Consider the following 56,975-nt stretch of genomic DNA (forward strand, 5'->3'; position numbering starts at 1 on the left):
GGTCCTCGTGCTCGACGGAGGGGTGGACGGGGTAGAGGAGGAAGCAGCGACGCGGATGGTGGTGACTCCGGGCTCCAAAGAGGTCCCGACCACTGGCGAGGGGCAGCCGGAGTTGCGACGGCGGCGGCACAAGAAAAGAGCGGCGCGGCGGCCGTGGAGAAAGGAGGGAGAGGGCGGCGGTGTGTGGGGAGAGAGGAGGGAGTTGGGGTCCCTTTTATAGGCCGGAGGGGAGGGAGAGAGACGCCGGGTAGGGAGATCGACGCCGGCCATGGTGGAGCTCACCATTGATGAGCATCATCAAAATCCACCACGAATAATGCGGGATTGAGTGGGAAATTATGGGGGAATTGGAGAGGATGAGTTGGGAATTAATTCCCCTCAATTAATTTGATGAAACGGCGAGTGGAGGAGGCGAATCGGAGGTTGCCGTCGCTTGGAATTCGGCCGGAGAGAGAGGATGGCTGGAGGTTAGGGATGACGAATGGGACCCACCTGTCATCGAGAAGGAGCACACCTGTCTCTGACTGGGCGCGCGGAGGAAGCAAAACAGACTTTGGTCTGTGGGAGGGGGACGAGCTGGGCTGGCCCAAGGAGAAAGGGGGGAGGGGAGAGAGGGAAGGAGAGGGGTGGCTGGGCTGGGCCAAGAGAGGGAGAGATGGGCTGGAAGCAGCCCAACAGGAGGAAGAGGATTCTTTTAGCTTTTCCTTTTTATAAAATTCCTTTAATTGTTTTTGTTGCCTTAAAATTATTTAGGATGCTCTGAAAATTCATGTAAAAATTTGTTAAACTTTTTTAAGCATGTGGAATTTATAAAAAAAATACCCACAAGCCAATTTGATATAAATCTTGGTGAATTTTAATTGTTGGAGGCTCTTTTAGGCTTTTAAAATTTCTAGAAATGCATTAAAGCACGATTTAAATTTAGGGAGATTTTCAGGGCGTTACAGTGTACCACTTTACTCACCAGACATGTCTCCCTCACGTGTCACCACATGCCACATGCCACCACGGCATTGTTGGTATTTCTTAATGACATTGTTGGCGCAGAAATACTTCAGGTATATTATGGTTATAAAGTTCATCTGCAAGCGCACGGATATACCATTGTAGCATTTCACCCGAGAGTATTCTAAGGGTATCGTATTTATTTTATCCCGTGGGAAGATCATGTAGAGAGAACTTGACTAATAATTTATATATTACTTGTGATAATCATATTCTAAGCATGGGTTAAGATAATTCAAGGGTAGAGTGACACACAAGCATTAACTACTCATTCTCATGATAAGTGGAAAGAAAAAAAAGAAAGGAAATCTATTCCTATACTTCTAATATACATAGTATACATACATTCTAGTCAACTGATATACTAGCTAATTCCCTCTATCCGATACCCTCCTGGTGCTTCGAGAAGCCACCCCTGACTGCCGAGTTCCTTACGACAGCCCGTCATGACCATACAACCGGGGTTAAATACGGAGGAATACCCTCCCCAGGAAATTAACTTAGGATTATATACGGGCGCGGAGGAATACCCGTACTAAGCTGTCATCATCAGCGGCCCACCTCTCATCCGCAGCATATAACCCCAAATAATGATATCCCGTAATCTAGACACCACGTCTAAACTACCAGATACTACTCTAATATCATCGTCATGACATAGAGTAATTGCATAAGCAAACATTATACCTGCACCAAAGCATCTCCTAGATAAGCTAGCCGTATATTCAGTATAACATGAACATAATGTAAAGTAGGTACTCATATACTCGGAAAGTATTTCAATACCATAAATGTCCGAACTCCTGATTTCTACTCTATTCCTATTCAACCAGCTAGATACTACTAAACTAAACTTGAGAGAAATGAGAGAGCTCTTGCTTGAGGTGTGTGAGTGAAGTGAGAAGGTGAGAGGTTTATATAGCCTCCCAATGACGGTTGTGACGGTTGGAATGGTCGGAAATACCCTCCAACCGTCATTCGGAGCTAATCCACATAGTCCAAAAGAAACCCTGCATCCAGCGGCGATGAGGGAGGTAACCTGGGGCCGGCCCAACCAGCCCATGGTTTGGCTGGCGGCCTCCTCTATTGTTCTTCTTCGCAAACTTGTGAATTTTGGCCCAGTTGATCATGTCATTTCTGAGTTCTTGGCTCATTCATACATAAGTCTAATTCTCGACATCGTCCGACTGATTTATTGTTTGAGTTGATGTTGATTCTCCTCCACTTTATGGTTATTCTCTGCAAAAGGTTAGTAAACCTAATACTAGTGGAATATTATTATTCTAACATAATTATACATTACAAGCATCACTAGTTCTCCTCTATTTTGGTAATATTGACGGTCGAAACTGATCGATAATGACCGTCAACAGGCATACAGGCGGAAGCCGCGACATAACCTACCATCTAGTACTTTCCTAAACAAAGAAGACCAACACAGACCCTCTCCCGCTAGTAAACCCTGGAACGAGCGGACGGTCCATGCCCTCGGGCGTAACTGCCAGGAATGTCCTCCCGATTCTTGGGCCTCATCCATCCCTATCCGTGTCTTCCTTGTTCATGACCGCACTAGTCGATACGTTAAACCTTACCCACTAGACAGGCGGTCGAACGAAAAATGCTTTGCAATCGTGCCCTGAAGACCGGTCCTTACGATGGCCAAGGTGCGACTTGCGAAACTATGCACCTCGAGCCCAGCCGAAAACAAGGTTTGAGGTATTTTGAAGGGGAAACTATCATCTACGGCTAGACAACTCCTAAACTAGAATTTCCAGAACTTCAGTACTTTATACCATGGTCTAAGTGTTTGAAAACACTAAAGTTTAAAATTTAGGCGTGGCTAAGCATATTCCTAGTTTTTCTAGTAAGCACCACGTAGCATGAGTCCTCACTAGTTTTGTTTTGCCTAGGGTTTTCAGGGGTGTAATAACAATACAAGTAAATAGGCCATAACAAATGAATGTAAAGGTACGACGAAATTAAAAAGTGATTATCGCGGGAATTTAAATAAAGCGAAATGCAATAATTTAAAGCGAATTTTTTTTTACAAAATGGGATAGCAATATGTTCAAGAAGGACATGGCTTGCCTTGCTCGCTGCCAACGTCTTCAACTTCAACCTCAAGGTAGAGCGGCTCGTTCGGAACGGCGGCATCCACATGATAGCGCAAAACAAAAGAGGCCCAAACAATAAATAACATCATATAAGAAGCAGTAACAAAGCATCAAAATGAATTCTACATTGTTTAAGGAAAATTTAGGAATTTGAACGGGTCAATTCCGAGTCCAAACGGACAACATATGGCCATTTGAAATTCGTATGTTGTTCAAGTAGCAATTTACAAATTTGTAATTTATTATTATTATTATTATTATTATTATTATTATTATTATTATTATTATTATTATTATTATTATTATCACAGAAGAGAGGGGTGGTGCGTGAGCCCCATGGGCCAGCCCCTCAGTCCACCGTGTACCGGGCTCACGAGGCGGCTCACGGGCTGGGCGGCAGTAGCTCGCCGGCGGTGGCTGGGCGGATAGCAGGCGGCCGGGCGGCACCCTCCGGTGGCTTCAGCGCGGCAGCAATGGCGAGCAGCGAAGGAGAGGAGGGGTTGAGGTGGAGGCGAAGCTCTGGTGCTCATCGAGAGAGGCTGAGGTGCGGACAGGGTGTGGACAGAGGCAGCGAGCAATTACTCCCCACCGACCACATTTTCCGGGGATGGTTTAAGGGGGAGAGGAAGAGGAAGTGATGAGGAGCTCTTCCCCTCTCTCTATCGAGGAGGAGGAGCGGCAGGGAGGTGGATCAGCGATGGGGAGGTGTTGGTATTTCTTAACGATTACAAATATAATCTGTAAGCGCACACGGATATACCGCCTAGCATTTCACCCGAAAGTATTCCAAAGTATCGTATTTATTTAATCCAAAAGAAAATATGATAAGATAGTACTATGCTAATAATTTATATTATTTGTATAGATCGAAGTCTAATGTAGGGGTTAATTATTTTAAGAATGGGATAGTTTGACACATATAAGAAACTAACCAGAATACTCTCATTAAAATAATAATCTAAACTAAGTGGAGAAATAATAAAAAAATCATTCATGTTCTTCTAGTATATACTTATTTTAGTCTGCACTTGCTATTGTACTATTATGCAGCCAATACCCCATAACTATGCCCTCCTGGTATATCGAGAAACTATCCCTGATTGTCAAGTTCCTTACGACACTCTATGGCCATCTAATCGGTAATGAATACGGACGGAGGGAGCAGATAATTAAATTTTGGCACTACCACTACGGTAGTATTGAGAGTGGACATATTTGGATTGATGCTAATTGTTAGCCAAAATTTATATTATGCGGAAGAAAGTTTTTGAATTGTGTTAAATTGAGTATGGTTATATAACCAACCATTTGGCTTCAAATCAAACCATCACAATTCACATTTACTATTCAAGCTAAAAAAATTAGTAAAGCATATTTTGGCATTCATCCAAAGCAGCGTGTAGCAAGTTCTGGAGGGCTGGGAAAACGATGAACATGTCCTTCCTGCCTCACAGTCGCTGGTATGTTATAAGGAGGGTGTTTAGATGCTAAAACTTGTAGTTCATGTTACATCGGATGTGTAGAAACTAATTCAGAGTATTAAATATAGACTAATAAAAAAATGTAATTTCATAAATGAGAACTAATCCACGAGACAATTTTTTAAGCCTAATTAATCCATAATTAGTAAATATTTACTGCAGCATCACATAGGCTAATTATAGATTAATTAGGCTCAATAGATTCTTCTCGCAAATTAATCTAAGGTTATGGAATGAGTTTTATAATTAATGTATGTTTAATACTCTAAATTAGTGTCCAAATATCCTATGTAACAGGGATTATTAAATTTTAATTTCTAGTTCCCAGACACCCCCATAGATTGGGTGTGAATCGTGTGATGCATGTCCAAACCTACCTAGTACCTAGCATCGAGCTGTGTATAAATCAACTTGGTCTCCACTCTGATAAGCTAGTGCTAATTTGCCCAACTTGTAACATGCGATTGGCATTTGGCTAGCGATTCAACGCTTAGATAGCAAATGGCAGGCGGTACGTACGTAGCTCTGCTCGACGGTGGATGTCAGTGTGTGGGTGAGGTGGCTAGCAGCCTAGCAGCTCGCGCTGCCAACCCATCAGTCTCCCCATAGTTGGGTGTGTTTAGTTCACAATAAAATTGAAATTTTAGTTAAAATTGAAAAGAAACGATACGATGAAAAAGTTAAAAGTTTATATGTAGAAAAATTTTAATGTGGTGAAAAATTGAAAGTTTGAAGAAAAAGTTTAGAACTAAACTCGGCCTATCATTTTATATAAAGTTAATTGTACTTTGGTCCATCTTTTATTACCAAAGTTTCACTTTAAGCTATCCTCTGACTCATATTTTCACTTTGGACTAGGTAAGATTACCTTTGGTGCACTTTGGACCACCCCAAGTCATTTTCTTTAGCTGTATTTACTCTATAATGTTGTAAATAATTATCTGCGTAAGTTGGAAAAGATTACCGGGTTACGGGTTGTTGATGTGATTAAAGTTGGAAAAGTCTTTTATGTATTCCTAAAAAGTTTATGGGGTGGTCCAAAGTGAAAAAAAGGTAAAGTAACCTAGCCTAAAGTGAAAAAATGTATTAAAGGGTGGTCCAAAGTGAATTTTTGATAATAAAAGGTGGTCCTAAATGCAATTTACTCTTTTATAAATCCTAAGTCTTGTGGGTCAACTAGCGCAACTAACCAATCGTGTACAAACGTGCTTGACCAGATTTCGATCCGGCCAGGTCAAGATAATTATTAGCGCCACAAAAAAGACAAACGTAAGTTGAGACTTCTACGCAAAAATTGAATACATTATCTCAGAATACTCTCGTGATGTAAATGATGTTTGAGGACAACTAGTGCAATTAGCTAATACTTCCTTTGTTTCATAACGTAAAATTTTCTAATATATATTTAAATTTATTAATATATATAAATATGAACAATGCTAGAAACACGATATCTTTCTTAGACACCGGACCCTTTTGTTTCCAGGCGGATCGTATGTGGAACCGCACAGGAAAATAGGGGGGACCAGCGCCAGTCCATCGCCCGCACTGGAAAATCAATTTTCGTGTGCGGGTCAGTTAACAGGCCCACACGCGAAAATAGACCCGCAAACAAAAATAGCCCACCCTTCGTGCCCCTCGCCCCTCCACCCACTGCCCCACCATACTTCCCTCTCTCCCACCTCACTCTCTCCCTCTCCCACTCCACTCCTCTCTCAGCCGGCCGGCGGCGACAGCAGGCGGCGGCGAGCATGGGTGCGGCGGTGCTCGGCCCCTCCCTCCCTCTCCCTCGGCTACGGGCAGGAAGAAGGGCGGCGACGGTGACAGCGGCGGGCGACCACGGCGGCGCGCGGCCCCTCCCCTCCCTCCCCTTGCAGATCTGACGGACGGAGGCGGCGGAAGTCGGTGGGACAGAGGCGGCCCGCGCCGGATCTAGAGGTGCGGCGGCGTCAGCGGCCGGCGTGGAGGTGCGACTACGGATCCAAAGCCGGCGACGGGAGTGGGCAGCGGATCCGTAGCCGGCGACCGCGGGGACGACGACAGCGGGCCTCGGCTAGGGCAGCGGCCGGCGTGGAGGTGCGACTACGGATCTGGCACTGGCGACAGGAGCGGGCAGCAGATCCGTAGCCGGCGACCGCGGGGCGACGGCGGCGGGCCTCGGCTAGGGCAGCGGCGGCGGCGGCGGATTAGGGTTAGGGTTTTGTTTTTCTTTTTTTGTTTCGATTTTTTATTTTTGCGTGCGGGTGGCTTAAGCGCCCGCACGCAAAAATCGCGATTTTCCTAGACCCCTGGGTGCGTGTGGGCCGACCATCCGCACGGAAAAATTGAAATCAACCGCACGCAAAAATCTTTGTTGTAGTAGGGAAAATCTTACAATATGAAACGGAGCGCTCCTCACGACTGCCCCCACCATCGACGCAACCAACCTTCGCGTAGACTTAAAATTTAACTTAGATATAGTTGGGTGGTGGGTTGAGATGACATCGTTGTGGAGTTCAAATTTAACTTTACATCGTCAGTTATCATTACTAGAAAAACGATTTTTCATGACGTTACCCTATAATTTTCGTTGGCGGCCATACGCAAAAACCGCCAGCAAAAATATAACGAGGGGAGGGGTGTTACGGACCGCCAGCAAAAATTGATTTTCGCTGGCGGACGTGCTAATAGGTCCACCATAAAAAATAACTCTATTTTTTTAGGCGAACCTCTTAAGTGTCCGCCGGCAAAAAAAAAAAAAAAAAATCATGTTTTCGCTGGCAGTAGGGGCAGGAGACCGCTAGGAAAAATCAGAGCCCGCAAAAAAATTTGACGGCATTTCAAATCACGCGCGCGCTGAGATATTTTTCCCTTCACCCACCCACTGCCTCTCTCTTTTTCTATTTCCTTCTGACTTTCTCCTCTCCACCCACCCACCTCCCTCTCCTCCTCCCCCACCTCTCTCCCCTCCTTCTGAGCCCACAGCCTCCTCCTCTCTCCCCTCCACCTCCATCTGGGAGGGCCGTGGCCGGGAGGGGTGCGGCACCGACAACGGCGACCACGACGGGCGGGAGGGGCGTGGCGCGGAAGTGCATGGCGACGATGGCGACTGGCAACGACGGTGACTGGCAACGATGACAACGATGACGACAACGATGGAAGCGGCGACCACGGCGACCACGAAGGAAGCGGCGGCGCCACGCCCTCCCATCCCCTCCTCTCCCCTCGCTGTCGTCGCGGCGCTTTCCCATCCCCTCCTCTTCCCTGTCCCAGATCTGTCCGAGGGGAGGAGGCCGCCGACGGGGAGGACGGGCGCGGGGACGACGGATCCACCCCGGCGGCGGCGCAGGGAGCACGGCCACGGGCCTCGGGCGGTGGAGCGCGACTGTCGACGTCGACCTCGTCACGACTGACGCCGCCGGGCCGTGGGCGGTGGTGCTCGGCTAGTGCTCGGATTTCTGTGGATTCGTGTGGATTTCTGTGGATTTGTGTGCATTTGTGTGGATTTTCTGTGGATTGTGAATGGAAAATTTATGTTGATTTGTGCTGATTATGAATGGAAAATTGTGACTGAATGGGAATTTTTTATTGTGAATTGTTCATGTAAATTTCTGTGAATTTGTGAATCGAGGAGTCGATTTGGGAATAATTTGAATCAGTGTTGATGGAGGCGAACGGAGCAACACCGCTCCGTCATTTTCTTTAAGGGCCACGATTTTCGCTAGCGGCCGGTATAACACAACCGCCAACGAAAATCGATTTTCGTTATCGGCCGGTATAACACAACCGCCAGCGAAAATCGATTCTCGCTGGCGGCCGATAACCGCTAGCGAAGATTTTGGTCTTTGGTGGTCTTTGCTTTGTGGCGGTTGCAAAAACCGCTAGCGAAAATCCAAAATGGCCGTCACGAAAGATGGTTTTCGTAGTAGTGTATCTAACTTGGGAGTTACGTAAACTCAAAATTACCCGCTCCATTGGTACGAGTAAAAAGAATTACGGAGTGTAATATCTGTTTAAGAAAAATTACCCCCCTATGTTGAAGAAAAATTTAAGTCTTATTTAAAAAGTACTCAAAATATTCCCTTCACTGGCCAACTGATCGTATGAACATACCAGTATAGCGAATTTAAGAGTCAAGGTTTACTTGGATAAAGTTTGATGGTGATTTGGGATGTCAATGTTATTGAGTAAAATTTTAACTTTAAATCATGAATTATTGTTTATCTCGAAATGCAATACGATGAAGGTTTTATGGGCTTTCCTTTACTGAGTTAAAAATTAACTTTGTATGAAAAGTTAACATTTATATTTAAAGCAAAATGAGTATGGTTTGTAATGAGTATGGTCCAGGCACTGCGTGATCTTCGCATGCATTTATTCGGCGTTAATTCAAGAAGCGGTTAGAGGAGGTCCTGGATTGAACGGAATATTCTCATGTGATACATCCTGATGTCGTGTATAATGAACGGATTTCACGTCCAGATCTGAAAAGGGACCACATATACATTTGTCGACAAATTTTCTTCTAAAAATTTGACAGATGTAATTATAATACAATCATAGTGTAATTACACTGTAACTTGTATGTAATTACATGTAACTATAGTGTAACTTGTACGTAAGTTTCACGTAATTTTGAATCGTTAGATCTATTATAAGATTTGTTTTAGTGAGGAAGAAAAAAAAAGAGATAATCCAAGAAATGCCATTGACAAGTGTCCAAGTCCTAGAAATGCCATCAACAAGTGTGAGTTCCAAGAAATACCGTCGTACAAACAATTTTATCCTAAAAATACCATCGCTGTTAGAGTTCCATCTATTTTGCACTGTTAAATACACTGTTCATCTTATAGAACTTAACGGCACGGAATGGATGGAACCCTAACGGCGATGGCATTTTTGGGACAAAGTTGTTTGTATGATGGCATTTCTTGTAACTCACATTTGTTGATGGCATTTCTGGAATTTGGATGCTTGTCAATGGCATTTCTTGGATTATCTAAAAAAAATCACAGCACACACATATGTGAAACAATTTGTTCCCACAACCTCCATTTTGCCGAAATAACATGTTACGGAGAGATTTTTGAAAGTTACATACAAGTTACATTATAGTTATAGTGTAATTACATGCCAGTTATAGTGTAATTACACTACGATTGTACTGTAATTACATCTGTTAAATTATTGGGGGAAAATTTGTCGACAAATATATAGCAAAATTGTCTGAAAAATAATGCCAGTACACCATATCTCGTCAGAACAAAATGTGGAGTGCGTATTATTAGCGTCATAGAGGTGGTGACTGGTATAGGTCCATACATTAACTACCGCATAAATATTTGATTTGGTAATGTTTAAACATAATTTATCGTTCCAGTGAGCACACATCTGGAAGTAAGATCTTTTTTACGTAAAAAAAGATGCATAGTAATTTTTTAACTCCACTGTGATGAATCACATGTAGATGAGAAAAAAAAAAGGTGGCTCTCGGTGGTTTCCAGATTAAGAACGGAAACAGCGGGCGGTGGCCGCTCCTTCCGCCGGTGAAGAAGATGAAAATGGAAAACTCGGAGAGAGGCATGCTCGGTGCCGCCATCTCCATGGATGCACGCCACTGCTCCATGGATGCCGGAGGACAAGCTCACCGTCACGAAGGTCGCTACCGTGTGCATGGCTATTGACGGTCGTTAGCGATCAGTTTCGACCGTTAATATTACCAAAATAGAGGAGAACTAGTTATACTTGCAATTCATATACATGTTAGAATAATAATATTCCACTAGTACTTGGTTCACTAACCTTTTGCAGAGAATAACCATAAAGTGGAGGAAAATCGATATCGAATCAGACAATAAATTAATTGGACGATGTCGAGAATCAGACTTATGTATGAATGGGCCAAGAACTCAGAATTGACACGATGAATTGAGCCAAAATTCACAAGTCTACAAAGAGAAGCAACGGAGCCAAAACCTGGGCTGGTTGGGCCGGCCCCTGCTTCGGCCGAACCCCCTTGGCGTCGTTGGATGCAGGGTTGCGGCTGAACAGTGTGGATTAGCTCCCAATGACGGTTGGAGGGTATTTCCGACCATTCCAACCGTCACAACCGTCATTGGGAGGCTATATAAACCCCTCACTCTCTTCACTTCAACACACACCTGAAGCAAAGCTCTCTCATATTCTCTCAAGTTTAGTTTAGTGTTCTTAAGCTAGCAGAATTGGAATAGAGTAGAAATCGGAGTCCGGAAGCCTTCGGAAGAGTTCGGATATAGCTCTAGTAGCTCTTCTCTTCTCTTTCGTAAGCTTTGTACTATTATTAAAATACTCTTCTTTATGCATTTATGGTATTGGAATACTTTCCGAGTATATGAATGCCAACTTTACATTATGTTCATGTTATACTGATTATACTACGAGCTTATCTAGGAGATGCTTTGGTGCGGGTATAATGTTTGCTTATGCAATTACTCTATGTCATGATGATGATATTAGAGTAGTATCTGGTAGTTTAATTAGGTGTGGTGTCTAGATTACGGGAATCATTATTTGGGGTTATATACTGCAGATGAGATGTGGGCCGCTGATGGTGACAGCTCAGTACGGGTATTCCTTCGCGCGTGTATATAGTCCTAAGTTAATTTCCTGGGGAGGGTATTCCTCTCTATTTAGCCCCAGTTGTATGGTCATGATGGACTGTCGTAAGGAACTCGGCAGTCAGGGGTGGCTTCTCGAAGTACCAGGAGGGCATCGGATAGAGGGTATTAGCTAGTATATCAGATAACTAGGATGTATATATACTATGTATACTAAAAGTATAGGAATAGATTCTCTTTCTCTTTTGTTTCCACTTAGCTTAGATGTTTTAGTATGAGAATGAGTAGCTCCCTGCTTGTGTGTCACTCTACCCTTGGATTATATTAACCCCTACTTAGGTTATGATTATCACAAGTAATATATAAATTATTAGTCAAGTCCTCTCTACATGTTCTTCCCACGGGATAAAATAAATACGATACCCTTGGAATACTCTCGGGTGAAATGCTACAAAGGTATATCCGTGCGCTTGCGGATGATCTCTGTAACCATAATATACCAGGATTATTTCTGTGCATTGCTGGGAATTATATTTCTAGTAATATCGTTAAGAAATACGAACAGTGGCGGCAAAGCGGTGGACGAATCCTCTGTCATCCCGCCTCCCACCCGCAGTCGTCACCCGTGCAGGATCCATGTGGGAAGAAGGGGGCGCCGGATCCGCAGACGCGCCGCCCGCAACCGCGCCGGATATGCGGCGCCGTAGCCGGATACGCACACATGGGGCGCAGAGTGGCGGCCGGATCCGCCGCCGCCTCGCCTCTCGCCCACAGTCGCCCATCAACGCCACACATGCCACCACCGTGCCCGTCCACGCAACTTAGCGCCATCGGATCCGCTGCTCCTCCTCCTTGTCACCCCTCCTCATCCCCGAACCACCACCGCCACTCCTCCTCGTCACCAAGCCATCACAGGAACCGCCTCGCCGCCACTCCTCATCCCCTAACCACCGTCGCCGTTCCTCTTCTCTCCACAAGGAACCACAAGTCGTCGCTGATCTGTAAAATGTGGAGAGGGGGAGGAAAGAGTGGGTCGACGGTTTCTGTGATGAGAATCCGTAATATATATACTAGATAAAGTCAGTACGTTGAGTTAAAAAAATAACTCAATGTACAAACACCGTTGGATCACAAGACACACATTGGCTATCTCGTTAACAGATAAAAAATAACTAGCTTCGTATTTAAAAATTCATTGTATGGTTGAGTTAAAAAATCGCTTAATGTGCAACCACTGTTGGATCACAAGACACACATTGAATAACATCAAGTAAAAAAATTCCTCGGACTATGAAAGTGGGGGGAGGGGGCGCAGGGGTGGGGTTGAGATTGGTCATCGGTGAGTTAAATTTTAACTGCATACTATAGAACTAGTGGGGGCAGGGTGAGATTTTAAGTATGACTTGTACTTTAACATATCTACACTAATTTTTAAATAAGACGAATAATCAAAATTCAACGGCACGGAAAATGAAGGTTTTATTCATGTACTCTATTCAGCTCAACAGAACACATCCATATTCACATCTAACTCACATTCTAACTGCTAAGGGAACTCGTGCGTCATGCCGTGGTTAGGTTGTGGATACTATAACTATTGTGACAGGCATGCTGTGGCGCATGCCATAGCTACCTGTCATTCCCAGAGCATCTTCTACCTCAAATGGTGACTGAACTAGCAAGCTCTGGAGGGCTGGGAAAACGATGAACATGTCCATCTTGCCATGCTGATAATTTCTCTGTTTCTCAATGTAAAACTTTCTAGCATTACTCACATTATATAGATGCTAATGAATATAGATATCTAAATTTATTAGAATCTATATAAATATAGATAATTCTAGAAAGTTTTATATTGTGAAACAGAGGGAGAATGTTATTATATTGGGTGAGTCGTGAGATGCATGTTCAAACCTACCTACCATCGAGCTGTGTATAATGTGCCTAGCCAGATCATAGACCATAGCTCAATTTTCTTTACATTAATCAACTATTTCTCCACTTTGATAAACTAGTGCTAATTTACCCAATTTTGTAACGTGCGATTGGCGTTTGGCTAGCTGATTTACTTCCTCCGTTTCACATGAAAAACTTTCTATCATTGTTCATATTAATATATTGATATAGATGTTAATAAATCTACACATATATCAACATCTATATGAATATATCTAAATTTATTAATATCTATGTCAATATGAACAATGCTATAAAGTCTTACCATACGAAACCGAGGAGTAGCGCTTAGATAGCAAATGGCAGGCGGTAGCTCGACGGCGGATGTCATCGGTCTGCGCAATAGCTATGATTTTTTTCTAAGAGATGGAAAGAGGAGAAGAAAATTGTAGCCAACCTTATAACTAATCTATTAGAACAGGTACAATAGCAGGCTATAAGGCAGCTGCAAATATATTTTAAGGAGATAAATAAGGAGAGAGAAGATCAACGGACTACAGATTTGTAGCCAGCTATAGCACAGACTTCAAGACGCAGTGTGTATGACAGGTGGACCAGGTATTAATAGTGTAGTATGTAACTATTGTATAGATACTATGAAACATCGCATCTAGTCCTAGGTTGTAATATTATGGGACGGAGGGAGTAGATTGGATATAGATAAATTAGAGCTAATAGTTGGCTATACTATTAAACTTGCTCTTATATATGTTGGTTTTAAGTTGTACTAATAGTACGAAATGAGCTCTTGCTCTAAGTCCGCCACTGACTGTGAGGCAACTAGCTAGTACTGCGACTAGACTAATATATCAATGACAGCGCACAGCGTGTACAACGTGCTTGACCAGATTTCGATCCGGCCAGGTCAAGATAATTATTAGCGCCAAAAAAAACAAACAAACTAAAGTTAAGACTTGCACGCAAAAATTGCATACATTATCTCGTAACACTCTCGTGTACACTGTACATGATGTTTAAGGGCAACTAGTGCAATTAGCTAATATCAATTATTTTTACACGATGTTTGACCAATATTCGTTCTATTAAAAAAATATGTGTATTATTTAAGTATGAATTATATTTTAATATATTTACACTATTTTTTAAATAAGGAAAATGATGAAAATTAAAATTCAATGACACGAGAAATGAAGATTTTATTCTTGTACTCTATTAAGCTCAACAGGACACATTTATATTCACAATGTAACTTACTCCCTTTGTAAAAAAAAATCTAATCCTAAGTTTAAATCTGGACATATTCAGTATTGGTTTTATTTTACGGAGGGAGTAGATACCCCTCCGTTTTATAATGTAAGGCTTTCTTTTATGGACAATGCTAGAAAGCCTTACATTATAAAACACAGGCTTTTGGGAACTCGTGCATCATGCCATAATTAGGTGGTGGATATCACTATTGTGAGGCAAGTAGCAGTGCAACTAGCCTTGTTTAACGTGCATGACCAGATTTCGATCCGGCCACAGGTCAAGAAAATTATTATCGCCATTCGCCAACACCCACCCAGCCTAGCCTGCCCTGCCACCATCTGGGCACCAGGCCGGCGGCCGGGCGCCATGGCTGAGCTCGCGACGGGCGCCGTGAGCTCACTGCTGGGCGTCATCCGCAACGAAGCGCTGCTGCTGCACGGCGTGCGGGACGACGTGCAGTTCATCAAGGAGGAGATGGAGAGCATGAGGAGCTTCCTGGCGAACCTGGGCAGGTGGGCGCCTCCCGGCGGCGAGCACGACGAGCAGGTACGCACCTGGATGAACCAGGTCCGGCTGCTCGCCCAGGACTGCAACAACTGCATCGACCTCTACCTGTACCGCGGCAACCCGGACATCCACCGCGCCAGGGGTGGCCTTCGGCGCTACATCTGGTGGGTGTCCTGGTCCCTGCACAAGATGGCCGCGCAGCACCGCGCCGCCTTCCAGCTACGCCAGCTCAAGGACCGGGCTCGCGACGTCGGCAAGCGACGCCTGAGGTACGGTGTGGTGATCCCGGCGGCGAAGGCTGCTGCATCTGCTGCCGCAGGTGACGATGTCTATGCTCCTGAAGACGATGAAGAAGACCATGAAGATGAACTCATGGTGGTGAGCCATCATCATTCTGGGGGCCCAAGAAGACCAAGATCCGCCCTATGTGAGATCGGCACTCTGGACGACCACGTTAAGGCAAAGCTATTGGAGTGGTCTCAAGACGTTCCTCCAGGCGCCGGTGAGACATTTTCCATCGCCATCATGGCACCTAATACAAGATATGAGGAAGCCCTCGCTCTTGCACGTCATACTTTGGCTGTGCCACCCACCGAGCATCGCATGGGCTACCATCGCGATATCTTGGTCAACATCCCGGCAGTGCACCCTAGTTCTCTACCACTGCGACCCAAAGAGGTTCTCTACTACATCCTGCGGCGGCTCAAGTATGTCAAATCATCCGGATCGCGGAAGAAGGGTCAAGATGAAGGGGAGGACGACGAGGAGGAGGAACGATGCCAGAGAGACGGGGGGGAGGAAGAGGTGTCCCACATGCAGGGAATAGATCAAGAAGGCGAGGAGGAGGAGGAGGAACGATCCGAGAATCACTGCATAGATCAAGGCGAAGCAGGGGAGGAGGACGACGAGGAAGCCGGCAAAGATGAAGATGAAAGGGATGAGGTGGGGGAGCAATCGCAGAAACAGGGCATAGATCAAGACGAGGAGGAGGAGGAGGACGAGGACGAGGAAGACGACGAACAAGAACATGATCTTGATTCTTGGCAAGATTACTACAAAAAATTATATATTTACCGAGAAAAGAAGAGGGAGCTTCGTAAAATCAAAGGGAATATTAAAAGGATGAGGATTTATGAAAAACTTGACAAGATCAAGAGTGATATTCAAGCTCGAAAAGAGAAGGGCAAGGGCAATCAGCAGCAACTGCTTCATTCGGACCTTATACAGAAGAAGGGGGTGGATGTGGATAAGCTGGACCTAGACGTACTCCTGCTGCTACTGCACGAATCTGCTACTACTGATCTGTCTCAACAAGACCAAGTCAGGAACAAAGGCATGTATAATTTACCAGAGTGGGATGACAACATCATCTTGAAAATAGCTAAAAAGCTTAAGGAGCATATGGAAGCAGACGAAAATACCATGGAGCTTAACGAGCAATCAGGAGGAGAAGAAAAAGAAGAAATAGCTAAGCAAGGAGAAGAAGAGCAGGAGAAGGAGGGAGGGGAAAAGCAGCAACAGCAGGAGGAAGAAGACGACAAGCAGAACGAGCAGATGGATAAAGGAGAAGATATAAAGGAGGAGGAGAAAGATGAAGATGAAGAAGAAGAAGAAGATGATGATGATGATGAAGACGATGATGATGACAATGATGATAGCAATGACGATTATGATGACGTTGATGATGATGAAGGTCCAATTTGTCTTCATGAAGATCAATATGCAGAAATCCTACGAGAGGTATTCCCGAAGACCACCGACATCAAGCCACTACATGCTGAGGAGCAAGCTACAAAGACCACGATGCCTACATTGGATGAGGAACGAGTCAAACAGATGATCCATGAGGCAAAACAAGAAGTATTAAAGGCGATGCAGCAAGGAAAATCAGATAAGAATCAAGCAACAAGTGAACCTAGTACCCTTGGTCAAATCCGAAAGACTGATTTTGAAGAAATTATGCAGAAGATTGAAAAACTCAAGCAGAAACTTAAAGAACAGCTAAAGATCAATAGGATCGTGGACAAGATTAAGTGTCACTTGAAGAATGATTGCCCCCTGATCATCCTCAAAGTTGATGAGATGATGGATGGATCAAGATGGGAGGAGATCAGACAGGCTTTGAGCCTGTTGGAATGCAGTGCGGATGCAGTGATCATCACCAATACAAATAGCACCCATGAGGCTAAAGGTTATTACTATCCACCTCGAGAACCTATAGACTATTCTCTTGTTGGCCTCTACAATGATAAGATTCTTGAGCTTACTAGCCAGCTGAAGAACGGAGACAGTCCTAACACCGAAATTTTCCATGACATCTTGGAGGAATGTGAGCCATACGAATTCTGCATGAAGATCTTCACTCATGCTTTGTATGCTAACCCAAAGAGGAGCAATGAAGAGTTAATCAATCTGCGCGAAACCCTGCAGGATTCACCAAAATCACTCAACGTCCTAGCTAAGAAGATGTTCATATACTCTTACAATGATCTACCGAAAGAATACAAGTCATGCTTGTTGTACCTAGCTATCTTTCCCAAGGGACAAAAGATTAGGCGGTCAACCTTGATTGGACGGTGGGTAACAGAAGGGTTGACATTCAAGGAAGATTGGCCCAGTTCTGTGCGTCAGGCATACCAATGTTTCGACGCACTCATCCATCGGTGGCTTATTTATCCTGCTGATATTGGTGCCACAGGAAAGGTCAAGAGTTGTGTGGTAGGTGATCTAGTTCATGGATTCATTACCACTATTGCCAGAAAACAACACTTTGTGGAGACACGCCTGTCACATCATTTGGCTCGCCACTTCTCCGTTTTTAATGACATTCAACTCCGCAGTTCAGACAGAATCGACAAATTCTTCCAAAGGCTTTCTAAGTCATCTCGAGTATCCTTGCTCAAGGTGCTAGATCTGGAAGGCTGTCAGTGCTTTGGTGGTGGGATGAACGAGAAGTACCTCAAGGACATCTGCAACAAGATGTTACTATTGAAGTATCTGAGTCTAAGGAGAACAGATATTACCCAGCTACCCAGTGAAATCAACAATCTCCGTGAGTTAGAGGTATTGGATATCCGGCAAACCAAGGTGCCTACAGATGCAACAGTAAATATCCTTCTCTTGAAGTTGAAGTATCTGCTTGCTGGTCACATTGATTCGAGTCCAAGCAATTCTGACAGTGTCTATAGTGTTCAGATTCCTCACAGGATCAACAAAATGGTTAAGGTAGAGGTACTATCTAATGTCAAGGCCCGTAGAAGTGATGAATTGAAAGATATTGGAAAGCTGTGGCAATTGAGGAAGCTAGGGGTGGTCATTGATGATAAGAAGAGTCACCTCAAGAATTTGCTTCAAACAGTCAGTGACCTACATGAGTGCCTCCGTTCTCTATCCATCACATTTCCCGTAGCCACATCATTCGAGGACCCTCCTTCCAATGTAGAGTTACCAGCTAATATTGGCTATCGCCTACGACACCATCCTAAGATTCTTCGGAGTCTAAGAATCTGTGGAACCACAATGATGGGGGACCTTCTACCAGTGATCACAAAAGGTGGTAATAACAAACTTACCAAGGTAACTCTAAGTAGCACCCTGCTGAGCCAAGGTGGTCTGAACATCCTTGCCAAGCTGCCCGTGTTACGGTGTCTTAGGCTTCGCCACATTGCATGCACCGAGGGCTTGATCACCTTCAGGGAGGATGAATTCATATGTCTCAAGTACCTTCTCATTGAGGGATCAGGCTTGACTAATATCACCTTTGAGAGTGGATCAGCCCTTGAGCTCGAGAAAATGGTTTTGTCCTCCACTAGCCCAGGGTCCATTGTAGGAGCGGACGGGCTTCCAAAATTGGAAGAGCTCGAGTTGAAAGACAACTTCTGTGACATGCTGCTATCATCATTTGATAATGCCGAACAAATAGCCAAGCTGACTCTTTGTGGTACATTGTTGAAGCAAGATGTTCTACAAATCCTCACCAAGAAACCTAATATACGACACCTGGTGCTCTCGTACAAGTCTTTTGACGGAAACCAGATTACCTTCAGAAAAGATGAGTTCGTATGGCTCAACCGTCTTGATGTTGACTGCTCTGCCATAACCAAGATTGTCTTCACCACCGGATCTGCTCCAAGGCTCGAGAAGATTGTCTGGTCATCTTTCAAACCTCTCCCCAACATCGAGTGTCTCTCTGGCATCGACGAGCTTCCTAGATTGAAGGAGCTGGAGTTCAACGGTGACCCTATCCCTAAGGAGGTGAAAGAAGCCACTGAAAAACATAAAAATAGACCTAGTGTTAAACATGATGAACCAGAAACTCAAGACCAAGCAAAAGAAGAAGAACAAGAGTATGATGACGATGCTACAGGATTCTCCTTATGCTGGAAGAAACAGGTTTGACACTGGAGGAGCCCCTCCTTTGATCCCATGGTATGGTATTGTATGTGCTAGTGTGGATTGATATTTGTTTTGCTTGTCTGTTAATTTCTTTCTGCTGCGAGTGCGTGTGTGTTTATGTTATGTATGTGATTCAACTGAGAGTGTATACGTTTACTTGTTGTACATGAGTGCATTGTGACTGATTGAGAATAAATGGTTGTGTCTATGCTTGTATTTGAATTTGTGTGGTTTTCCTCTGTATCAAACATTATATATACTAGCCCCACTCTGTTTAACATGTATTGCCACTTACAAAAGCTCTGCATATCATCTTCTTAACATTGTTTTCTATTATCAGTATACTAAAACTAGAAATCACAAGTTATGATATAGCATGATTTTAGGGCAGCACTCGGAAGGTTAAGTCGCCACTGGTATGTAAAAGTCTACTCTCTTTCAAAATATTTTGCAAAGCTCAACACCTTAATAAACCATATCCAACACAAGAGCGAGGAATGCAGGTTAAAATAAGCACTTACTCTTTGAGTCGGACTTGTCACTCTCATCCCCTTTACCTTTATTCTCCTCCTCCGAATGCTTCCCGTGGTCTGAATAAAAAAGGCAACGTTAAATATTAACAGAGTCACCAGATATCCCCAAAAACCACCTAACCAGCCAGAAAAATTACTTTTCTTCGACTTGTCGGAGAATAGCCGCCGGAACTGCCGGCTAGCAAGCAGGAACCTCCAGTCCCCATCCTTCCCTGCCCCGGAGGCCACCGCTGCCCGATTCCCGATAACTGACGTCACATAGCTGCGCAGAAAACCCAACTCGCCGCAGGGCAGCGGCGGCGACGAAGCACGGAGCCCGCCATGCCCCCCGAGCAGAGAACCCTACGGCAACGACATCCGCACACGCCGCTCGAGCCATTAGGGCGAGGACGCGCAGGAAGAAGCCACACCAATCGGAGAGGGGAAGGGGAGGGGGTGCGGCTCGGGCACTCACCTGGCGCTGCCGGGAGGAGCGCGCGGACCGGGCGAGGGCGCGGGAGAGGGAGGAGAGGCTCATGGCGGCGGCGGCGGCGAGCGCATTGGACGGAGATCGAGGCGGGGGCAGGCCGTATTAGGGTTTTGATCCCGCCCGCGCTCCGCGTGCGTGATCGATCGAAACTAGCCGGTAAAGTGTACTGTGCCCCCGTTTTCTCGCGGAGAGAGCGACGAACCGACGAGACGACGTCACGAGGGACGCGGTTGATGGTGGCGGCGGAGAGGGCTCAAGGGAAATTTGTTGGTGTCGATGAAAGGGCAGGTGGACACGCGGCAAGGATTGCCACCAATCTGGAGACAGTTCGGAGCTTCCGCTGCCAGTATGGGTCCATGGGCCACCCTGTTGGATAGGCCACGATATTGGACCGCTACCAAACTGGTCCATCACGATATATAAATGAGGAATAGGTTCATTTTAGGTACCTTAACTTAACAGTGAGTTTGATTTTCGTCCTTTCAAACCACAATATTTTTCTACAAATTTCATCGAATTTTTAAAAAATTGACTATAAAAAGAATCAAATGATTTATAATATGAAACAGAGGGAGTAGTAGCTAGCAACAACCAAATTAGTTTGATTGGTAATGAAAAATATCAAACCAAATATGCGTTTGATACCAGCAATGTACACATTTAGCCTCCAAATTAAGTGGCAAACTAGTATATTTCTAATATAGTGAGCGTGCACGTGCAAGGCACGTCGATACCTATTGAATGGAATCAAATTTGAAACAAAGTATTTTGGTACTAACAAAAATATACGAACTCATGTGACGGCGATTTTTCATACGAACAAAGTGGTGATAAACAGAGAAAAGAAATATGTTTCGAAGATCCAAATACCATGTTATTATGTATTCAAGAAGTAAAAAATAGAAGTCCAAAAATTATCTGATAAGATGCTTTATTTAATATGCAATATCCATTTTTATTATAAAAACAGATTATACATATCAATTGAAGGACTTATGCATTAAAGCAAGACTAACTGTTTGTATACGCGGACAATTAAATGTGAAAATGTACTTAAAGAAAAGGTAAATCACATAATACAGTTTGAAATTTGAAACAATAAGGGTATGTTCACAGCCATTGGCCAAGCCAAGTTCTTCTACAATCAGTCTCCAGATTCCATGAGAAGCTTGTGCTCCGCTTTCGCTCTTGTTACGGTGTCGCTTGGAAGCTATCTTAGTTCATTCATACTAATCTTGGTTTCATATTTGACAACTCGAAATGATAATCCAGGTTGGATCCTGATAACTTGAATGAAGGCCATCTTGACCGCTTTTTCTAGCTCATAGCTGGCCTTAGTTTTCTGAATCTTCTTCTTTTTATCTACTATGCACAGTAAGTGCAAGAAAGCAGCTGCAGTTTAATCTCAGCCTTCATAGAGCAATATTACTTGGACAAAGGAATTTATTGTACAGCAAATTGTATGTACACATTTTTGGGCACAATGAACCATTTCATTCAGGTATACTGATCAAATATCGAAAAGCAATATGCCAACCTTCGGTAAAATCCCCTCATCTGATCGTTGACCGTGTCGTTGAAGTCCATGGCGAGCACGCCCTCGCCGAGCGGCAGCTCCCCGTCGAACTCCAGAACCAGGATCTCGTTGTCCTCGAATAGTGACACCTCCGTTGGCGTCAATCCCTGCAACCAACCAACCCGGCACAGAGAAACGCCCCAGCCACGGTGAGACCGCGGCGCACGCGCGCGACGAGCAGGGGCACACTCTGACAGCATAGAGCAAAGCCACTGGGGTACCACTCACCTGGAAGCGGATGGAGGCGCGGTCGACGGTGAGGTCGGCGGCGTTGAGGACGAGGAAGCGGGTGGGCGCGGAGACGTCAACGACAACGGACGCGTCGCCGGTGAAGACGCAGGTGTCGAGGTCGGGCCGGAGGAGGAGCTCGTACCGTCGCGGCGCCACGAACCGCGGCACCCACGCCTGCCCGCGGAACTGGTCGGCCGAGCCCGCCGTCGCTGGAGCCGGCGCCGGCGCCAACGCCATCGCCGGCGGTGAAGGGGAGGGGGCCAGAGCCGGGGCGACGGGGTGGCTGCGATGATGGGGAGGCGGTGCGGCATGGAGGAGGAAGGGATGGGAGCACCGGGAGGACGGCGGCGGCGGTGGGGAAGGAGGAGAGGGGGAGAGAGTGGAGTGGAGATGCGGCGGCGGTTGATGGGGAGCGACCGAGAGAGGGGAGTTGCGGTTGCGGCGGCGTGGATCGGGGGATTGAGGGAAGGGGAGAGAGTGATCGAGAGGGGGAAACAACGTGGGCAGTGGTGGGTCCCACACAGTGTGGGAGATCGCTAAATGCAGGGTTAATTAATCCGGCGCTAATTGCAACCGCGGGTGTTAATTGCACTAAACAATTTGTGCTTTTTATATTAGTCTAGATGTATAAATGTATTCGTAGTTTCATGTAAATAAGATGGACGGTGTGCAATCAGTTGGCCTATAATTAACATGTTGATATGAGCATGTATGTTGCTAGTTGACATAAAGGCTAAAAGCTAATCATAAGATATATCCAGACTGTGGACAGGATTTATATGCAAATTTTGTCACATGTACGAGTAGTAGCATTGCAACCGTTTTGCTAGATGAGCATATATGAGTGCACTACAGATGGCTGAATTCGTAGGTGGCTATTTGTATGCCCTTGCAGCGTTTGTCCTTTCTTTTCTCCTTTGAATTCAGACGATGTAAACATCAATTGGAGGGCCTCCTTTTGTTGTACAAATTGGAAGGTGCATAATTTTCCGACTTGTATCAACTTATTTTCTATAAGACGAGTTGTTTTATTCATAGTTGTTTGAATAGTGCTGCAAACACTACTATGGAACCGGTCATCAGTAATGGATTATAACTCTCATCTATAATGGATGAACATCTTGTCACTGATGTGAAACCCTCATTTGCGTCGGGTTCCCTTCCATCATTGATAGCCTTTATCTCTGAAGTGTTTTAATAGTGGCGCAAAAAAAATTATGTTTATACAACATGGCCTATCACCGATGCAAAATACCTGTTTAATCGACGATGACGATGACTTCACAATGTATTTCGAAGCTCGTCGTAGTCGTCATCACTGTCACTTGCCCAAACTGTCGAACCACTGAGGTCCTCAAGGTGGGGGTGGTTGGATCTGGTGGCCTTTATCCTCGGAGAGGCCAAATTTGGTGACCCTAAGGTGGTGGCAACCGATCTCGACCCCGAGCGATGGATCTAGCCATCCTGCCCATGGGGGCTTCGATCTGGACGGCAAGGAGGGGGGAGAATGACAGTAGAATCGGTGAAGACGATGTTGGCAACGGAGGCGGAGGCTTGCGGAGGAGAACCGATGAACAGGGCAGCCACGCAGGGGTAGAGATGTCGGTAGTCCCTCCCCGATCCCGACCCTAACCTCTTGACCATAGGTCGCGTATCTAGCCATCCTGACCCCGAAGGCGAAGTTGGCAATGCCGGCACTCGTGGCGATGAGGGTGGTGGCCTCTTGTGGATCTAGAGGTGGATGGAGAGATGAGGAGGTGGTCAGCGCTCGAGATTGTAGGCAATGGTGGCACCGACACTTAGGAGGCGGAGGGAGAAACAAGTAGACAACCGGCGCTTGCGGAGCGGATAGGGAGGTGGCCACCACTGGATTGACCGCCCCCGAGGTTGGGGCAGTTGGATCCATCGGTTGAGAGCTGGAGCCACATCTCCTCCACGTCGCACGCTGCCACGTACTCGATGAACCACTTGAGCTCTGGTGGTGTGAGCTGCTAGGAATGGAAGGCGAGCAAGAGGAGATCCATCCACCGCCTCCCGCTTTAGCAAACAACAATTACGGTAACTGTAATAATTTACTAATTGAATAGCACATATGTTATATATTTGAGTGAAAGTATGGTTTAGAGTCCCAATCTTATAATACGAATTCAATGCCAAAAATCGGAAGGTGAATCATGCCACGTGGCAACCCAGGTTTCGCGGAAGAGGGGGCTCGTACAAACGATCTTTGCACGCGCGTGCACCAGTGTCCAAAAGTTTCTCCGCCAATGTATCGATCAAACAATTAGGCCCATGGGCCATGGCTCAGCAGGCTGTGTGACTTATGACGTGGCGCAAGAAAATATTGGGTTGTTCTTTTCTATAGAGATTCAACTATGCAGGGATGAAACTAGATATTGTAGTCATGCAAACATCTGGATCTGGTGCACGCTCATCGATGCATGAACAAGCACATTCAGTAATATGTTTACTCACTACTTTTACGCACAACCATAGGCTCCTATCGTTAGTCTTATATGAAAGGTAAAATTTGCTACAGGACATCTAAAATTTGTGTAATTTGCTGGAGGACACCGTAAAATCGTGTCATTGTTGAGGGATACCATAAAAATAGTGTAATTGGCTGTAGGACACCAGAGATATTATTTTATGATATTTAAGAAAAGCGTGAAGAGAGAAATTTAAAAAGGGCAAGTTTACCCCTGCCTGCTCTTTCTCCACCCAATCCCCATCCAAAACCGGTGACGACGAGAGGCTTTGACAGTGGCTGGCATGACCGGTGGCAAGCGGCGATGCAATGTGATTGATGTTAGCGCCGAGGAAGTCATCGTTATTGTTGTTGCTATGGAAGTTGTTGTCGCCGCCGCGGCAGAACAATGCACACGCATGTGCTGCTTGCGCCCCAAAACAAAAAGTCGTCGTCGGTGCTGCTGTTACGGCAGCTGTGGTTGCCGCCACTGCGCCGATGTAGAACTACACACGCACACATGCAGCTAGCACCTAGCAAGTCATCGTCGCTACAGAAATCGTGGTCGCCGCTGCAAAATTATCGCATGCACAGGACAAGCTCCATTTGCTTCTACTCCGGCCTTACCCTGATCTGTGCCGACCGCCAATCCACCAGAGTCACGGATAGGCACCATGGAGATCGCCAGAGGTGCCGCCGCCGTTTGTCGTGTATTTATGGATCGAGAGGAAGGACAAAACGAAAGGGATCTGCAACATTTGGGGATTTTTCACAAAGTGGACCAATTTTGACTAGAAAAACCAATGGCACGCCGCCGCTTCCTCCACCTGACCCTGGCCCCCGCCTCTGCCGCTTCCTCTCCCAACCCTATCCACCGACGCTCCACCATCAGGCCGGGTTGCCATCGGAGTGGCTTTGTCGGGTCTCAAAACTAATAACTTGGATCCGACTGAGATTAATGTATCAATCCCTGGATCAGTAAATATTGACACATGTAATACAGCTGGTTCTTCATTGCATACGTTAAAGTTTACAATACTAGGGTTTTACAAGGGTAGGTACTCACCTAATTAAACATAAGTGTTAATATTACACAGCGGAAGTTCTAGTACATTCTGACTAGGAAGGTATAACCTCTAGGGATTTTCTAAGCTATCAGGGTCATCATACTAATAGTCATAGGGGTCCTCCTCTTGACCCGAATCTGAAAAAGGGTTAATAAGAGCAAGGGTGAGTATTCACAATACTCAGCAAGTTATCATGGAAATATGTTATGCATTAACATATAATAGGTTTCTTTGCAAAAAGCAATACTGGACAATCTGGAAAAGTAATAGCAAGAATTTATAAAACATATAAACTTTAGATTTCTAACCAGGGTACCATATGAGTCCCGGTACTCAACTCCATGAGTACGGCTATTCGAATAGTTTCAAAGATATTCTACTGCAGCAGATGTACGCTTTACCCGCAGTCCACGACTTGCTGATAATCATCGGCTTTAGTCATGGCCCAATATTAAGTCATTAACAATTGTGGCACCCGTTCCATGAACTTATATCCTCATATGCTCTGAACGTAATGTTAACAGCAGCAAGAGGAGTTCTGGCGTTCCCGAGGTATTTAAGGGGAACTGATCGTATGACACCACGTCATCTCGATCAGGGTTTAGAAATATACCATATAGTTTATACTCGAGTATCACAAACCATTTACCTGTACATGGTAATGGTTAAAGTTGCCCTTCGCGGCTATAGTTGCCTCCTGCGCGAGGACTTAAAAATAAGAACCACTATACAGAGGTGCCATATTGCTAATTAACATAATAACTAGGTCTGTCCCCATTCTAGAAACTGCGGTCGTACCCGTTCGTTCGACATAAGTACCTGGTAAAACTTATATCGATTGAGACAATACTAGCCACCCGGAAATCAACCAAATCTTACGTATTGTCCCAATCTAAGTATGAGGTATTTTAACCAGATTGTAAGCAAAATAAGCAATACTAAATTGTCTAGGTTTCTATGATTGATTTATGCATAGAAAATAGAATATTAAATAGAAGGCTATAAATAAATAATTTGTAAAATATAGGCTTAATTGATCAACAGGTATATGGTAACTTACCTTGCTCGATGTCCTGAGATTGATGGATATTATCTATTGAGTCAGAAGAATCCTCAAGACCTAGGGTTAGACATATGTAAAATTCAAATTTAAAAGGAATTCAAATGAAATCCAAAAATATGAAAAATAGAGAAAATAAAATAAAATGCAAAAATAGCAAAAAGGGGCTCAAAAGATAGAGAATGATTTTAGAAGAATATTGGTCCAAGTTTCATTGGAATTGGATCTATATTTTAAAAGATATGGGCTTCTAAAGTTTGAAAATCAAATAAAAGTGAAATGGCACTGTGTGCGGGTCCCACCTGTCAGTCTCTCTCTCTCTCTTCTCTTCTTCTACCTCCGGCCGTTCCCCAAATGTAGCCGGCGGCGCTAGGGTTTGGGATTGCGGCGGCGCTAGAGGGAGAAAGTGGTTACGGCCGAGGAAGGGAGGGAGCTAGGGATCTCCGGCGACGGTGAGCGGCGGCGGAGGAGCTAATTTGGTGTGTGGACAGCCTAGCGGCTAGGGCGGCGGTGGCATGGTTAGGCCGTGATGGCGATCGAGGTGATGAGAGTTAGACATGGTTAGGGGAGGGGTTCTAGAGTATCTACGAGGTGTCTAGATGGATTCCGATAGCTTGCCGTCCTTTGGCAAGGTGCGGAGAATAGTTGCCGACGAGCGCCTCCATAGGCGGCGGCCGAGCTCACGTCGGCAGCTCAGAGGGTGGCAAGATAGTGCAAAGGGATTGCTAAAATGGAATCTAGGTAGTATGTAGATGGTTGAAACGGAAGAACTTACCGAGATATGCCGAGATGAAAGATTGTGGCCGGAAAAACTTCTCGGCGGCGAAGAACAGAGCAGCAAGGGGGCGGCGGTGCTCGACTTGGCGTGGCAAGGTAAAACTCGACGCAGAGCTCCGGTTAGGGCTTAGTATACTAGAACATGGTAGGATATAGGTGTTCTAAGGGGTAATTAGGGTGGAGGATGGATGGAGGGGTATGGAGCCGATCGCGCACAAGGTGTTCGACCGACGGGCGATAGTGGTTGATGGGATGGATTAGTAAAGCAGAGCTTCGGGGTTGTGAGGTTATGGTTGTTGATGATCGATGATGGACAGGGAAGGGATTGGGGTCCTATTTATAGGGCTAGGAGGAGCAGATGAGCTCGGGCACCATCATCGCCATGGATGAGCTCAAAGATTGGATAGGACTGGGGCGGCAGGGGCTATGAGAGGGTGGGCAAGATCAAGTTGAGTGGCGGGAGGCCACGTTCGAATACTTACCGGCGAAGAATTTACTTGACCGCATGCGAATTCAGCTAGCGACGTGTTGGCGCCAATCCGGGCGCGACGCACGCGGCGGCGAGGGTGAAAACGGCCGGCTTGGGGGTGAATGGTTTGATTTGTGAGAGGGGATACCACCGTCTAACTTTAATCCAACCATGCGGCAAGAATTGGCACGATTCACCCCGGGTAGAAGCGAAATCGCACTCGGCGGCGGCTTGGACGGGAGCGCACGGCGTCGAGCGGCGATTCCTTGCTGCGGATGTCGTCCCGGCTTTGTCGTCGTCGCGATTGGTGCAGTGGCAGTGGTCTGAGGGCGTCAAACGGCTAGCGGTGCGCCAAGGCGGTCGGGCACACGCAATCGATCCCGAGACCGACGCGCGGCAGCTCGGCGCGTGGCAAAGTCGGCTGCCAGAGAGTGCGCGCAAAGAGGAGGAGAAGGCCAACTAAACCACGGTTTTTAAGTGGGATGTGGTCCCCAAGGATCCAACATAGACTTTGCAAAGGATTGGATAGGGTGTGGGCTGTGTTAGATGGGCTAGACATTCTGTCGAGCACCTTGAATGCAATGAACAGTAGAATTCAGGAATTTTGAATATTTTCCCTAGAAAGATTTGAATTTAAACTATGATTTTGGAAGGTTTTCGCTAAGGTTTGAAGTATAGCAAATCCTCACTAATATTAGGATGAACTAACGAAATAGTCTATGATTTGAAATTTGAGAGAATTTGCTCAAATTCACTAGGGTTTGGAATAAGGCAATAATTAGGGTAAATTAGTAGGGCTCTAAGAAAGAAATACTTGAACCAAGTTAAGAATCAAATAGATTTTTAAACCACACAAATTTAATCAAAAGCCAGCATGATGCAGTCAAATTTTAGTTTAAAATTTGAGGGTGTTACAGGCTTCTTCCTCTCCCCGACCCCGACGACCCCAACCGGCCGGCGACATGATCATTGGCCTCGTCGATGTTGGAATTAATAGATAGGCTAAGGCCCATTCGAAGATTAATTCTTTGGAAAATCACAAAAGCCCACCTCATGGGATGGCATGCATGTGGAGTTTAGTACCACCTTGCTTATTCTAGGAGAGGGGGACCTCCTTAAAAGGGAGGATGCCCTCCTAGCCACTTGAAGCATGTGTGGTGGAGAGAAGAGGGGAAACACACGCGCGCTTGCTCGCCTCGCCGGGCAGGGCAGGGCAGGGCAGCAGGCGCGCGTGCATGACGTACACGTCGAATGGTCTGCAAAATTGGCTCCTCACCCTTGCGCAGATGCAGCCCTCCTTTTGCAGTTTTGTTTTGCTGCGGGAAATTCGGATTTGAAACGGCATGGAGTCCGGATAGGTTACGCGCGACTTATCCGGTTCTGTTTACGCGGGCACCCTGATCAGGCGATCTATCTCTATATAAACCGAGCCGCCGCCTTCACGCAACACATGCGAAATCAATCTAGGGTTTGCCTCCTACTCTGTACTGCGCCGTCACTTGTAGACTACTCCATCCTGCTCACCGGTGTGCACCGGCGATCGGGAGAGCAGGTCTCCGGAACCTCTGCCTTCGACATCCTGCACCGGGAAAAGGCGGCAATAAGGTTTTCGGGAAGCGCTTCACGCGACTGCTCCCTGTTCGTCCGCGACGGCTCACCTTCCTCTCCGCTCGCGTGCTGCGCGCCTTCGTCGACGCTCGCAACCGCGAGTAGTTCTTGCTGAGCAACCGGTCTTTCCGCCACCTCGGTACGTGTTCGACATGTTGCGTATATTTGATCTGTTCATGTTTTACTGCTTAGTTTACATGTGTAGATCTAATGATGCGTTAATGCTAGTATATATATGTAATGTCATGATTTATTTATAGAATATATTAAATCATTATATGCCTATAATTTCAACATTCGAGGCCGCCACTTTATCCCCTACGCCGACCCCCAAACTTATCCTTTTGCTGCTCGATATCAAGCTGAAACATGAAGAAGAATAGATGAAGCAGGAAGAAGAAGGGGTGTCCAGGGGCACATTTGTACTTTCCACGATTTTTCTCTCTCTATTTGCATCAAATATAAAAAAATAATGCCTCCGTGTCCAGTAGCCAATTACACCACTTTTGTGGTGTCCCTCAGCAGTGACACGATTTTGTGGTGTCCTCTAGCCAATTACACAAATTTTGAATGTCCTATGGCAAATTTTGCCTATATGAAATTAGCTACTGTCAAAATTTAAATTTTAGAAGCTTATTTTGATGTTGATTTTTAAGTTTTTTTTCATCAAAATTTATTTTTCAACATTGGTTTTTAAATCGCTAAGAATATATAAAAAAAATTACCCATAAATTATTATAATTTTTACTGATTTGCCATACGGTGCATTATCCCCATATGCCCAACCTATATGGAGACCAGAATACGTAAGAAATAATGATCGATCACAACATATAACGATATATATGTGTGTGTGGGCGCGTGCGTGTAGCGAGAGCCTCTAGAGATGCTCCAACCGTGGATCTGGTGTATAGAAGGCGATAAAAGGTTATGGGAGAGAATGTGCTGAGACGGTGGAGTGAGAGGAAGAGCGGACAAGACCGCCATAGCTGAAAACTCTACTGACACCGGTACGAACTGCCCCAAAATCACTTCACCCCAACCATTCTTAGGGCTCGTTCGGATTATTGATAGAAAAAATAGATAGAAAAAGTATATAAATAGAAATGGATTTTATGTATACAACAGAGAAATAAAAAACAAAAGAATTCATCAGTCGAGGGCATTCAGATTACAAGAATTTGATAGCATAGGACTTGTGTATATGCATGAAGAAAAAAGAATGAGCTCAAGGGATTTTTCCTTGTGAAATCAGCATCAAAAAAAACTTTTCTTTGCACGTATTCCCGTCCACAATATTTCTTGAAAATCATGTGAAAATTCTCTAATCCAAAGAAGCCGTTTGGCCTTGTTTGGATCGAAGAAAATATAGAGGAAAAATTCAAAGGATTTCAAAACCTTTAAAAAAAATCGCTGTAGCAGTGTTTGGAATGAAGGAATTGAGAAAAGGAAAAGTGCAATAAAAGGTTCCCATTCCTATGGTTTGGAGCAAAATCACAGGAAAACAAACAGTGTTTCCTACGAACCACTGTACTTCTGGCAAAGCTCAGGTAGCTATTGCTTCCTCTTACCAGAGGAATAAAGAACTAACAATGCATACTTTGGTTAGGGATTAAAAGAGGATAAACAGGATGTAATCAAATCACCAACTAAAATTACATATGTTCCAAACATCTATCCTTTTACAGTTCATGTGTTTTATACATTGTATTCTTTTGTTATGTATCCGCAGTCCTATATTTTATATTCATGTATGTTTTCTTTATGTGTTTTCCTCCGCAGAAAAGAATAAACTTTTTCTCCCGTTGTCCCTCTATTAAATTGTTACTACCCATTAGACTCAATGGGCCAGGTTCACTGTAAGACAGGTGGCAAAGCCACACGCTTTTTCTAGTTTGTATTTTATTCTGGAGCACAAAATTCCTGAAGACTGCCCTGCCCACCGGCCGTCCGAGAGCCTCAGCTCGCCAAAATCTGTTCGATCTGAGCAAAGCAGCAGCAGACTCCTTTTGTTCCCTCTCGCTTGGGCTTCTTGGGCCATTGGAGAGCAGCAACTAACCGTTGTGCAGCCCATATACTTATTTGCCTTTGCTCGAAGAAAAAGAAGGAACGATAACAACTAGACCCCACCCCACGTTCGATCGTTATACGTACATAGCTTGAAATTCATAAGTACTCCAGTCACCAGATGTGAAGATTGAGAGTTCTACTTATCCTTAGCTAATGCTGCATACAATGATCAAGGCAAAGCTGCAGCGCTGCGCAGCAGCGCAGCAAAAGAGAATTTCTTAATATCACACACATAGTTGAAAGAGAATTTCTTAATATCACACACATAATTGCCGTCGCAATCTACAATACAGTAAGACAATTTAAGAATTCATATCACAATTCACAAGAGTTCAAACTGAAAATTGAGGGGGAAAAGAAGCACAAATAGAAGACCTAAACGGCCACAGGCCACAGCCACGCAAGCAGCAGCCGCCAGCGGCTGAAGCACCCGCACGTCGGCGCTGCCGCGCTCGCCGCTGCTGCACGCCCCACGCACGCAGTGCGCCAGTGCCGCGCGCCCGAGGCCGAAGAGAGAGAGAGAGAGAGAGAGAGAGAGAGGCGGAGTTGCGGATTGCACACTGCTGGACTCGCGTGGTCGATGACACCGGCCGATCGTACGTGCAAGCAGCGGAGAGCCAGAGAAGCTTGAGGCAGTCGATCAAGCGGAGTCGACCTGTCGACGACGAGGAGTCGCGCCGCGGTTGCGTCGTTCTCATGGCGAAAATGAAGCGACGAGACATCGTGCTACGGAAAGTTTTGATCGCTTGGGCTTCAGATTTCTTTTTTCAATTTTGCTATATATTTGTCGACAAATTTTTCTCTAAAATTACAGTACAACCATAATATAATTACACTGTAATTATAATGTAACTTGTATGTAACTTTCAAAAATCTCTCCGTAACATGTTATTTCGGTAAAATGGAGGTTGTGTGAACAAATCCTTTCACATATGTGTGTGCTCTAATTTTTTTTCTTCCTCACCAAAACAAATCTTGTAATAGATCTAACGATTCAAAATTACGTGAAACTTATATACAAGTTACAATGTAATTATACTATGATTGTATTATAATTACATCTGTCCAATTTTTAGGAGAAAATTTGTTGACAAATGTATAGGTGGTCTTTTTTTTTTCTTCTCTCTTTTACAAAACTCTAGATGGGCCTTGGGCTAGGATTCTTTTGGGTGGTCCGGGGACCACCCTACTGATCCATCTGTGATAACCAGCGAGACGAACACACTTTGATGTTTAGCAAAGTACAAAATCGTTGGTGTATTTTTTTTTTAACTTGGTCAAAGTTACATAAGTTTGGCTTGAACAAAACAAAAACTTCTTACATTCCAAACATAAGTTTGACTTGAACAAAAACAAAAACATCTTATATTTTATATTTTGGAATGGAGACATTACTACGTTGTTTTACAACAAGAAAATAATCATTGTTGTGACGCTTCAGTGAAACCAGCATTTTGTTAGGTCTGAAATCATTGTTGTCCCGCGTCCGTCGTCCGCACAGCACGGCGCGATGCCTTGTCGCCGCCTCGCTGGACTCCTGCCGCCGGCCGTCCGTCGCCCGCCTTCTCCTGCTGCTCGCCTGCTCCACGCCTCCACCGATCCGGCGCGGGCGCTCCACCCTTCAGCCCAAGTAACGAATAGTTGCACGTGATATGAACGTGTGAACTAGGACTACCCAAGAAAAAATTCCTAGCTACGCCACTGACACCATATATGATATTGCACTAGATATATGGTTCTTCCTTGAGGCGAAGGAGAAACAAAGGCTCCATAGCAACGCCTTCAAAAGGTGAACGGCGCTTGAGGGCATCGCCGTTGCTAGCGCCGGCAAGACGCGCAAGGCTTTCGCCTCAGTCCCATCCAACCATCGTGTGCACGAGGAAAACCACACAATGTCACATGCGCACCCAAAGCCACCACATGTCCAACATGGCCACCGACGCCGGTGTTTGGGTTTTCCTAGCCACGGGCACCAAGCCGTCAAAGGCGTCCGTCCGTCGCCTCGATCGCCTTCCACCACCACACCACACCATGAAGCTCCACATGGGGATCGGAGGAGGGGAAGAGCTCCACACTGGGCCGACCAAAGAGCAACCAAAGCTCCAGCACCGCTTGCTAAAACAACCTGCGCTACCTAGGGCCGGCACTGGGGCTATGCAGCCGAGGTAATCACCGGGGCCCATGATGGTGGGGGGCTCATGATAGTGGGGGCCAACACCTAATACTAGTAGTCTAATACCTGCCTATGGCCTACCTGGAAGCAGAAATGCTCGAGAGACAAGAGGAGTTGCAGCGTCGTCGGCAACTCGGCAGACAGCATCGCATCGCACAGGGCACAACCACACAGGCACAGAGCGTCGTCGACTCGTTCTTGATGATTTTGCATCAAGAAATGCCCAAAGAAGTATCTTTTCATGAGAAACAATGGATATGATGAGATTTTATTCTTCATTAAGGTAATGATATTAGTTCCAAGGTACAAATATATTGTTATTTTGGTCGACTTTATTTCTCGATAATTACCAGACATGTTAAATTTAATATATAGATGTATTTGTTTTTGTTTTGCAAGTAAAATTAGTGTCTATATATATCATAAAATTTTATATATAGCTTAGAGGGCCCATTGCGATGTGTTCGCCTAGGGCCTCTCCCGCACGAGTCTTCACGCTGAGCCATAGAGCAAGGCTGTCAGAACCGCCAAACGACCACCAACTAGCACTCCAACTTGCTAGGAACCCTGGGCCTAGATCTGGAGAAGCCGACGGCACCGCCGGACGACCATGCAGGCCGTCCTGAAGGACCTTGATATCTCCTAGAAGGGGTGAATAGGAGATTTAAAAATAAATGCAAAAGCTAAAACAAAACAAGGTCGGATTGTCTGATAATGGGTCGGATAGTCCTATGTAGATCGGATTGCCTGGACTAAGATCGGACTATCTTACCTGCACAACAACAATACAAACAAGCAAAAAAAAACCTAAAAACTCTAGATCCAATCCACAAGCAAGAAGGTGAGCTCAACCAACAACAAGATTAGCGTGGCATAAAGCAATGCAACAAGAAGGTAAAGAGAGTGAGGATATCACTAAGGTTTACGTGACGATGCATTTCCCAGAGTTCAAATCCTTGAGGGGATTCTAGTCTCCGTTGAGGAGCTCTCAAAAAGCCGAGTCTTTTTCAACCATATCCTCGTGAGGTTGTACAAATGCACTCCTCTTTCCACTAAGAGTATCTCTTTCCTCGCGGAGGCAAGAATCGGCCTTCACAAACTTCCCTTTGCCAACCACAAGTAGATCAGTGGCCCAAGAGCGATGCCTAGCCATTTAGGAGTCCTTAACCTCTAAGAGTAATAAACACCACACAACTATTGGGCAAATCCTAATGCTCAAGTTCAAGAGAAACACACTAGGCTCCCAAACTCCAAATCCACACACAAAGATCCAAGTCACAAAGAACAAGGGGGATTTGAGAGAGAGGAAGAGAGCCCAAAGATCCAAAGCACTTAGTACAAAGCTCAAAGCCACAAAGATTGTAATGAGAGGGCTAACCCTAGAAAAGGGTTGGTGGGGCTTTACATAGATCGCCCAAAATGTGACTGTTGGAGGGGAATCTTTCAGCCCACGTCGGATAATCCGATACAAGATCGGATAGTCCGATATTTTAAACCTCCAAGGCAATGAGAGACAGAGAACAAAGTTCCATGAAATTTTGGACTTTCTGAGACATCGGACTATCTGATGTGAAATCGGACTGTCTGATATTTTAGAAGCAAAAACTTCGTCCTCAAACAGAGACTCAAGTTCTATGAAATTTCGGAATCTCTGTGTCATCGGACTATTTGATCCAAAATCGAATGCCCTGATTTACACTTAGAAAAAACTCACTCGAGAGGATTTTTTAAATCAAGACAACGAGTGAAGTTCTGTGAAAAATCGGATAGTCCGATAAATTGGATAGTCTGATGTTGCTAAAGTAAAATGGCAAGAACTTTTTATTCCAAGGTCCGATTTCGAAGATCTTGGACTCTATGGAAGCTAGTTTTTTAGGCTATCAAACCCATCATAAAACATGGTACAAAACCTTCAAGATATGTTGCAAAACTTACAAAGAAACCCGGTGTAAGTGTTATGACATGTGAAACAACTCCGAGTTAGAGTTAGAGTTAGGTTTTATGGCTTAGGTTGAAATTTTTCAACCCACACAAAGATGAAACATTTTGAGCACTAGTATTCGACCAATTATATGCATGCGGTATCCCTCTTAATAGTACGGCGTCCTAAACTCAAATGTAAACATTAAAGCTATACCAATATGAATACCTTCACAACATTTTCTTTCTCACTTGAAGGGTTAACAATATGAAAGTCGTTTCATCACCGGGACTATCCTCCTACAATTCAATAAGCACAATAGTTCTAATCCATTATACATTTGCCTTGATCAATGCTTTTCTTGATTACTAACAGATCACATATTCTTGATCTTTGGCATTTCATCTTCCATTTCTCAAATGATTATGCGGAAAATCCATGTCTTTAAATGGCCTTGCACGGTCCATTACGACAAAGTCTTCACTCGCTCTTCACCACCGGTTTCGGTTCGTCGGCACCAAGCCCCTTGCTTGCCCTTCACCACCGCATGGTTCGTCACAGCTGAGCATTGCTTGTGCTTCACCGTCTTGCCATAGGTAATCACTTCATATCCCACATCTTCAATATATTCTCTTTAATTCTCATCAATCGATAAGTCCATCTTCTAGCTTCTCACCCCATCTTCATTTCTATCAATCTTCAACCATGGTGTATATCCGTCAACAAGTCCATCAACTCATGATGTAGTCTGATCAAGCATCTCGTTGATTCATAATATGTGAGGCATCATCTCTATCTATTAGATCATAATCTCATCATTGATCCTCAACATATAAGCCATCAACCTTCTTACTTGATGTCGGAACATAACCAATTACTCAAACTCATAGCAATGGTTAGTTCCAAAATATGTTGTCATTAATCACCAAAACTTCACATAACATACAGTTAGGGTACTAGATCTTTCACGTCCAAACTCCGCCGAGTAACCCTGTTGTTGGAGGAGATCCAGGCTCAGGGCCAACGCGTTCATGGTCGCCTCAAATCTGGAGAAAAGGGGAAGGAAGAAGGGGAAAGGAAGAGACAGTGAGGAAAAGGGAGATAGGAGAGAAGCACCGCCGCCGGCGGCCACCACTGCAGGAGGCAGCGTTGCTGGACACACTGTGGAGGTTGGGGCGTTGGCCTTCACCTCCCGGGTCACCTGGAAAGGCGACACAGGAGTTTGTCACCTAGCTAGAATTAGGGGTGAAAACGGGGCAGGTATTTCCTGCCCGCTTGCCCGGCCACATTATTTCGGGACAAATTCGTGTCGGAAATTCGGGTACCCGGGACTTTTCACGGATATCGGGTCCAAATACGAGTGTTTTTTGGCGGATACGAGATCGGGTTCAAGAACATAGTATCCGACGGATACGGATTATCCGGTAAAAAAACCGGGTATTACCCGGATAATTATACGGATATTACCCGTATTATGTTTTTGTGAGGCACTTTCTTTTAAGTACTATGTGTTGGTTATACTATGATGTATTGTAACCTATTTATTTCCTAAGGTCCTAATAGTCTAATATAATCGTATTATGGATATATGGAATTGTTAAATGGTTATTGTCTATGTGACATAATATTGTTGCTTCGACGAATAAATATTCAATGTACGTATCCATTTTGGTACGTATTCATTCCGTATTTTTGGCCGACATTATCCGAGTTTGTATCCGTATTCGGCATTATCCGTGTCCGACCCGATTCTGATTATAAAACATGGGTTAGGATATGGGAAGGGTGAGATCCGATCGAACCCGACCCGTTTTCACCCCTAGCTAGAATCTTAGCCGCTGGCCTTGAGGTGTCATCGTTGCTTCTCGTCTAAACAGCACTGGACCCCAACCAAGCCCAAAACTCTAAAATATGAACATTAGGTGATTTAAAATAAAATAAAGTGATTTAATAAATAATCTAATCTTAATACAAAGTATGAACAGAGAGTCTCAAATTAGCACATAATCTAATCCCAGATCCAACTCTAATTTTTTTTGAAGTTAGAGATACCTAACTCAAAAGAGATTTGAAGTTGGAGGTGCCATACAGCCAAATAGGACCCTTTTCTGCCGTCTCTAACAGAGTTACAGGATGTCTCTACATACCCTCTGCTAAAGGGATGATATGTTTTCCTGCTCTAGTACATTAACATGCATAGGCAGTTACCAGAAAAAAAAAAGGCCCAGCAGAATGCATGGTGAAAGCCAAGTAAATTTCGTGTACACAAACAGTAAATATTACACAGCATCAATGCCCACTGCTGCTGCGCCGTTTGATGAGCCATCCCCATCTTCGTCATCAAACTTGCTTCCAGGAGCAGGAGCAGCATCAGCCTCGATTTTGCGCTTCACGCTCCTTGAGCCGTCAATCGCGCCTACCTCGACCGCCTCAAGATACAATGCCTTAACCAGATTGATGAACCGTCTCCTGAAGCTCGGTACCCAGGACAAATTGACAACAATGCCTTGCAACCTGTTGATGATGAGTTTCTCTTGTATGTTCTAAGTAATTTGGTTCAATTTTACTAGCTAGCAAAAGCTAACGTATGGAAAGAATCGATGCATAATAACATTCTTTTTCAGATAGTAGTGAATCAAGACTTCAAGAGTATTACATACCTTCTGATTATCGCTTGCAGCTGAGCTCTCCTTATATTATCGCTTGACGGGAAACCACAATCGTCCCAGTCAGATGGTTTATCATTGTTATTTGTCATGATGAGCTTCCTTAAGCATAGTTCCTCATCTTCAGTTAGCTCTAATTGCTTCATTTGCTCCTTAATAACAAGAAGTGGTCCAAGCATCCAGTCAAACACTCTGTCTTTAGGCCAGTTGAAGTTTGTCACTTCAACATCGTCAGCTACAACGACAGAAGAATAAAAGAGATGGTGAATCATTAAGATCAGATTACTTAGGAATAAAACGCATTGAACCATGAATTTGAAAATACTATGGGTTAAATGCAGTCATACATATGAGCAAACCATGCGAATCATGTTTTGCAGATCGTATCAGGCACTGAAGGATGCACCAGGCAGGCAACTTTATGCTTAATTTCTTGCATTTTCCTTTGATGATACATTCTTCCATGTCCTCAGCACTAATCAATCCCTCACTCAGTAATATCCTTCCATTCAGCTCACAAGATCGGAAGAGCCAATCCCATATCTGAGGAAGTAAATAAAAGGGAGACACATAAATTTAGAATTTTCAGCTGCGCCCTTAAGTCCCTAGATTGTAGTTTTAGAACAGGGACTTAGATCATGAAGGAGGAAGAGAGATTCAAATACTTGAATTGGTCTAAGCCGCTGGATAGTTTCCATAAATGTCTTTGATCGCTGCAAAGCCTTCATGGTTTTATGGTGGAGTTTCTTTTCTCCCAATGGAGATGTAACATTGCGCACTTCATTGTTCTGACCAGTCTCGTTATTCATCCTATCGGTTTTTCGGTACTTGGGCCTGTCTGTCAAAAGTAGTTTACTGGCAGCTAGAGTACATATCTATGCATGGGCACAAATAAGTAAAGAGAGTTCACATATGAATGGCGTGTTGCAGTGGGAATATTTGTCCAAAAAAAAAGACGCACCTTGGAAAACATGAGCCTTCTCTTAAGTAAAGCATGTCATTTGTGTATTCGTCGAACAATGCTACTGCTGAAATCATATATGCTAGTCCCATTCGGAGAGAAGCCTCCTGTGTGTATTCACACAAGGTCACAACGATGCAAGTAAGCTTCATGTCACAGACCGAACATGTCATGTGCTAGGATTATTTGGGATGAAAAGGGGTGAAGCTGTGAAGTGAAATAGATCAGATTATAATAGACGAAGTAACAGGGAATGGCCCTGAACCTAAACGGCGTGACGCTCCCCGTCACGTTGAGAAGGCAGGGTCGATGGGAACTAAGATAAATCTTGATCTAATGCCTAACTGACCTGAGATAGGATCCCTCCTTATATAGATGGAAGACTCCTTAACCTAATCCTAATACCCTGACTCTATCCACCTGAGCTACCTACTTATCGTGAGGGGTGGGGATATCGTTCTCATTGGGCCTAGGTCTCCCGGACCCAAGCCCATGATATCTATTTCCCTTCACCCCTTTTCATCCCAAATAATCCTAGCATGTGACAGAACATAAGAATGCTTCGCAAAACAAAACGCTACTACTTTCATCGGAGAAAATTCTAATCATACCTGATAAGCAATTAATCCAGCACGGATACCAAAGAAGAAGCTGCTAAGAAAGGAAGCAACTACTGCCCCAATTACAGCAAGTGGCCATAATATGATGGACAAACCAGCGAAAGGAACACAGACTGTTTCTAGAAACGGTCCTTCCCTTCCAGCCAAGTCCTCGCACAGCCTTTGCCATCCTTTCAACAACATGCAGGGGCTTTTCCACAATGCCACCCCACTTATCATGAATACGTCGAAAGGAACAGCAATAAGAACAGCGAGCACGCTGTGTGGTAGATAAGACAATCTTCACCAACAAAACAAATTGTATTAAAAGAAGTGCTCAAGCCATTTGATACATGATGCAGGTTTGGCAGAATCAAGTCTAAAAGGCTCTATGAATACATGGTTGGCACTAGATTCTTCTTTTGGAAACAATTAACTGCATTCTGAATAGGATAATCAGAATGAATCTTGTTGTACTGACCGTGCCATCCTAACTCACTCATTATTTCCCAATTTTCGTATGAGCTCATCCATGAGAGAGAAGTATGAACCATTTTTGGTACCTTGAGGTACTTAGTACCTAGAGGTACCAAATTTTACACTAGAAAATATGGTACCTCTAGGTACCTTCTCAAGGATGGTAAAATTTAGGTACCTCAAGATACTTTCTTAAGGACTGCAAAATTCCTCTTCTAAATAAGATGAAGGTATGTCTGAATGGTCGTTTTAAATTTAACTTATATAACAGATTATGAGTGAGTTGCTGTAAGACAACATGATATGTTCATGTTTGCCTTAGTTTTTTATTTTCTTTTCTAGACTGTGTGCGTCCCTGGTTGACACTGAGGCCAGGTGTTATTTCATTTCTAATGAAATTCTTCCCATTATAAAAAAATATAACAGATAATGAGAACATACTTGATGTCAATAGGAGTTTCATTATCTCCCAATTTTCGTATGAGCTCATCCATGAGAGAGAAGTATGAATGGAAGCAGAAATCGGTAACATCATGCACCACCGTGCAAGCTCCAGCTGTTGTACTGACCGTGCCATCCTAACATCATAATGCATCAATGTTAAACTACCACAAGATTTTCAGTTGTACATCTAAAAACTAATACATGTATCAGAACTTCAACGACGCCTACTTACCAAAAAACAATGGGTGAGCTTGTCCGCGACACCCTCACCCACAGCCTCGAAAGTTGCCATTAGTGGAATGAAAACTCCATATCCTATACCACCCAGAAGGCTCCCAGAAATAGCAACTACTGGCAACAGAAGCAAAGGCAATGGCAGCAGCATCGCAGCAAGGATCTTCAAAACTAGTCCAATACGCTCCGCTCTGAAATCTCATAAGATTTTTTTGTAAGACTAAAGCTCATAAGAATGACCCCATGATGCACACTAGGAATTAAACATTTGCTACAGGTTTACCACAATTCAAGACTATTGGCCATTATTTGACATTTCATTTACTGAAACTAACTAACGAAAGATCAGCCACAGGTATTGGTGCCAATGCAGAGGAAGTTACCATACTTCAGCACACAGTAGTATGTCCATATGAAATGAGCAGGCCACAGGCCGATAATAACAGCAGAATTCCCCAAAAAGATTATGGCGGCAGCAATTGGACCAATTAGCACAGCTGCACAAAAAAATTTAAAAAAAATCAGAAGATCATTTCAGATTCCATCCATTCCACACCATCTGAGGGATGAACAACTCCTGCTTGCTACAAAACAATAGCCACCGAGCAAAATACTACTACAACAAAAATAAATAGCAGCAAAATAGTGCCCATGTGAGTGTGTTTTTTTACCTGAAACCTACCTTTGATGGAACCAAGGAGGAGAAGCAAGAGGAAGAATGGCAGGAAGGACACAAAGCTCCAGAGCTTGGAGAGAAAACCCACAGGAACCTGCATCCTGGAGAGGCAGGGACCAGTCCAAAACTCCCTAGCAGTTCAGGCTGCAGGGCAAGAGCTAGAAGCACACAGCCCTAGCTGGCTCCTTTCTAGAAGTTCCTAGAACCTTGCCTAGTTGTCTTCCTCCTCTTGCTTCTTTCTCCCTGGAAGAACAGCCAAGCATTTGATGAAAGAAACTGGAACAGCAGGAGTAAGAAAAGAAAAAATAGAGAGGGAAAGAAAGAAAAAAGAAAAGAGTTAACTTGCCTTGCCTTGGAGCTGGTACTAGTCGGCAAGAGGTGGCGTGGTCGGTAGCTGCTGGGAGTTGACACGTGTCGTCTTGCATGGTCCACAGCCGCTGCTGGGAGACTCGGGCTTTCTATTCTTGGACGGCGTGGGGCCTACTGCAAACGGAAACAAAAAGAGAAGGCGGCCGCGTGGTTGCCAAATTTGCCACAGTAGGTGCTCTCAGATTTTTGGAATTCTAGAACAGCAGAATATTGAGCACTCATCCCATGATTCCATTGTTTTCAAGCATCTCAGAATTAAAACTAGAAACCCCAACAAACGAAGGAGGGCCAAAATGACATGTTAATTATTTCACCAAGAATAACAGAACGGTAGTACATCATGTTAAAAATACAGCAGCTGGGAAAAAAGCCTACAAGGCTACAGGATTGCCATATGATTGACAAAAATGGGCAATACATCTATGTGGGTGTCTTTGGAGAAACACTTGATGAGTAATTTTCCTTGCCAACTGTGTTCAGGATGATAAGTGGTGGCTGGAAACTTGTACACAGGTCAAGCAACACAATGTTCATTGTTCAGACTTCAGAGTGTCCCAGCTTGCCCCAATCAGATAAAAGGGCTATCTTATGTGAATGATCATCTTGTTGAAGAAAGCCTTGTGCTCCGGAAAATACTCCAGTAACTCATCTTTGGTCACCCACACGTGGTCCTGGCATTTTCCGATATCATATTTCGTGGCACCGACCACTTGTGACTTGAAGAAGAATCGCTGCAAGAAGTATAATTGGATTATGGAACTATTACATACGACAACACATCCAACCAACGGTCGTATTCAAGCAGAGAAGTATAAACAGAATGCTAAAGCTGATGATGAAAAATTGATAGGCAAACTAATATGGATAGAGTTCAAGATGGTGGCATATGGATAGATTAATCACTTTCAAGTATGCAAATAATTAAAATATCTGAACTCTTATGCTTTCAAGTAAAAGTTGCACAAAGCCTATTCTCTAAAAAAAAAAACAAAGTGCACAAAGCATTTTGTTCCCTAAATGACGAAAAACAAGAAATAAGCACCTTGAATGATGAAACACTTGAATCTTCCTTCTGGTCAACTACCATATGAGCCATTGGCGCATTGCCAACAAAATACGTATTGTTGAGTCCACCAATAACAGATTTTAATGCTGATTCAGCACACTGAAATAAAAAAGATATGATGTATAAGAAAATAATATGTGGAATTTGTTAGTGTGAGACAAAAATTCAAAATTTGATGTTCAGCAGAATGAAAGATGATAACTCAGAAATCAGAACCAGACTACAGCATAGATCAGATAATGGAAATTTTAGAGGTGCATACCAATCGCAAAGTGTCTTCATTGTCATAAACTTTTTCTGGAAAATGCCAAACAGGCTTGTCATCAGGAGCCCCATAAGCCTTGCCATACAGAAGGAGATAGAGTCTATTATCAAGAGCTCGTTGTAGTGACCTACAGAAAACAATTGTTTAGCGCAAGCTAAGTGCTAGGCTGCCAAGACAATAAAATGGGCAACTCAGCAATCCCATGAGGGTATATTCATTAAACACAAAGTTTCAACACAATTTCATAATCCTGTGCTTATATGGAGAAGAAAAAATAACCCGTACAAGAAGAGGATAGGATTTTGGTCATTTTGTATCCGTCAATATGGAATTCAGGTCATTTTGTATACTTTAAAACAGCTAAACAGATTCACATAACATAAGTTTCAGTAATATCCATTAAATTGCAGAACAAGACAAATACAGAACATACATGACACATAACTGTTTCAACAAAACTTAGCACATGCTTGCACAACAAGAGGGTGACACATATTATCAGTGTTAACAACAGCAAGGCATGACTTCATCAAGCTGGAACTGCCCAACAAGATAGAGAAACAGAGTATAGAACTACAGGAATGGGAGTTCAAGACTTACTTCCTGTCGTTTGTTTTGTCAGCTTCTGTGATTCTTGGAGCAGGCACATAATCTATCTGATAATCTCCCTTACCCCTAAATGCAAAAACCATTTAGTTATCATGTTTCCACATATAATGTACAAAATATAGGGTTAGAAGTCTAGAACTGAATAAGGTCTATACACAAAGTATTCATGTATCAGATTGAATTTGCTGTATATTCTCAAATGCTAAAGAAAAGTATACAATCTATTTTTGAAGCACATAACTCTAATTGAAGATATCAATTTCTGTTTCTGCTAAGCTAATGCTTAATTCACATGAAATGGAATGTGAACCCTTTACAGTTGGTCATCCTGAGCTCCGTTCCAGATTGTGAGATTGAAACAACAATATTTTTCAAGAACAAGGTTTCCATTCAACATCAGTTGGTTGGCTCTCTCAACCTCTCAAACCAGGACAAACTTGGTGATCACTTGACAGTTAACATGTATCCATTGGATCTTATGATCTACAGGTTGCAATGAGATATTATATGCAACTACTAAATAAAACAGTGTCTATTCGTTTATCAATTTTAATGCTCCATGTATGATGTCCATAGATCAGAATAAACTGTAAATTCCAAGAAAACCATATCATCATACGCACAAGGCACAACTAATCTAATTTGTTCACCGGTTTACAGACACTAGTTGACAATGCTTACTCATAATTGTTTCCCATGCTTATTCATAAAGATGCTTAGTAAATCATGTCAGTTTTTTGGTTTTCTCCACAGTTCTTGGAAGGTACAGTGAGGTATATGCACCTCATAGGCCCCATTCGATTCCTCTGTAAAGAGAGGATTGAATTTTGGATACTCGTGGCACGCTTTTCAAACTGTTAAACAGTATGTTTCGTGCAAAAACTTTCTATATGAAAGTTGATCTAAAATATCAGATTAATCTATTTTTCAAGTTTGTAATAATTAAAACTCAATTAATCACACGTTGTTACAACATCGTTTTGCGTGAAACACTTAATCTTCATCTTCAGGAGATTCAAACACCACCATAGTGTTGGAGGTATACACATCTTAGTGGGAGTGCTATAACTTTTGTTACCAGGAGGAGTGTTGTACCTCACAATCAGCACCCAAAACCTACCCCCCTAAGGACAGTAGAAACACTCTGATGGTGTTTCTTCTGCACATTCTACCTTCCCTATTTCCAAATCCTACACCAATTTAAACTTAAACTTGCTTACTACCCGCAGTTACAGAGAACAAAAATACACAGCGCACTTACTTCACTGCATTATACACATGCACCTATTGTCTATCCTAAAGCAAATTCGATGTAACCAGAAATGGCCATCATGCGAATTAGTTAAAAAAAAAAAAGAACATATGATTCGAACACGCGAGGGAGAAAAAATCACCTCGCGTCGGCCTTTCCCAGCACGTCGTCGGGGTACTTCCGTCTGTACTGCTGCCTCCACCGAAACCTAGCAGCAAAAAAAAAAAAAAAAAAAAAACACGAAGTGTCAGACTAACGCAAGCCATTCGACGCGGAGAACCGAGAGAGGGCACGGGTGGATCTGGGAGTACGAGAATTCTTGGAAGGCGTAGACGACGGGGTGGATCTTGGGGATGACGACGGGGAGGCGCTCGAACAGCACGGACGCCACGATCTTCCCGTCGTCCCCTTCCGCCGCGGTGGCGGCCGAGGGCGAGGCGGAGGAGCTGAAGCCTCGCGCCCGCAGGAGCGAGCGGAGGTGGGGGGCCGACCTCGCCGGCGATCGCAGCAGCATGGTGCCGGAGTGAGAGGGGGAGGGGAGGGGAGGGGAGGCGCCGCCGCAATGGGGGTGCGTGTGTCAGTGTGGGGGAAGGAGGAAAGAGGAGAACCCCTGCTTAAACCCGGCCGGGCCGTCTGGGCCTTCTTCACGGGCCGAATGGGTCCTTCTTTTTTTCCTGTGTTTTCTGTATTTCTTTTTTCAGGCATCGTCTACAGGGATGCAGATCAGCAAGAACAATACTAGTAAACACACGTGGAGAACGTAAGAGAGAAGAGAGAAAAAGAGTGGAGTACAGATTTATAGCCACTTACAGTACGGATTAGATAACGTTGTACGTGTATGAGATGTGGATCAGAGATATTAATGATGTAGTATATATTTATAAATAACTATTATATGAATAGGTTATTAAATTGGCTATAAATGATTTGGAGCTATTACTTGGCTATACTATTAAACTTGCTCTCATTAGTAGTCATGGCAAATATGTGGGTCTAGGCCCAAGCGTCAGTGTATGATACTATACCAGTAATACTGCAGACAATTCCCACTGCATCGGAGACACCCAAAAATCTATCCCTGAAATTTTATTTTCAAGAATCCTAAACAGAATTTGGGGCATAAAAAAATTCTCCTTTTGAATATATATGGCCTAAAACCGAGAAATGAGTCCTAATAAACGATCCTACGAGCTCCCCTTATATTCACGAATTGGGAACAGGGACTCTTGAGTTGTGGAGAGTGAGATATGTGAAGGTGGGGTTTTCAATTTTTGAGCACCTCTATAGGAAAACTATAGAGGTATGTGGACAGTGAGATAGGCTGAGGTAGCCAGGTAGGGTTTTCAATTTTTGGGCATCCTTTTTCAAAAGAAATCCAAAATTCTATGAGTGGAAGTAGTATAGGATAGTTCATAGTTCTGTTACATGTGCGATATTTTTCTTTCATTTTTTATAAGTTTTTTATAAGAAATTTTTAAAATATAAATGCACTGAAATTTTCATAATAAAATACCTCCGCTGACAGCTGAGAAAGACCGGGAGGAGATGACGGGTGGTCCCATGATTTTTCTATTTGTTTTTCTAACTAACTACACATCTACCATGTGATGCATTGTGGATAAATACCGGTTCAAATAGTCAACGTGTAGGTTAAAATCATTTTTATTTGGAAAAGAGGTGAATTATATAGTTTTAAAAGTAGCGTGTGTTGGATATTCAGTTTTAAAGCTAAGGATATAGTTTAATCAAAAGGATTGTATCATAGAGCTTCAAACATTAGTATGTTTTTTAATGTACCTTAGCTTGCTCTATTTTACTTTATTTTTAACAGTTTTATTGTGTTTTAGGTCCATCAAAGATGGACCAAGGTAGCCAAACAAACCCAAACATAAATGCTTGGGCCTATTCCAAAACAAAAGATTGCATATAACAAAATTCATGAGGAAATCTACTCAAACATTACACCTTACACCGTGACTCACAACGGTTTAAACTATGTTTATACTTGATTTTCGTTAGCATGTTTTTAAAACTGCTATACAATATATTTCGAGAATTTCTTTCATAAAAAGTGTTTTCAAAGATAAAATAAATCCGTTTTAAAAATTTTAATTTTAATTATTAATACTCCATTAGCATTTAGTTATACTTCGTACTTATCACGTTTGTTGTTTTGCGTGCGCCAAATAATCCCGTTCCAGAACGGCTCTTGGAAGGGAACAATAGAGCAAGTTCTTCACCCAAAAGGCCAGAACGCCCCCAAAACCAAAACCATTCCCCTTCCTACACCTCGCCACCTCCCGCACACCTCGTCGCCCTCCTCCTCCGCCGCCGCCGCCGCCGGCGACAAGGCTGCAGGTGAGCGCACTCCTCCGCTGCACCACCACGGACAGCCACTGTCCACCGCAGCAACCCCCGCCGTAACCCTAAATCTCGGGCACCTTGCGCCAGCGCCCTATCTGCTCTTCCCGCTTCTACGAACCCTAGCCGCAACCACCCCCCGGCCCGTGCGGTGCGGCGTCCTACTCCTGCGTGCTTGGTTCTGGCTAATAATTGCTCCCATCCTTGCAGTTACTCGAAGGGCTGGCAATGGAGGGTGCGGCGGTGGAGGACTCGGCGGCGGCGGCGCCCGTTGTGGCGCCGGAGTCCGCTGCCGAGGGAGACCAGCGTGTCGAGGGCGCGGCTGGGGAGGATTCGGTGGTGCCCACTGTGGCGCCCGAAGCATCCGTCGATTCGGATCAGCATATCGAGGATGCAGCCACGGAGGACGGGAAGCATGGGTGAGTGATGCAAAATTACGCTGTTGTTGATTGGATCTGTAGAACTAGCTTTCAATGAGTGTTAGCTAGCGACTAGATGCGTATTTAGTTGGGCATTATAAGGATATCCATGTGGTGTGTGCGTAATGATTGAGTGCCAGCTGCTACTAATGGATTTGCGCGACGCTGTTTCTTTACATCGTGAAGTTAAACTGGCTAGATAGATGCATATCAGCAACCATGAATAGCGAATGCAAGAAAAGCGAGGAGTGACTGTAGGAAATCATGCAAGGTCATTTCATCATCATCATGAGATGATTCTACCCATTGCATAGGCAAATAATGCACATATTTTCAGTACCCGATGGGTCTTTGTCGCATCCTTATTTTGTTTCCTCGCTTACAACATGGGTTGCAAATGAAGTGTACATCCAACACCTTTTCCAGTGGAGCTTCTTGTCTACTTTAATAGATTTATCAAACTGCGCCATCTATGCACCACACATTCCTTTTGCATACCGAACCAAGATGAAATAGATGACGTTGTGTTTTTTTTAAAATTTGCTTCCACTGTTGGCTTGTAGCTTTGTTCAGTATGCCTGAATGGGACCAATTTTCTACTTTCTAGGTTCCTCGCATCCAAAATGAGCTTGTATCTTATAGTTATTTCTATATATTTTTAACATATTCCCTACCGTTTAGGCTTTTAATTTGAATGAAGGATTATTTAAAATAGCATATGGCTTTATATCAAACTAAACACCTTTAGAGCATATTTACTCCATTTTATAATATGGGCACACAGTTTCTATGCAACTACTGAAAGCAGAAGAATCAGGAGTCTCCTCCTTTTCTTCATCAATTGTATTTGGTTAAATTTACTGAAATATGTAATGATTAGTGTACATTCCCAACTCACTATAAGCTGAACATTTTTTTCTTGTGTCACATCCAATAGATAATATGTCCAGTTAAATAGGGTGCTTCTTTCATAGTCTAGAAACTTCAACTTTGGCCACTGGTTTGCAATGACTTTCAGAATAGCAGTTTGATGCTGTTTTAGGATATGTTAATATCATTTTTCATATATTCAATGATATGTTGTAGGTTAAAATTCGAATACTTTGACTACATGCTTTCCACAGTGATACCTTTTTGTTGGAGGGGACACTTGCAATGTTTTCACGTTGTTGAATAATGTTGAAATTTCATAAATTCGAGATAAATCCATCTGGGCTACGGTGCTTGTTTGACTTCATATGAAATTGCATTGCTTGAAAACATATTCTTATACTAAATGCCTGTGCTTTGCTATGGATAAATTAAAGGTAAAATATCATAAAATTTCCTAAAATAAGCAATAACATTTTTTACATGAAATATATATGTTACCCACTTTTTTTGCTATAGGGAGTACTCACCGTAATTTTATTTTATATGTGTCTATCGACTTAGATTTAGTTTTTATATAATATTAAGAAGTCCAAGGGGTAATATGTAAAAACTACAATAGGAGTAGGTGGGGTGGCAGATTCACTGCCACCACCATTGGAGTCTTTTTAAGGAGTATAGAATTTCCTTATTAATATGGCAGCATAACTACTGTATTGGCGTTTCAATTTTGTTGATTCTTGTAAGTAAAGTAGATAATTTATTAACCTTACAGGTTTTGAAAAGCAAAAAAAAAAAATCCACGTATTGTTTTACAATTAATTGTATCCAGCTCCTTCTTTCGGCTTTGTTTCTGAAAATTAGCAGAATGTATTTTGTTGCAGATCTACAGAGGAAAATTTCGATGTCTCTCCTGAGGAAATGAGATCAGTCATAGAAATTATAGCTGACACGGGAAAGTTCTGGTATTACTTGATCTACTGTCCCTTAGGTTTCATCCCTGGTCAAATTTGGATATCTTAGTCTTATTTAAAGGTCTTTGGATATTGAAAACAATGCATCTGCTAATCTGCCATAAAGATTTCAGTTTTATTCATCATCTTGAACAGATGATTTGTTATAATAGGTTGGTAGCTAGCAGCCTAGCACCTAGCATTTGAAAATCAGTACTAATTTCAGTGCTAGTTCTGCTGATGCTTAGTGAACCAAAAACACATTAAGCTGGTTTAGTTAAGTTTTAATTATCAAGAGATTGATGCTTGTTGATAGCATCAGGGAAAAAACAAGTAGTAGGGTATTTCTTTTCCCTTGAGATTAACTTCTTACTTTTCAGGCATGATTGGAGCTTTCTCAAGAGATTGCTGTCTCTCCAATTGAAGCAGGTATGGGGAGGTATGCCACCAAAAGGAGTTTATGTTGAGGATTATTGTTCTTAGTATGTTTAATCAAAGTACAGTACTTCAACATTCATTGTTCCTGGTATGAAGGTCTTGGCTGAATATTCTGAGGGTCACGTGGTGAGCCAAGAGGATGGGCAGCTACAGAATTCTTTCTCTGGGGAGACATACTCCGAGCTTGTCATCCGGCTCAATGATGGTACTGTTATGAATCTTTAATCTATACTACTTAAAATATTAGTAGTGGTGGTGTTCATTCCCACATCACCTTTACCACTGACATGTGGGCCCCACAATCTATACTATTACATCACCTTTCAATGAGTTCTCCCTTTTCACTATTAGCTCTCCCCGAATTTCAAAATCACTTACTTTTTCCATAAGGAAAATCATAGTATTACTTGGACTAAATAAGTGCTTATTAATTGATTTAATAAGGTAGAAACTTAATTTGCTTTCGGTTGCAACGCACGGGCTCTAGGCTAGGCTAGTTTGTTAAATGTTCATATTTCTTCTCTCACTAAATGCAAGTTTAGATTCATCACGGTTTGTAATCTTACATTGATTGTCTTGTAGTTTTTGTGCATTACCGTAGCTTACAGTCATCAATAACTTGAAATACATTTTAACACTGAAGGACCAACGTTTGAAATATTGACTGTCTTGCATAACTTGATGCAAATTATATTTTGTTGTAAATGATTAAATAGCTTTTGTACTGTAATGCAGTGGTATATTGCATTGTTTTGTTCATTTATGTCGAGCATGGTTTAGATGGGAGTAGCATTTGGTGGATTTAGAATCTTTTTTGTTAGTATTCCATAGTGTGTTATACTAGTCCATTGAAAATTGTTCTTTACTGGAGGTCATACAAGACCTTGCACCTTTAGTGTTTTTTCTACAGGCCACCTTGCCATCATTCCTGACCTGCATTTTATCGAGCATACACAAATCACTAATTTCTTTTTTAAAAAAAATTGTTTGCAGCTCTCTTGAGGTTCGAAGAAGGTCCTCCATTTACACTGCAAAGGCTATGTGAGGTTATGAATATTCCCTCAATCTATTTAAAAATTCTCTTTAGTGGTTCGATGTTGGTAGTGCAGTTATTTCGAAAGAATGTTCTGTTGTTTCATAATCTGTTTTGGACTTGCATTGCTTTGAATTCACATACTTACATTAGTTTTATATTTGCAGATTTTGTTGGATCCAAAAGGAACATATACTAAACTGCCAAAGCTTGCTTTGGCCTTGGAAAAGGTTTATTAGCTGAGCTTTCTGTTTTGCAGAATATATCAGATTATGTGGTTCCTTTGTTATGTTGCAGTGCAATGTATGACTTTAATTTGTTGATCTAGAGCCCAATTAGATCTACCTAGTGAACTACACCTTGAAAATAATGTCTAATAGCTTACAACTCACTTCACTCAACTCAAATAGATCTTGTGGAGACAAATTTTTATCATCATGTAAAAGAAATCAATAGACCATCTGTGGGTGCATAAATTATAATTTTTTATGTTGGACCTCAGGTTTTCCTTTAATTGTGCCACTAACTGAGAATCTAATGGCTGCATTCCTCTGCATAACTTGGTTGATTAAAATGTGTGAGGTTATTTTGTATCTCCGCCCATTTAGGTAAATATAGCCTTTTTTATTACTAGAATGCTCAAGTTATATATTTCTGGATAACCTAGCCATTTCGTGTGTATGATAACAATAGATGCAACATAGTGACAATGCTTGCATGTTTTTTGAAAGATTTAACTGATGTTCTTGTCAAAAAAAGATTTAACTGATGTTATGATCTTGAAACCAAAGTACAATATTTTCACTCAACGTGATGTCTTTGTATATTAAGTTTTGTCTAGACAGTATCACATAGGTCACTGAACTTAATCTCAGAATTGAAATCTGTTATAAGAAGGGCAGATCAAATATGTTTTGTTTTCCTTCAGTGCACATTATCATGCAAAATATTACTGAGTTTAATCTATCAAGATTTCTTCATTACCAACTGTAAGCTCTCTTATTTGCAGAACCTCCTGGTCACATCTACAATGACCAAGTGCACTGATCCATACCCAGCTGCTCATGTGTCAAATTTAGAAGCTACAGTAATGACAGAGAACACCAGCGCTGTTGAAGTAGAACCTGAAAGGCTGCCGGAACATCCTGCAGCAGTACCGAATGGAAATGTAGGAGGTGATGCTGATGCAGAAATGGCTGATGCGGAGGTTGAGGAGCCATCGAATAGCCACGATGTCGAGATGCAGGAGGACAAGCCTGACCAGATTTCAAATGTTAACCCTGGTGCTACCTCAGATGCTGCAGTTACTGCAGAAACAGTTGATGCTAGTGAAAAATCATCAGATCCGCAGACATGAGCTTACAACAGAGACCAGAAGCCCTAGTGCATGTCTCATTAGTAATCATTGCCACCCTTGATTCAGCAACTTAGCTCGATGCAGATGGCAGATTGTGCTATGTGACGTTAAAGTTTTTGTGGGCCATGATAAACATGGGGTAGGTGAGTATAACGACCATTTTAAATCCTAAAAAAAAAAGAAATGTATTTTGAGTAGAAATGGATGTGAAAAATTTTCACTGATTGTCGTTCCGGTTGTCAAAATATGTTGTACCCCAATGTTAGTCAAAGGAGTTGTCGGCTGCCGTTTTGCTCTTGCACTGGTGAAATTATGCATCACAAGAATATGAGCTTACTATTTTTCGTCTCCGGTTTTGCTGAAGCAACTTTAGCAGTGAACCATCACAGGGCGAACAAAATATGTTGCCCTGTCTGAAATACTTGTTGTCACTGTTGCTCTCTTCTGTGCTCAGCATGATTTTTTTAAAAAAACTATAAATGCCTAATGCTGCTTCTGCTTCGTCTAGCTTATCGATGTTAAAACTGTCTTTTCTCTTTGAGAAAATAAATTGCCTCTGTTTGGGACGTCACTAAGTCATTTTTTAAAATGCTCCTGTCCTAAATAGTTTGCATGCTTCCAGGGATTTCTTTTTGTCTACGTCACTCATGTTGTCATCTGCCGTCGTTATCTTTGAGCCTTTCACCCCCATAATCTGATGTGCCTCTAGTGTTCGTGTTGCTATCAAATCATGATGCAAACTTGGCTTTCTGTTGGTTTTTTATTGGTTCATGCTTTGGGACTTTGGTTAAGAGAATTATTGCAAATCATTCCGTAGTGGTTTTAACTTGGGGGAAGAGTAGACCACCATTGCTTAATTTTCTCACTATATTCTGCTTTTTTTTTCTTTGGCGTAACGCAGAAGGGTGCATGTTAATTCATGATCTTAGCTGCTCGGTATATGTTTCCTGTACTATTTCTACGTATTTGTTACAGATGATGCCTATTGAATGAAGATCCATTCCGTCATCACTATTATCTTCTGTTCTGTTTTTTCTCGTTTGTTGGCAGATGTGTGTTGATGTTGTCTAATGTTTTGCAAAATTCTACCTAGTTTACCATTCACAAAAGTGATTCCATCCTCTGGCTGAATATGGTGGAACTTTAGTCCTATCTCTGTGCATTTCATATGAATGTCTTCAAACCTTAAGAGAACTAGTTGATTTCCCACGCTTTACTGTTGGAATTACTAAGCAATTATTAATATATTTTTTTTCGACGATCACGCTAGAAGTAAAAAAGGGGGGAAAATAATGAAACATCACGGTTTATCGGTACTTATCATAAACAAACAAACGATATCCGTGCTTTAATGAGAAACATATTGATAGTATATGTTAAATATTATAAAAAATGATAGATAGATTTGTTAAAATATTATGCAAATGATGTGAGGGGTGATAATTGGATATGTTTGCATGATTTGTAGAATTAAATAAATTGTAGATGATGTTGTATGCTTGTATGAGGTTAAATATGTAATTATAGTGGGTGATGATGTGACATGGTTGCATGTTAAGCTTTAGACTTAGTGAGCTATAACTTTCTAGAAAACATAGATAATATTGCCCGATTACTATTACCAATTTACAAAACACAAAAAGGATGGGAGAATTCGCTAGAGTAGTTGGCATAACTAGCTACTACCTCCATTTAAATATAAGGAATTTTAGGTTGAATAGAAAATACTAGTGTTAGGTCAAAAGAAAAATATAAGGATTTTTGGGTTGATTAGAAAATACTAGGTCCAGGTCAAAAGGTTTTATTTTAGTTGTCAATTTTTGTTTTTTTTTCAGTTGCTTAGATTCCCTTTGTAACAATTTAACTGGCTTTGGAATTATTGCAATGATTGGAATGGATAGGGATTAGTGTAGAAATGCTTATATTGTAGTACAAGATTTGAATTCTAGAAACCCTTGTATTTTGGAAAGGAGTAATTGACAATAAGGATTTCATTGGAAATTGAGTAATAAGTGATAATTTACCATAGGTAATTTACTCTAAAGGGACAAAGTTAGACCTAAGTTTTTATAAAGTAAGATCTTTCCGGGGTTAATTTTTTTTTCTACACATACAAATTAGGACAATAGGACACAAAATGACTTCCACTTACCACTAGGTCTTGCAAACTGTAATGCTTGAGGAAACTTCTTGTTGACATGTACACCATATAAACTTTGTTGCATGCTGAATTACTAACCTACCTCAAATAGATAATGTAGATGTTATTTTCTTTTACAATATTAACGTTGCAAAAAGCTGTGCTATAACAAGCATAATACATGCTCTGTTGCTTGAGATTTATTGGGTCGCATGTGTTGAGATGTCATGAAGGAGAGAGCACTTGTTCTTATGTGTTCATTTGGTGGTATCGTGTCATGCTATGAATGGAACTGTGATAAATAGCATTTGCTTGAATTTGAAAGTCATTGTCAAACTATTGGCTATGGTACTTGAAGGTGACATTGTATGGAGTACCATCTTTTTTTTTCTTTTCTTGATGGAGTGACCTTGCTCATCTCTCTATCTTACCCGTGTGCAACCTAGGATTCAGGACACTTTTTTTTAACTACGTTTGTTGACTCATTATGTTAAAATCTACCAAATTCAAACTTTCATGCTTCCTTTTTGTTGTTTAAGGTGGCTATCAAAATTTAGAGACTTGTCTACTGCTGGCACTGTAATCTATTTTAATATCTAATACTTATTTTAATGATAAACTAGAAATACATCGGACCCTGTGGGTTTCTTTACAATTTTATAATTAGATGTTAGTTAGAGAACTCCATATGCATGAACTATGAACCATTTCTTTGAATGTGGAAAGCTAAGAAGAATACAAAGTAGAAAAGACATAATTAAAATGTGGTGGCTTGTTCAATTCTAAGTGACAAAACCACTTGGAAATTGTTTGAAAGAGAAGTTTAGATGTTCACGAGAACAATGAAGGAATTCTATAATTAATACTCCCTCCGTTTCAAAATGTTTGACGCCATTGACTTTTTAGCACATGTTTGATCGTTCATCTTATTCAAAAAAATTAAGTAATTATTAATTCTTTTACTATCATTTGATTCATTGTTAAATATATTTTCATGTAGGCATATAATTTTACATATTTCACACAAGTTTTTGAATAAGACGAACGGTCAAACATGTGCTAAAAAGTCAACGATGTCAAACATTTCGAAACGGAGAGAGTATGTACCTCCCAATATAATAATTGCAAATAGATTTCAAAGGGTGAATTGACTATTGTCATATAGACCGTTTCTCTTTTGCTACAGAGATTGTCTTCGACAATATGCTAACGAACTAAGTGACATAAAATTACTTCTACGATGCAAGTGACATATAGTCACTATTTTCAACTGATGCCATGTACATAAAACTAGGCAAAATTTTATTATATATAATGGGCCATATACATAAAACTAAGCAAAAAATTTTTATATATAATGGTTAAATATTGCCTCAATGTTCAATTTTTCATCTGGCATGTTCTCTCTTTCTTTTCCTCTCCATCTAAAATATTAGGGCTTTTTTTAAGAGTTTGTTTGTTTTGGAGTCAATTTTTGCCTTACAGTTTTGGCACAATTAAATTTGCTAGTATAGACTTTGAATTAAGCGTGAGCAAAAATTGATATCAAACTAAACATTCGTTTGGTATTTTAAAAGTTATAAAAGTTTAAGTAGGGCAAAAAAAATTGACTTCCACGTGGACAACCCCTAAGAGTAGCAACTGATTTACAAGCACGTGTCAAGAGATGTGAGCATATCTACAAAGTGATACATGTAAGAGTGATGGATGCAAATCCTCTGTAGTACTGCTGATGCAGTAGCAGTGCTGACATGTGGGTCCGGGCCCACACGTCAGTGTCTACTATTGCATCAGCAGTACTGCAGACAATCCCCACTAAATAGTGATGGGAGAGGCATGAATGCATGCCAGTAGAGTGAAGGCCCTAACACTTTTGCATGGGGAAAATTGTCGTCTATTGGTTTACAATGATGCGTATATTGGTCGTGCGATGCAAGAAAACCTAAAAAGTAAACATTAAAACAATTGAATCTAAATCAACGTATAGAAAATCCACATGCATTTTCAATGTTGTCGCATTTGCAGAAAGACTTACCTATCTTAAAGATCGTATATTTTAAATGTCTCAACATTTATCATTTAATAATATGCAGAATAAATTATCTCCCATCGTATCTCTTCAA

The 56,975-nt window shown here is 42.7% G+C and overlaps 5 protein-coding genes across 5 annotated transcripts; 2 read left to right on the forward strand and 3 right to left on the reverse strand.

The window, feature by feature from the left end:
• Positions 1-14,329: 14,329 nt before the first annotated feature.
• Positions 14,330-19,520, forward strand: LOC127776538 (uncharacterized). Its single transcript, XM_052302949.1, has one exon. The coding sequence runs from the start codon at positions 14,707-14,709 to the stop codon at positions 19,243-19,245; it is 4,539 nt and encodes a 1,512-aa protein (XP_052158909.1). The 5' UTR covers positions 14,330-14,706; the 3' UTR covers positions 19,246-19,520.
• Positions 19,521-21,673: 2,153 nt separating this feature from the next.
• LOC127776539 (aminopeptidase M1-C-like) lies at positions 21,674-22,545 on the reverse strand. Its single transcript, XM_052302950.1, has 2 exons — positions 22,049-22,545; positions 21,674-21,927 (listed from the first exon to the last, which is right to left on the reverse strand). Exons 1-2 carry the CDS (start codon positions 22,286-22,288, stop codon positions 21,742-21,744), a joined length of 426 nt encoding a protein of 141 aa, XP_052158910.1. The 5' UTR covers positions 22,289-22,545; the 3' UTR covers positions 21,674-21,741.
• A 15,141-nt stretch (positions 22,546-37,686) lies between these two features.
• LOC127777446 (uncharacterized membrane protein At3g27390) lies at positions 37,687-41,967 on the reverse strand. Its single transcript, XM_052304039.1, has 10 exons — positions 41,727-41,967; positions 41,433-41,541; positions 41,043-41,235; positions 40,808-40,944; positions 39,902-40,190; positions 39,291-39,397; positions 38,995-39,163; positions 38,677-38,872; positions 38,324-38,564; positions 37,687-38,177 (listed from the first exon to the last, which is right to left on the reverse strand). The coding sequence occupies exons 1-10, from the start codon at positions 41,818-41,820 to the stop codon at positions 37,943-37,945; spliced, it is 1,770 nt and encodes a 589-aa protein (XP_052159999.1). The 5' UTR covers positions 41,821-41,967; the 3' UTR covers positions 37,687-37,942.
• Positions 41,968-42,376: 409 nt separating this feature from the next.
• Positions 42,377-45,862, reverse strand: LOC127775686 (uncharacterized). The gene is made up of 6 exons (XM_052301971.1): positions 45,593-45,862; positions 45,424-45,489; positions 44,021-44,095; positions 43,418-43,547; positions 43,132-43,254; positions 42,377-42,820 (listed from the first exon to the last, which is right to left on the reverse strand). The coding sequence occupies exons 1-6, from the start codon at positions 45,793-45,795 to the stop codon at positions 42,671-42,673; spliced, it is 747 nt and encodes a 248-aa protein (XP_052157931.1). The 5' UTR covers positions 45,796-45,862; the 3' UTR covers positions 42,377-42,670.
• A 1,675-nt stretch (positions 45,863-47,537) lies between these two features.
• LOC127777694 (uncharacterized) lies at positions 47,538-53,049 on the forward strand. Its single transcript, XM_052304306.1, has 8 exons — positions 47,538-47,639; positions 47,853-48,061; positions 49,816-49,896; positions 50,265-50,313; positions 50,419-50,527; positions 51,316-51,368; positions 51,523-51,585; positions 52,365-53,049. The coding sequence occupies exons 2-8, from the start codon at positions 47,871-47,873 to the stop codon at positions 52,710-52,712; spliced, it is 894 nt and encodes a 297-aa protein (XP_052160266.1). The 5' UTR covers positions 47,538-47,639; positions 47,853-47,870; the 3' UTR covers positions 52,713-53,049.
• Positions 53,050-56,975: the final 3,926 nt, after the last annotated feature.

This window comes from Oryza glaberrima, chromosome 6 (genome assembly GCF_000147395.1).
Source record: "Oryza glaberrima chromosome 6, OglaRS2, whole genome shotgun sequence".
Taxonomy (NCBI): Eukaryota; Viridiplantae; Streptophyta; class Magnoliopsida; order Poales; family Poaceae; genus Oryza; species Oryza glaberrima.

Excerpts from the sequence above, each read along its gene's own strand:
- LOC127776538 (XM_052302949.1), top strand. The coding sequence starts at position 14,707 with ATGGCTGAGCTCGCGACGGGCGCCGTGAGCTCACTGCTGGGCGTCATC.
- LOC127776539 (XM_052302950.1), bottom strand. The coding sequence starts at position 22,288 with ATGGCGTTGGCGCCGGCGCCGGCTCCAGCGACGGCGGGCTCGGCCGAC. Across the intron at positions 21,928-22,048 it reads GCGCCTCCATCCGCTTCCAG|GGATTGACGCCAACGGAGGT; the intron begins GTGAGTGGTACC and ends GGTTGGTTGCAG.
- LOC127777446 (XM_052304039.1), bottom strand. The coding sequence starts at position 41,820 with ATGCAGGTTCCTGTGGGTTTTCTCTCCAAGCTCTGGAGCTTTGTGTCC. Across the intron at positions 41,236-41,432 it reads ACATACTACTGTGTGCTGAA|AGCGGAGCGTATTGGACTAG; the intron begins GTATGGTAACTT and ends ATGAGATTTCAG. Across the intron at positions 38,178-38,323 it reads CTGCAAGCGATAATCAGAAG|GTTGCAAGGCATTGTTGTCA; the intron begins GTATGTAATACT and ends CATCATCAACAG.
- LOC127775686 (XM_052301971.1), bottom strand. The coding sequence starts at position 45,795 with ATGCTGCTGCGATCGCCGGCGAGGTCGGCCCCCCACCTCCGCTCGCTC. Across the intron at positions 44,096-45,423 it reads CTGGGAAAGGCCGACGCGAG|GGGTAAGGGAGATTATCAGA; the intron begins GTGATTTTTTCT and ends TTTTGCATTTAG. Across the intron at positions 43,548-44,020 it reads GACAAAACAAACGACAGGAA|GTCACTACAACGAGCTCTTG; the intron begins GTAAGTCTTGAA and ends TGTTTTCTGTAG.
- LOC127777694 (XM_052304306.1), top strand. The coding sequence starts at position 47,871 with ATGGAGGGTGCGGCGGTGGAGGACTCGGCGGCGGCGGCGCCCGTTGTG. Across the intron at positions 49,897-50,264 it reads GCTGACACGGGAAAGTTCTG|GCATGATTGGAGCTTTCTCA; the intron begins GTATTACTTGAT and ends CTTACTTTTCAG. Across the intron at positions 50,314-50,418 it reads TGTCTCTCCAATTGAAGCAG|GTCTTGGCTGAATATTCTGA; the intron begins GTATGGGGAGGT and ends CCTGGTATGAAG.